Genomic DNA, 72089 nt, shown 5'->3' with positions numbered 1-72089 from the left:
GTCATTCCCACCCGCGTGTAGCATCAACACATCCAGTGGTCTGTCCAACTCCGAATGATAGCGCCAGGTAGGCAAAACTTCGTTCCACATCATGCCTCTAACACCGATCCATCGCACCGTCGCCTTATCTCTGGGGACCCCTAACTGACGGCCATTAGGTCTAATGCCCGCACGAAAGCGCCCCAGTAGACATATGAGTGACCTAGAACCCACACCAACAATGGTAAACCTAGGAGACAAAAGGTGACATGTGGGGGGGGGGACATGGGGGAGGGAAATGGTAATCAGGACCATGCAAAAATTCAACCAGAGACCCTCCCCAACCCTGAACATCTTACAACAGGGCAGGCCGAACGTAAGATTTATACCTAGCCGATTACCAGCGTCCAATCTTGCGGACAGCCTGCACGCTCAGGCCCCAATGAGCCGCCATTCCGGAAAGAATGGGACGCGAACTCTGCCTCGTTGAGACTGCAACACTCCGGAAGATGCAGACTAGAATCCGGACAAGGCTGACCCGTCTTGACGAGACAAAAAGGACCCCCTGCGGGTTCCCCTCACCTCCAGAAACGACGACGCCTGTCTAACTGGACACTCCACTAAACCCGGTACACCCCACAGTTCCACCACGCGGCCTTGACCCAACTCATCCGTTTTGGACCGTTTCAAACAACACCGTACCGCATCCACCCCACATTCAATATCCTTCAACAACAAACCTGCATGACTCTTTGAGTTCCTACTAACCAGCTCACTAATCCTAAAAGCACCAAAGAAGGCCAAAACAAACGCGGCCCCAAACAAACGACATTCATAATCCGAAAAACACACCTGAGGCAATACCGAAAGCAAATTACCCAGCAGTTCAAAAGACACAGGGCGCCTAAGGTCCTGACGCGCCCCAGTCTTACGGTAGCCCTTCAACACCTGACGCACCATGAAATCTTTAGTGACGTCCTTCCAGCCCAGCAATTGCCACCGACTTTTGGATCAATTCCCAGGCTGGTCGCAAACCAGGTCCCACAACCAGACTGGCCATACGGTCTCCTGCTGCTTCGCATCAGGCGCCAGCACTCGAAAACGGTCCCACTGGAAGCGAGATAAAGCGTCAGCCACGGAATTCAATACCCTCGGCACATGTACTGCACAAATCCACAGATTAAGCTCCAAACATTGCAACACCAAATTCCTCAAAAGATCCACCACCGGAGGGGAATCCGCTGTCAGGTTATTGACACACTGAACTACCCCCAGGTTGTCACACAAAAACCGCACCTTTCTGTCTCTCAAGTCTTGTCCCCAAACCTCTACAGCCACAACAATAGGAAAAAGTTCCAACAAGGCCAGATTCGTAGTCAAACCAGAAACCCTCCAAGATTCAGGCCACTTGCCAACATACCATCTTCCCCCAAAATATGCCCCAAAGCCACTGGACCCAGCTGCGTCCGTATAAAAGGACCAACTCCTCATTTGACACCACTTCCCGAATCCACAAGGAACGGCCGTTATACATCTGTAAAAAACGGGACCACACTCTAAGGTCTGCCTTGTGCTCGGCCTTCAGACGTATAAAGTGCAAAGGGTGCGACACGCCGGCAGTGGCTTGGGCCAAACAACGAGAAAAGACTCTTCCCATCGGCAAAATCTTACAAGCGAAATTAAGCTTTCCCAGAAGGGACTACAAATCCCGCAAGCGAAGTTTTTTGGCTTCCAAGGCCCTTTGAACACAAGACATCAAATCTAACAACTTGTCCTCCAGCAAGCGGCACTCCATGGCAACCATATCCAACTCAATTCCCAAAAACTTCAAAACTGTAACCAGACCCTCCGTCTTCTCAGGTGCCAACGGAACGCCAAAGCGGAGAGCAACCTGCAACACTGTCCGAAGCAAAAGGGCACACTGTGAAGATCCTGCAGGCCCCATACACAAAAAAATCAACCAAGTAATACAGCACTGAATCCAAGCCCGCCTCCTCCTTAATTACCCACTCCAAAAAACAACTAAACTTCTCAAAATAGGAACATGAAATTGAACAACCCATAGGCAGACAACAATCTACGTAAAACTTGTTCTCCCACCAACACCCCAAAACGGTGAAAACTGTCTGGGTGCACAGGTAAAAGGCGGAAGGTGGCCTCAACGTCCATCTTCGCCAAAAGAAAACCCCGTCCCAACTTCCTCAGCCATTCCACCGCCCTATCAAAACGAACATACGATACCGATACTAACTCAGGATCAATACCATCATTCACCGACCTACCAGTAGGATAGGACAAATGGTGAATAAGCAGAAACTTATTATTTTCCTTTTTTGGAACCAAGCCCAACGGGGACACCACCAAGTCAGGCAATGGAGGAGCATCAAATGGCCCCGCCATCTGTCCTAATTCCATCTCCTTGTGCAACTTCTCTGAAATGATCTCTCCATGTAAGCGAGTCGACTGCAAATTCTTCAAACGAAGCTCACCAGGCTCAACAACTGACAGTATTTTAAAACCGAAACTAAATCCCTCCTGCAACAATTCTGCTGCCTCCTGATCTGGGTATCTACTTAAAAACGGCACCATCCGATCTACCCTCACCGGGATCCTCTCTTTTTGCCAAAGACTCTGCGGCCTTCCCTTTTCCTTTCCTAAAGCACTTGAGGTAACTGTGGTTGCCGCCACAGCCCGAACACTCGTGCTTGAACCGGCAGTTGGACCCAAATCGGCATTCCTTTTCATTGAACTGCCAACAGATGCCTTTTTTGGGCCCCGGGGAGGCGACAAATGACCCCCCGCCGGAACTCCGTGGAAAGGACTGCGAGGCAGACCTCGGCGCAGCCATCAGCCGCATCGATAAGGTAATGTCTTTGTGACCCACCACAGACTAGGTCTAATCGCTTTCCGCTGATGAAACTGCTCGTCATATCGTAGCCAAGCAGTCCCCCCATAAGTCCTGTATGCTTCACTTATTGAGTCCAGATAACAAAACAGAGCCGAACAATTGTCCGGAGCCTTTTCCCCTAGCAGGCTGGCCAATATCACAAACGCTTGTAACCAATTATAGAAAGTGCGAGGAATAAGGCGATAACGCTACCGCTCCTCCTCATCTTTTCTACTCTCATCCGATTTAACCCGATCAAGGTTAAATTTCTCCAAAGGAAGCAAAGAAAATATTTCCACGTACTCGTCTCTCCATATTTTCTCCCTAACCTCCTGTTTCAAATGCGCCCTCAACGGCCCATCGAATCATACATACACCTCCCCTCTCGCCTTGTCGTCCAACCGGACTGCATCTACCGTAGCCGCTGACAAGGTCACTGGAGCCGCCACGCCCAGCACACTAACACCACTTCCACTAGCTACTGCACCAGCTGTGGAGCCCAAGTTATCCTGTACCACCACGCCAGACACACCCTTCCAAACTGTGCTAGGGTCCCCCACGGGGGTCAATAGACCCCTAACTAACCGCAACAATTCGGACGCCAGACTGCCGTCACCAGGCACCACATTCAAACCCTGCCCACCACTCGGGCCAACAGCCAAACCACCCATACCACCAGATACCACATTCAAACCCTGCACGCCACTCATCCCACAAGACTCACCACCAACCGCAAAACCAGACACACTAGTAATAGGAAAAAAAAAAACGTGGTCTTAACAGGCTGACTCCGGGAGGGGCCCGAAACAGCCGTCATGTGTCCTCTGCGTCGCACTCCATCCGATTCGTCGGCGCCAGTGAAGTCATCCGCAATGCTGTCCTCTGCTATGTCGTCCTCCTCACTGGACCCTGGTCCAGGGAGCCCACTGTCTGGCAGGCTCGACCTGTAACCGGATCCGCCAGAAAATTCAAGGTCTTGTGGTGCGATTCCCGGCGCGCCATGCGCTGACCATCCTTGTGTACTTCTTGGGGCATGCCTGAAGGCGTCCCCGCGCGATCCTTCTGCCCCCGATGCTGCCACCGGCCTGACCCCACTGCTCCAGGCCGCCTCCTGAACGCTGTTGCTGTCGCCGCTGCCACCAGAGCCCTATGCTCCTGCACAAGCCCCGCCCGCCGATCCTCTGAAGGCCGCCACACTTCTGCCCATCCGCCAGCGGCTGTTGCTGCTGCGGGGTGACTCGCTGACACTTCCAGGTCAGCTGACACCGACACCAAGGCACGTGACCGCGTCGCCAAACCACGTGATTGTGCCGGGTCACTTGGCCATGACGCGCGCATCACCACTTTGCGCCGCGACCTGGAAGTGGAGGGGGGGCTGGCCATGTCACTCACTGCCCCGCTACCTTGCTGCCTGCGGCCTGACTTAATCATCAGGCCCTACAATACCATCTCTTCTGGCTACACTGCCGCTGCCGGGGGTCTTCTGCTGGGGCTCCTCCTCCACTGCCGGCTCCATGGTGTAATCTCCGGGCTGAGACGCACAGGAGGCCAAGATCTTCGCTGCCGCTTCGGAGGCAGAGGTGTCCCATCTTCCGCTCCGCCGCCGTCACCGGACCATCGCTGCAGCAGCTCTTCCATCCACTGCTGTCCATGCTGCTCCACCATCTTCTTCATCTTTTCCCCGAGGGCCTCCACTCCATCTAGTGATGTGAGGGGCTGGGGAACCTCCATCATGACGTCCTTTTACATATCTTTGTGTCCTTCTAAATACTCCCAGTCCTCCATGGAGAAACAATTCAGGACGCCATCCAAGGTAAGAATGCCCACCCTCACCCCTGACCTGACCTATATACGACCCCTCTCTAGCACCACCCCCTGACCAATCAAACTGACCCCCCCTTGATCCTAACTGACTCCCAAATTCCTCCCCTAGCTATCTCACACAGCCTGCAATTTACACTTAATCCTATTAACAACCCTATGGCCTTGCATCTGACTCGCCCACCCCAGGGTTCTGGGACACCCGGTGCCGGGCTGGACTAGTCCGGGGGTAGTCAGCAGTGGCAAGGCCCGGCTTCATGACCCTGGCAGGGTCAACTAATATAGCGGCCGTGGGGGTGATGATCAATAATAAGTTTGTGGAAATATATTTGTGACGCCACCTGTGGATTGCGGCTATGGAGCCGCCGCTGCTGAATAGGGCCTCCGGGACTGATGTAATGGCAGCTATGGTGGTTCTGCTCCCCACAGGTGGAGCGGTACCCCGGGGCAACCGTTGGTGCTTATGAAAGTCTATGCAACAGTGGGGGCGGTGCAGGGCCAACCAGGTAGTGTAAAGAACCAACACAAACAACAGTCTCTGTACCTTCTTTTCTTTTACTCGGCAACAGTTCAATCCTGGGAGACAGTCTCAGGTGGTAAGGGTAATCCGGTCGGCCTGGAAGTACCTGGGGTGATCTCCTTGGTCAGTCGAGTAATGAGGCCTACTCCCTGCTCTTTCTCTGCTTCTACAGGACCCTGCAATCTTGGATTAGCAGTGGCCCTCTTGCTGCTGGGACTTGTGGTACGTCCCTTTCCCCGTGTGGTAGGCTGCGCAGGCCCTCTCTGGTGCTTCTCTGATGGAGTCCACACCGGTCCCCTGTGATGCAGGTGGACCTTCGGGTTCTTTATGGGGGCCAGGAGGCCTGCAGCCCTCCTGCCCTTCGGATTCAGCTACCAGGGAAGGGTTTTACACCCTGGCAACCACAGACTCTGACGTCCGATGTTTTGTTGCGTGCTCTTCTGAGGCGAACAGGTTCTGACCTGTCCTCCTCTAGCATCTTCTCTACGTGCCTCGCTACGGCTCCTGCTTTCCTGGGTTGAGCTAGCCTAGCTCCAAACCCCAGCTCACGAGACCGTACTACTCAGCTCCTCTCTCCTTGAACTTCCCTCACAGACTACTTAACTCCTCCCCCAGGTCAGGGCTTAAGGGATCCTCCCTGGAACTCCAGGTTTAGAGCTCCCCCTGCTGGCCTGAGGGAGAAACGGTGTTGAATGTTGGTACTTACTGGCCAATAGACTTCCCCAATTACCTCCAAGCTCAACATTAGCCCTTTGAAGGGGCAACCAGATCCTGGGGCGCCACACATCCCTCCTAGTCATGCTGCCCTCCCTTAAGCTTCTTTGTTGCAGCAGTCCGGGCTATTCCCTTAGGAGATAACTTAACACACAGCCATTAATGACTAAACAACATAAGTACATTCATAAGTGAAAATGAACAAATTGTGCCCAATTAGCCATTTTTCCTCATCAGTATTATGAGACTCATTAGTGTTGCAAGGTCTCTGGTGTGAATGGGTAGCCGGTGTAGTCAATTTGGTGTTATTACTCATATACTCTCCCATACTGGTTACTGGAAGTAAAACATGGCCCCTAATGGCAAATAATTCTTTCAGGATCTAATAAAAAAAAAAAAAAAAAAAGAATTCTAACTCTACTTAAAGATGACCTAGGCTATAACAAGATTGCCAACGCCCTGAAACTGAACTACAGCACAGTGGCCAAAAACCCTTACAGGTTTGACAAGATAAGTTCCCAATCAAGTTGAGTGCATTTGCTCAGCATCAAATCCAGAGGTTGTCTTTTCATAAAAGACGTTAAGAGTGCTGCCACAATTGCTGCAGAGGGGTCATTCCGTGTCAAGTGGACCAGTTTTAAAAATCGTCCCCACTCGACGTTCTCCGATTTTGCTGAAAATTTATAAGGATGTACATGTATGTTTGAAAAGAGGTTCTGTAAATTTTTAGGGCCAGATCTCAAATATATTGGGCACTGTTGACCTTTCACTGGAGGCCCCCCCCCAAGCCTGCGGCTTCAGCTAAGAGGATTTTACAAACTTTGGCACATAGCCATTAGAGTTCTATACTGGCTATGATGCTGAAATTTGGCATACTAGCTCAACTTTTGCTGCTAAACACGATAAAATTATTACCGGCTATGACAAAACAATATTTCGGCCGCAATTTTGTGTCAAAGTAGCTTGCAAAATGCCTCGCATAAAATTTATGCCAAACTTTGCCCATATATAACTCAAGACCAAAAACCAATAGGAACTGGTGCTTTACCCTGTACAACAAACATCTTCATGACTTTGCATTGCTGCAATATCACGGTCAAAGCATATGTATTTGTGGAAATATTCACACCCACATATGATGACAAACTTAAAAAAAAACAAATTTTACATATTTTTAGGTCAAATTTCCCAAAAAGGGTACCCCTAAAATATATTAATTCTGTTATCATTTGAAAGAGCACATTTTTCTCTACAAGGATCATTTGGGTTTTTTTTGGAGTCTCTCCATTTAAGAAAAGAAAAATGCCACTGAACATGGTGTTATTTATTAATACGCAATGAATGCTAACTGCACTATTCAAACCCTTGCGTTGGTCCATGGTGGTTATACCACAACCAATTCCCTAAGAATTGGTATTATAATCCTATTAAGAATTGTAATAATGCTGTCTTTCGAGAATTGGCAGCCCCATCGCCTAGGAGCCATGGCCGATAGCCGTGCAAGGCAAGTCGCGGGTGGTCTCTTTATCGCAGGTTCCAAAGCCTGTGGGTGGGTGTCTTTGCCTAGGATCCCAAGCCTAATATTGGGTATCTTTTGTTGGTTCCCAAGCCATAATGTTCAGTCTAAGTAAGTGGTCTGGAATTGTTGCTGAATTTGCAACATAATCGGTTCAGAGAAGCTGTATTGTCGGCCCATTGCTGTTGCAGCTGGTGCTGGAATTATTGCAATGATCGACTGCTCGGGAATCCAGCATGTATCATTTCTCACAGGCCAGTGAAAGAAGCTAGCTGGTCCATGAGGATGCATAAAATGTATTAATGCATCATGGTCGTCGACTGAAAATTCAGAAATATTTCCAATCCACCAGTTCCTATCGTAAATGCAGGCAATGTATTGCCCTGGCTGGAGGTTTGCAATTGGCACAAAAGGCATTTCTGATCTGACAGATCCATCTACATGGGCAATGAAAGATGAAGGGTCATTTGACACCCTAGAAATGCGAATCTTTTTGTCATCAATTTCATTCTTCATCACTAAAAAATAAATAATATATGCATTAAAATGTAACAATAGTCAATAGGTTTATAGGTTTTTGATTATAATAGACATTGCTAGGAACAATACAACTCTGTAACGTGATAAGAATCTGAAAATCAAACACAAAATCAATGCATTACGTGCATACATAACACCATGTTCAGTGGCATTTTTCTTTTCTTAAATGGAGAGACTCCAAAAAAACCCCAATGATCCTTGTAGAGAAAAATGTGCTCTTTCAAATAATAACAGAATTAATATATTTTAGGGGTACCCTTTTTGGGAAATTTGACCTAAAAATAGGTAAAATTCGTTTTTTTTAAGTTTGTCATCATATGTGGGTGTGAATATTTCCACAAATACATATGCTTTGACCGTGATATTGCAGCAATGCAAAGTCATGAAGATGTTTGTTGTACAGGGTAAAGCACCAGTTCCTATTGGTTTTTGGTCTTGAGTTATATATGGGCAACGTTTGGCATAAATTTTATGCGAGGCGTTTTGCAAGCTACTTTGACACAAAATTGCGGCCGAAATATTGTTTTGTCATAGCCGGTAATAATTTTATCGCGTTTAGCAGCAAAAGTTGAGCTAGTATGCCAAATTTCAGCATAATAGCCAGTATAGAACTCTAATGGCTATGTGCCAAAGTTTGCAAAATCCTCTTAGATGAAGCCGCAGGCTTGGGGGGGGCCTCCAGTGAAAGGTCAACAGTGCCCAATATATTTGAGATCTGGCCCTAAAAATTTACAGAACCTCTTTTCAAACATACATGTACATCCTTATAAATTTTCAGCAAAATCGGAGAACGTCGAGTGGGGACCACTGGTCCACTTGACACGGAATGACCCAGAGGTATAAGGCTATGTGCGCACTAGAGCTTTTTACCTGCGGATTTACCCGCGGATTTGCCCCGGAAATTTCTTGAGAAATGTCTGCAATCTTTGTGCAGACATTTCCCATGAAATTCAATGAGAAAAAAAAATAGTTGTGCGCACTGTGCGGATTTTTCTCAAGAAAATTTCTTGAGAAAATTTTCTCGAGAAACTTTCTTGAGAAAATGTGCATGTCCATTAATTTCCGCAGGTACCTGCGGTATTCCGGGGGTATTCCGCAGGTAGCAATGATGTGCGGTATACCACCGGAATAGTCGCGAATTACCTGCGGGAATGCTCATCGCTGCCTGCGGTTTTGCAGGAAGCGATGTCATTATGCCAGGAAGAGGAGGCGGAGCAGAGTAAACACAGACGTCGCACTCCCTGGACGCCGCACAGAAGCACTTCCGTGCGACCTCCAGGTGCCCGTGCAGTCTGTGTCCTGCTCCGGCCTCGCGGCTGCCTGCACTGCAGGGTGTCAGTGTCTGCCCGCAGTGTCAGCAGCCTGTCACGCGGCAGCGCAGGCAGACACTGACATCCTGTAGTGCTGGGAGCCGCGGGGATGACGATCGCTGCTGTCAGGAGGTGAGATCATTACCTGCTGTGACGATCTCCTGCCTCCTGACGTCACCGCGGTCACTGCTGTCTATGCCCGTCTCGCGAGCGGCCCGAGACTGTCACTAGCGGTGACGTCACGGGCTCTCGCGATACTTCTGACAACGCGGCGGGCATAGAAGTCAGTGACAGCGCTGACGTCAGCAGTACAGGAGATGATCACAGAAGGTAATGATCTCATCTATGCTCCTGATGGCAGCGCTCGTCATCCCCTGCAGTGACCTGAGCTGACCTATTGATGTTAGCTCAGGTCACTGCATTGCTCTCCCAGCCAATGGGGAACATTCTGTTCTTCATTGACTGGGACAGCGACTATGGTATGGATCGCCGTGCCCCCCCCCTTATTGGATTACGCCGGACGTGGAATTGATTGTGCTCTTTTCAATAAATTGGTTAAAGAGGGAATGTTTTGGGGAGTGTTTTTTCAGATAAAACTTTTTTTGTTGTCTATTTTTTAATTATTACTGACTGGGTTGGTGATGTCGGGTATCTGATAGACGCCTGACCTCACCAACCCCAGGGCTTGATGCCAGGTGACATTACACATCTGGCATCAACCCCATATATTACCCCGTTTGCCAACGCACCAGGGCGCGGGATGAGCTGGGGCAAAGCGCCAGGATTGGCACGTCTAATGGATGCGCCACTTCTGGGGCGGCTGCGGCCTGCTATTTTTAGGCTAGGGAGTGTCCAATAACAGTGGACCTCCCTAGTCTGAGAATATCAGACCCCAGCTGTCCGCTTTACCTTGGCTGGTGATCCAATATGGGGGGGACCGCACGTTTTTTGTTTTAAATTATTTATATAATTTAAAATAACAGCGTGGGGTGCCCACTGTTTTGGATTATCAGCCAAGGTGAAGCTGCCAGCGGTGGTCTGCAGGCTGCAGCCGTCTGCTTTACCCCCCCCCCCCCCCCCCCCCCCCCCCCCCCCCCCCCCCCCCCCCCCCCCCCCCCCCCCCCCCCCCCTGCCCCCCCCCCCCCACCACATCCCCACCCACCCCGCCCCCCCCCCCCTCGCCCCCCCCCCCCCCCCCCCCCCCCCCCCCCCCCCCCACCCCCCCCCCCCCCCCCCCACCCCCCCCCCCCCCCCCCCCCCCCCCCCCCCTCCCCCCACAAAAAATGGGGGGACCTCACGTCGGTTTTTTTTATTTATTTATTTTATGCTAAATACAAGGCTAAGCACCCTTTAGTGCCACATGAAAGTCACTAAAGGGTGCCAGCTTAGAAAATGCAGGGAGGTGGAACATTATATAGGTTTTTCTCATCTATCTATCTATCTATCCCTCTATCTATCTATCCCTCTATCTATCTATCTATTCATCTATTCATCTATCTATCTATCCCTCTATCTATCTATTCATCTATTCATCTATCCATCTTTCCCTCTATCCATTATCTGTCTATTGATTATCTTTATTATTTATTGCAGGGACAAACCTGCGGTAAATCCGCGGTAAATCCGCGGCAAATCCGCGGCAAAACCGCATGCGGATTTGGTGCGGATTTTTTCCGCAGGTCCGGAAATCTTTCACTGGCAGAAGTTTCTAAGAAATTTTCTTGAGAAACTTCACATTTCTAGTGCGCACATAGCCTAAGGGGTAGGGGGCCAGCTTGTCAATGTGGCCGCACATAGCATCAAATTGATCTGCATGGTTATCGTCCCAGAAGGAAGCGTCTTCTTAAGATGATGCACAGGAAAGCCTGGAAACATTACTGAAACATGTCCTGCGGTCTGAGGGTACCAAGATAAACTTACTAGCTTAGCTACATTAAAACCTGTGTTAAAATATTTTTGTAATCCGATTTGTGTGTGATGCACCAGCACTATATCGTCTAAGTTGGGGAAGTGAAGTGAAAAAAATATAGGCAAAAATTAAAATTAAATTAAATTAAATTTATGGAATAAAATAAATAAAAATTGCCATATGTATTCACCCCTTTTTTTCTAAAGCCCCTAAAAATTTATGGTGCAAGCAATTACCTTCATAAGTCACATGCTTAGTGACAGGAACTCCTCCTGTGTGACATCTAAGTGTCCCATGGTCTGCCAGTATATATACACCTTTTCTAAACAGCTACAGATGTTGCAATATCATTAAGAAGCATTACTAACCAAAGGATAAATGTGAGGCGAGCCTTAAGGCCCATTTACACACAATGATATCACTAACAAGATATCGTCGGGGTCACAGTGTTGGTGACGCACATCCAGCCTCGTTAGCGATGTCGTTGTGTGTGACATCTTTTTGCAATCAGTAACGATCGCAAAAAGGTGTCAAATCGTTCGTCGTGTACACGTCATTCATTTTTAAAAAATCGTTCCTCATTTGGAACGCAGGTTGTTTGTCGTTCCTGCGGCAGCACACATCGCTACGTGTGACACCGCAGGAACGAGGAACAACATCGTACCTGCGGCCGCCGGCAATGAGGAAGGAAGGAGGTGGGCGGGATGTTCCGGCCGCTCATCTCCACCCCTCCGCTTCTATTGGGCGGCCGCTTAGTGACGCTGCTGTGACGCCGAACAAACCTCCCCCTTAAAGGAGAGATTGTTTGGCGGCTACAGCGATGTCGGTGAACAGGTATGTGCGTGTGACGCTGCCGTAGCGATATTGTTTGCTACGGGAGCGATCACCCTGTGACGCACCACCGACATGGGCAGGTGCTATCGCTAGCGACATCACTAGCGATGTCGCAGCGTGTAAAGCCCGCTTTTCTCCGATCTTTGAGAGGCAAAATGAATAAATCAACATTAACAACATAAATTGCAGCCAAATCAGATTTTTTTTTTTTACATTTGTCTACCAGTGGCGTAAGTAAAGGTCGATGAACCCCAGTGCAAAATTTGGACCTGGGTCCCCTCTGCATGTTGGTCAGATGTGTGGGCCCTTGTAGCATTCTAAATCCTATAAAGACATACGAGTTTCCCCTTCATTATTTAGTAATGTCCCTCATCCTAGGCCCCTTCTTGATACATATGTACCCCATCCTGGCCTTGTTTGTCTATTTTACTAATTGATAAATACTTACTAGGTAAAAAAAAATTGTTCCATAGCTTCTTAGAATTACTCTCTCTCCTGATAGATGGGAAAAAATACAAAATTTGTTAGAATAGAGCTGACAAAGAGAGATGAAACACACTAGCTAACTCAATTATCGACTATGTTCCATAAAGATTTAGGGAGCGATTCATTAAGACTGACGTAGCACATCCATCCTGGAGTACACTGACCTAATGAATCAGGCACATCTGGTACCCACATTGTGCCACTGCCAGAAATGTATGCCAGCAGTGGACTGGTGTATATTTCTGGAGTAAGTTATGCCATTTTACACCCTATCCCGCCCATTTTTCACCCATGCTGTGCCATACTGCCATATCCGATTGGGACGGGCGCCTAAACACTAAGGGTAAGGAAACACAGCGAGTAAAATAGAGTGAGTGGAATGCAATACAAAATTGCATTCCACATCGACCAAGCTAACTCTATGGGGCGGCTCCCATGTGTAAGTTTTTTTCTCAACCCTAATCGGACCGAGTAAACAATTGCAGTATGCTGAAGGTGGAATCTGATTCGTTTTCACTCGCACCAATACAAGTCCATGGGTGCGAGAGAAACATCTCATTGCACTCACATTAAGCTGGTGTCACACACAGCGACAACGACAACGACGTCGCTGCTACGTCACCATTTTCTGTGACGTTGCAGCGACGTCCCGTCGCTGTGTGTGACATCCAGCAACGACCTGGCCCCTGCTGTGAGGTCGCCGGTCATTGCTGAATGTCCAGCTTAATTTTTTGGTCGTCACTCTCCCGCTGTGACACACACATCCCTGTGTGTGACAGCGAGAGAGCGATGAAATGAAGCGAGCAGGGAGCAGGAGCCGGCGTCTGGCAGCTGCAGTAAGCTGTAACCAGCGTAAACATCGGCCTTTCCCTGGTTACCCGATATTTACCTTCGTTACCAGCCTCCGCTCTTGCTGCCAGCGCCGGCTCCTGCTCTGTGCACATGTGGCTGCAGTACACATCAGGTAATTAACCCGATGTATACTGTAGCAAGGAGAGCAAGGAGCCAGCGCTAAGCAGTGCGCGCGGCTCCCTGCTCTCTGCACTGTGACATGTAGCTGCAGCACACATCGGGTTAATTAACCCGATGTGTACTGTACCTAGGAGAGCAAGGAGCCAGCGCTAAGCGCGGCTCCCTGCTCTCTGCACATGTAGCGACGTTATGATCGCTGCTTCTGCTGTGTTTGACAGCTAAGGCTGGTTTCACACTACGTCTTTTTAACATCCGTTGAAAACGTTTTTTTAACGGAAGTACGGATCCTGTGCAAATCCGTTTTGTGTTTAATGCATTTTCAATGGACTCACGTCCACTTCCGTTTGCATTCTCTCTCTCTCTCTCTCTCTCTCTCTCTCTCTCTCTCTCTCTCTCTCTCTCGTGCACGCAGCCCGGCTCTGCTATGTGCACGCAGCCCGGCTCTGCTATGTGCACGCAGCCCGGCTCTGCTATGTGCACGCAGCCCGGCTCTGCTATGTGCACGCAGCCCGGCTCTGCTATGTGCACGCAGCCCGGCTCTGCTATGTGCACGCAGCCCGGCTCTGCTATGTGCACGCAGCCCGGCTCTGCTATGTGCACGCAGCCCGGCTCTGCTATGTGCACGCAGCCCGACTCTGCTATGTGCACGCAGCCCGGCTCTGCTATGTGCACGCAGCCCGGCTCCTAGCAGCTGTAGACACTCGTAACCAAGGTAAATATCGGGTATCCAAGGCCGATGTTTACCTTGGTTACCAGCGTATGCTGCTGTCAGAAGCCTCCTCCCAGTCTAGCTCCCCTCAATCCCGATCACATGACTCCTTTGCCCGCCCCTAACATCCAGTGCAGGATCCTGCAAAATAACATATGCGTTTGCATACGTTATTTGCTGTAAAAGCAGGATCCGTACTTCCGCTAAAAAAACGTTTTCAGCGGATGTTAAAAAGACGTAGTGTGAAACTAGCCTAAGCAGCGATCATAACAGCGACTTACAAGGTCGCTGTTACGTCACCGAAAATGGTGACGTAACAGCGACGTCGTTGTCGCTGTCGCTTAGTGTGAACCCAGCCTTACCCTGAAGTGCAGAGCGATAATCGCATCAGCTGATGAGATAAGGAGATTAGTCCCTTCATCTCCTCCGCAGCTGTGCTCCAATCGCAGAATCACATCACAGTATAATGGCACTCTGCTTACACTCGCAGAAGAGCGGGAGCTGGGGGTCATTAGCATAACGCATCCCATGCTTCGCATCGGATGCTAAATGCCCGTGTGTCCTTTGCCTAATAGTTGGAATATTTTTTTGCAAGTGCTGAATATTGCAAAAATATTGCAACTTATTTGCGTGTTTACGCTCGATTTTTGGCATAAGCACCTTCATGAATCGGCCCAATATTCGGATGTGTTTCTTCATCAATTGTTACCTCTAGGAGTCATCAGGAGCTAGCAGTGTATCCAAGTAGATGTTATTCCAGTAAATTAATAAACCACATGCTAGATGTATACACATAATGACAATATGGCTGTCTATGGAACAGCAAACTTTCCTAAGACATCAAGCATACTGAACATGCACTTAAAGTATCTCCACTTCACGTTCATGACTGCCTTTGAGACAGTACTGGAGCTGTAGATCAAGGCATAATGTGGTCATGTGATGGTACTACATGCTGTCCCTGCAGTGACGGAAACAGACACTATGGATCAATATGGCACCATTGGTGGTGAAGCACTGGAGAACTTAGAAGAAATGTCCCAGTTTGATACTTTAGGTCAAAAGTTAACTCATAAGATTTATTTTTTTTTTACAGCTTTAACCCCTTCATGACCAGGCTATTTTTCGTTTTTGCGTTTTCATTTTCTGGTCTCCTTCTCCCAAGAGCTATAATATCTTTTTTAGTTTGCCGTCCGCAATCATGTGAAGGCTTTTTTGTGGGACAAGTTGTTCTTTTGAATGACGCCCTTCATTTTATCATGTGATGCACTGCTAAGCAGGGAAATTGCAAAAAAAAAAGTGCAGTTTTAGAATTGTTTTTTTTAATTACCATGTTCACTACGTGGTAGCAGTGACCAGGCAATATGATTCTCCAGGTCAATATGATTATGCAGATACCAAACATCTATAGTTTTTTATTTTACTTAATTGGTGAAAAAAAACTTGGAAATGTGAAAAAAAAATTACTTGTGTGCCATTTTCAAAGACCCATAGCTCTTTCAATTAGGGATATGGGTCTGGGCTAGGGCTTGTTTATTTGCGCCCTGCACTGTCATTTTTACTGATACCATTTTTGGGTATATACATTTTTAGGTTTTGGCTACAAATACCGAGGTAAAAATATCACAAAATACTCAACGTGTGAACGTGGCCTAAAAGCTCAGCCTGAGGCTGAGCTTCACCGAAGTACCAAAAAAATTAAGTTTCGCCACCTTCTTCTATCAGACTACGAAAACCAGACAGCTCACTGATGGCATTCAAGAGCTGTCCCATTTGTTGCAGTCATATACACTTGCATTAGCAATTTTGATTTGAGACTCGGATGACTATCGAACAACTCTCAGTGCTTTTTTTAGACCGCTTGGTCCTCAAAAATACTAAAACATGTGAACAGCACGTAAGTACAAGCACCACCTGTGCAAAATACGGACAGAATGCATATGAGAAAAACAGACCGCTGAATGGTCCTATGTAAAATGGTGGCGTTTGCCGTGTGTGGAAAGAGCTCAACTCTTGAGTCACCTCCACACAATCACCACTGCAATCATGTACATTTATCTGATGCTTTGCTAAGTTATTAAAGGGAATCTGTCACCAGGTTTTTTCCACCTAATCCGAGAGCAGGATAACGTAAGGGCAGAGATCCTGATTCCAGCAATATGTCACTTACTGGGCCGTTTAGTGTAGTTTTGATAAAATCACTGTTAATCAGCAGTAGATTATCATTACAGGACTACTTTGCGTGCTGCCAGGTAGTCCAGCATATTCATGAGCTCTGTATAACTGCTAGATTTGCAGCAGAGAAAACATTGATTTTATCAAAATGACAGCAAACAGCTCAGTAAGTGACACATCGCTGGAATCAGGGTCTCTGTCTCTACATTATGCTGCTCTCAGAGGGGGGAGCAAACACCTGGTGACATATTCCCTGTAAAAGAGTTGTCCAGGCAAAAAGAAAACTTTCCCAGGGGTTCGTATCTGTAAAGATGAATGATTTATAAAACCGCAAAACATACATCTAGTGCAGTGCCCTGCATGGTCTGCACTGACACAGGTTTTCCCAGCCGCTGAACTGTGATTGGCTGCAGTGGTCAGGTGACTAAGGCTGTTTATCTAATGGCACGCTGCTCTAATCACTTGACCTCTGCAGCCAATCACAGAACGGTTCTGCACTGGTGGAATGGCGCGTTCTCCTCTGTGTCAGTGTTGCCTGAGCTGGAGCCAGTAGGTAGCAATGTATATTTTACAGATGGAAGCACCTGGGAAGGTTTATCTTTGCCTGGACCACCCCTACAATGACTAACAACCACAATTGCCCCTTCTAGGCCAATGTTCAGGTCCAGAAGCCACAAGAGACCAGGAACCTGAACTCTATTCTATGGGCGTCCTATCAGATCAGTTGCACAATGTCATTTAGCCATGAAAATTGCAATCAGCTCTGCTGATATTTTCCGGCAGTGTTGGTAAAGAGCACGTCTGCCATTCGTGTTCTGTTATAGTATAATGGTCTCTGTCCATACGTCATCTGTCGTGGGCGGGAGGGGCGCGCTGCTCGACTGCGCGGGTACTCGAGTCCGGCTGCTGCTGCTGCTGCTCGGTGGCTCGAGCGGTGGGCCGGATCCGGGGACTCGGGCGGCGCTGCTCGCCCGTGAGTGAAAGGGGGGAGTTTGGTCTGGGGATTTGGTCCGGGACGCCACCCACGGTTTGTGGTGAGGTCGGGGCACCACCGCTGCTGGTGACTGGGATCCTGGGAGCGTTGTTAGGGAGCAGCTGGGATGTTTTCCCCCTCCGTGGGTAGGGGTTGGTGGTCCTGGGGCCCGGTGAGGTGTGTCGGCCCAGGCAGGGGGTGGTGAGGTGCAAGGTCGCGGGGGCAGCGCGGTGCTGGATGGCACGATGGTACTCACTCAGCCAAGAATGGATGCACAGTCTCTGGTAAAACAAACAGCTGGATGGACGGGTCCCGCAGCCGGCTGCTGTGGTCTCTCCCGGATGGTTGGTGGCGGCTGCCTTTCCCTGCACCTTTTGCGTGTTTGGCTCCGATGGCTTCCCACCGGTAACCCGCTCCCCAGCATATAGGTGCTGGAGGAGCCCTTTTGCCCGCAGGCTCTGGCCCTGGGAACTCTAGCTGTGGCGGTATTTGCATTTCCCTTTTCTGTTTGGACGGTTGCCTTCAATCGGGTCTTGGCTGCTAGGGAACCCCCAGGGTTCCGGTCGCTAACGGATTTGACCTGTTTCACGGCGACTCCAAGCCTGGTCGGGGTCCGCAGGCCCTGCCGGTTTGTGCTGGCTTCACTTCGCTCCCCGGTTCGGTACCGGTGGGCCACTGCCCAACCCCGGTCCTACGGTTCCGCGTTGATCTGCCTCTCCTGCAGACGGCCACCACCGTCTGCCAACCTTGCTGTATGTGCCCGGGCCACGTACCTGGACACGGTCAGTTTGCTCCTCCACTACCACTTCACTCCTTCACTCTCCCTAACTCTCTCCTGACTTCCTTTTCCCGCCTCCAGGACTGTGAACTCCTCAGTGGGTGGGGCCAACCGCCTGGCTCCACCCCACCTGGTGTGGACATCAGCCCCTGGAGGGAGGCAACAAGGATTTGGTGTCTGGCTGATGTGCCTATCTCGGGGTGTGGGGTGTTGTATGTAGTACCTGTGATGACCTGGCTAGTCCAGGGCGCCACATTCCCCCTTGGTTAAATGCAGACCGTCCATCACCGGTTTTATTTTTGTAAAACTGTAAAAGAGGTAGAAAACATGAAAACAGTAAACACAAGCATTTTTATGAATCTTCCCCTAACGGGAGGCACGGTACTTAAACGTTACAAACACATTTTTATTAATAACGGTCGGCTTCCGCTCTCCCACCCAAACAACCTGGCCCTGATGCTGCCCCTAAGAAAATGGGCAGCACCCCTTGACCCCAGTCCAGATCCAGGCTGCCCGAGCGGGAACGGGTACGGTGTCTCGCACCCGACGGCCCCTTCAGGGGACCCCACGTCCATGGGGGACCCCTGACCCCCGGAGGATCGCCACCGGTTTCGGTAGTGGCGGGCCTGGGCCATCCCTTTCCTCCAGGCCCATCCTCCAAATCAGCCTCTCCGGAGGCGGCAACGGAAAACATGCCAAATATTTACATTTCCACTAGTTTGTGGTTGCCCTGCCAGTTCTCGGGCCTGTTCATAAGCAGTTTCTTATGCACGGTGCAAAGGGTCCCCACGGGGACAACTTGCCGGCAACGGCCGGTTCAATCACGGTTGACAATCAGGTAAATAACTTCGGTTGATTACTTTCATTCACTGTAACGGTGCTGATGGTCCCAACGGGGAACAACGGTGCAACGGAGGGACCGCTGCCTTCACTTCAAATCTACTATGCAGGCCAGAGGAGGAGTCTGGGCTGGTGCTTGGGCCTCCTGGCCTCCTCTCAATTTGGCGTCCAGGGCAAACCAGCCCCTCTCTCCACAGTGCCGCGTGTAGGTAACTAAGTCACCCGGGAGCAGATTGCGGCCCGGGTGGTCCTCTGGCAGATGTGCATTAACGTCCCGACGGGACACAAATACTTCGGCCTCCAGGCCCGGCTCGAAGATAAATCCGTATCCCCGACGGACATCGAACCTTCTTACTTGCCCCTCATGGATCGGGCCCCGTACCCGGAAGGTGGCTCTGCGGAGGCTCTCCTTTTCTTGGATGGTGCGGGCTATCAGCTCAGCCCTCTGTCGGCTTCCTGCTGCGGTGGCGGCCAGCTGCTGCAGTAGGGTCAGCACCTCACTCATGCAGTATTCCATCACATTAGTCCCTAGCACTACTTTCGGGTTATGATCACTAGGTTCATTCATTATCACAATCATTCCCTGGTGCTGCAGTTCAGCCCGTCCTACGGTCATGGCCACTTGTTTGTACCCCACTTGGGTTAAGGGGAGTCCATTAGCTGCGACCAGTGTCATGCTACCGTCTGGAGGGGCAAGTTCATCATTTCCCCAATACCGGTGATACAGTGTGTATGGTATCGTGGTTACCTGGGATCCAGTGTCCAGGAGTGCCATCAGCGGGATGCCGTCCACTGCCAGGGGGATAATGGGCCGGGCTCCAATGTACCGGTCCCGCCAGTCTGGGGGGCCACTGGGTTCTACTCCTGAGGATTGGCCCGTGGCCCCAGGGGTTGCTCGTTTAACGGACACCGTCGGGAGTAGTGGCCGGGTTTGCTGCACCTGTAACAAATTGGAGGTCCATACCGTGAGTCATTGGCCCTTCTCCGCTGCATCCAGGGGACGTCCTCTGGGCTGTCGGCGACCTGCATCCTTCCAGGGGGCTTGGGTCTCGTCGGAGGCTGGAGTGCGGCGAGGATCTTGGCAAGGTCTCTATCCATGCGACGGACCTGGGCAGCCAGCTCCTCCATCATTCCGCCAGGTGCTGCAAGCGCCAAGGGAGCTGGAGGAGAGGGGGCTACCACGATGGGAGCCGTCTCAGCCGGCCATGGGGCCGCTTCAGGGGCGTCAGACGCTGGGGGCTGCAGAGCTTTGATGGCCCGTTCTTTCAGCACGGCAAAGTCCACATTAGGGTGGCCACCACCGTCTGCCAACCTTGCTGTATGTACCCGGACACGGTCAGTTGGCTCCTCCACTACCACTTCACTCCTTCACTCTCCCTAACTCTCTTCTGACTTCCTTTCCCCGCCTCCAGGACTGTGAACTCCTCAGTGGGTGGGGCCAACCGCCTGGCTCCACCCCACCTGGTGTGGACATCAGCCCCTGGAGGGAGGCAATAAGGATTTGGTGTCTGGCTGATGTGCCTATCTCGGGGTGTGGGGTGTTGTGTGTAGTACTTGTGACGACCTGGCTAGTCCAGGGCGCCACACATCTATTGCCATTCTAGGGACAAATGTCAGAAATCCACAATGCACACAACTCAGCGGCCGTGCTGTTTCCTGTCAGGAGCCTGCCTCTAGCACTGCGCCTGCGCGTAATCTCCCTGTCAGGAGCCTGCCTCTAGAGATCTACGCACTGCGCCTGCGCGTAATCTTCCAGTCAGGAGCCTGCTGCCTGTAGCGAATTACGCACTGCACATGCGCGTAACCATGCTGTCCTCGTTCCCTAGTCGGTGACGTCACGAGTAACATGGCAGCGCTCAGTATGGAGGCAGCATGCCGGGCAGTGCTGGGCCGGAGGTTACAGAGCGCCTGGAGGATGGCGGAAGCTGCAGAGCGGCAGGTCCGGGCTGTGTCTTGTATCGGTCACTATGGTGGAATTGTCAGTTTGTCCCTCTGCTGAGTGATCACGTGTGAGGGGGAAGACCCCTGGAGGTCATTGCTCCTCTCATGATATATGTGGTCCGCAATGTATTGGATCGTTACTAAGAGAACAGGTCCTAGGCGTCTATCTATAGCATATCTGCCAGGAGCTGTGACGGAGCAGAACCCTGAATTCGCAGTCGTATGTAGCCATTATGGCTAATAGGGTCATGTGACTGGTCTGCAGCATCCGTCCTGTGGTGTCTATGGGGTCTCTCTTACCGTACTGCGTCCTCTCCCTACATCCCCCTTTCCCTTCATTAGCATAATGGTGTCTGTGCACTTAGTGAGACGCCAGGACGAGGACAGCAGCGCCCCCCCCTGACCATGGGTCGTGTCTGGTAGTGACTGGAGCTAAGCTGCAATACCATGTGCAAACCATAGGGGGCGCTGCTTCTGAAAGAGCCATATGCTCCTAATCCAGGACACCTCCTCTCCACTGACAGGTCTGCATAATGTGTCCCCGGTGTGGGGTCTGCCATATATATGTGCCCCCCATCCATTCATTTATATGGGATTTCTGACCTCTCCACTGACAGGTCTGCATAATGTGTCCCCGGTGTGGGGTCTGCCATATATATGTGCCCCCCATCCATTCATTTATATGGGATTTCTGACCTCTCCACTGACAGGTCTGCATAATGTGTCCCCGGTGTGGGATCTGTCATATATATGTGCCCCCCATCCATTCATTTATATGGGATTTCTGACCTCTCCACTGACAGGTCAGCATAATGTGTCCCCGGTGTGGGATCTGCCATATATATGTGCCCCCCATCCATTCATTTATATGGGATTTCTGACCTCTCCACTGACAGGTCTGCATAATGTGTCCCCGGTGTGGGATCTGCCATATATATGTGCCCCCCATCCATTCATTTATATGGGATTTCTGACCTCTCCACTGACAGGTCTGCATAATGTGTCCCCGGTGTGGGATCTGCCATATATATGTGCCCCCCATCCATTCATTTATATGGGATTTCTGACCGCTCCACTGACAGGTCTTCATAATGTGGCCCCGGTGTGGGGTCTGTCATATATATGTGCCCCCCATCCATTCATTTATATGGGATTTCTGACCTCTCCACTGACAGGTCTGCATAATGTGTCCCCGGTGTGGGATCTGTCATATATATGTGCCCCCCATCCATTCATTTATATGGGATTTCTGACCTCTCCACTGACAGGTCTGCATAATGTGTCCCCGGTGTGGGATCTGCCATATATATGTGCCCCCCATCCATTCATTTATATGGGATTTCTGACCTCTCCACTGACAGGTCTGCATAATGTGTCCCCGGTGTGGGATCTGCCATATATATGTGCCCCCCATCCATTCATTTATATGGGATTTCTGACCTCTCCACTGACAGGTCTTCATAATGTGGCCCCGGTGTGGGGTCTGTCATATATATGTGCCCCCCATCCATTCATTTATATGGGATTTCTGACCTCTCCACTGACAGGTCTGCATAATGTGTCCCCGGTGTGGGATCTGCCATATATATGTGCCCCCCATCCATTCATTTATATGGGATTTCTGACCTCTCCACTGACAGGTCTTCATAATGTGGCCCCGGTGTGGGATCTGTCATATATATGTGCCCCCCATCCATTCATTTATATGGGATTTCTGACCTCTCCACTGACAGGTCTGCATAATGTGTCCCCGGTGTGGGATCTGTCATATATATGTACCCCCCATCCATTCATTTATATGGGATTTCTGACCTCTCCACTGACAGGTCTGCATAATGTGGCCCCGGTGTGGGGTCTGTCATATATATGTGCCCCCCATCCATTCATTTATATGGGATTTCTGACCTCTCCCCTGACAGGTCTGCATAATGTGTCCCCGGTGTGGGGTCTGTCATATATATGTAACCCCATCCATTCATTTATATGGGATTTCTGTCCTCTCCCCTGACAGGTCTGCAGAATTTAGCCCCGGTGTGGTCTCTTGTATATATGTACCCCCATCCATTCATTTATATGGGATTTCTGACCTCTCCACTGACAGGTCTGTATAATGTGTCCCCGGTGTGGGATCTGTCATATATATGTGCCCCCCATCCATTCATTTATATGGGATTTCTGACCTCTCCACTGACAGGTCTGCATAATGTGTCCCCGGTGTGGGATCTGCCATATATATGTGCCCCCCATCCATTCATTTATATGGGATTTCTGACCTCTCCACTGACAGGTTTGCATAATGTGTCCCCGGTGTGGGATCTGCTATATATATGTGCCCCCCATCCATTCATTTATATGGGATTTCTGACCTCTCCACTGACAGGTCTGCATAATGTGGCCCCGGTGTGGGGTCTGTCATATATATGTGCCCCCCATCCATTCATTTATATGGGATTTCTGACCTCTCCACTGACAGGTCTGCATAATGTGTCCCCGGTGTGGGATCTGCCATATATATGTGCCCCCCATCCATTCATTTATATGGGATTTCTGACCTCTCCACTGACAGGTCTTCATAATGTGGCCCCGGTGTGGGGTCTGTCATATATATGTACCCCCCATCCATTCATTTATATGGGATTTCTGACCTCTCCACTGACAGGTCTGCATAATGTGGCCCCGGTGTGGGGTCTGTCATATATATGTGCCCCCCATCCATTCATTTATATGGGATTTCTGACCTCTCCACTGACAGGTCTGCATAATGTGTCCCCGCTGTGGGATCTGTCATATATATGTACCCCCCATCCATTCATTTATATGGGATTTCTGACCTCTCCACTGACAGGTCTGCATAATGTGTCCCCGGTGTGGGGTCTGTCATATATATGTGCCCCCCATCCATTCATTTATATGGGATTTCTGACCTCTCCCCTGACAGGTCTGCATAATGTGTCCCCGGTGTGGGGTCTGTCATATATATGTAACCCCATCCATTCATTTATATGGAATTTCTGTCCTCTCCCCTAACAGGTCTGCAGAATTTAGCCCCGGTGTGGTCTCTTGTATATATGTACCCCCATCCATTCATTTATATGGGATTTCTGACCTCTCCACTGACAGGTCTGCATAATGTGTCCCCGGTGTGGGGTCTGTCATATATATGTACCCCCATCCATTCATTTATATGGGATTTCTGACCTCTCCACTGACAGGTCTGTATAATGTGTCCCCGGTGTGGGATCTGTCATATATATGTACCCCCCATCCATTCATTTATATGGGATTTCTGACCTCTCCACTGACAGGTCTGCATAATGTGTCCCCGGTGTGGGGTCTGTCATATATATGTACCCCCCATCCATTCATTTATATGGGATTTCTGACCTCTCCACTGACAGGTCTGTATAATGTGTCCCCGGTGTGGGATCTGTCATATATATGTACCCCCCATCCATTCATTTATATGGGATTTCTGACCTCTCCACTGACAGGTCTGCATAATGTGTCCCCGGTGTGGGGTCTGTCATATATATGTACCCCCATCCATTAATTTATATGGGATTTCTGACCTCTCAACTGACAGGTCTGTATAATGTGTCCCCGGTGTGGGATCTGTCATATATATGTACCCCCCATCCATTCATTTATATGGGATTTCTGACCTCTCCACTGACAGGTCTGCATAATGTGTCCCCGGTGTGGGGTCTGTCATATATATGTACCCCCCATCCATTCATTTATATGGGATTTCTGACCTCTCCACTGACAGGTCTGCATAATGTGGCCCCGGTGTGGGGTCTGTCATATATATGTGCCCCCCATCCATTCATTTATATGGGATTTCTGACCTCTCCACTGACAGGTCTGTATAATGTGTCCCCGGTGTGGGGTCTGTCATATATATGTGCCCCCCATCCATTCATTTATATGGGATTTCTGACCTCTCCACTGACAGGTCAGCATAATGTTGCCCCGGTGTGGGATCTGTCATATATATGTACCCCCCATCCATTCATTTATATGGGATTTCTGACCTCTCCACTGACAGGTCTGCATAATGTGTCCCCGGTGTGGGGTCTGTCATATATATGTACCCCCATCCATTAATTTATATGGGATTTCTGACCTCTCAACTGACAGGTCTGTATAATGTGTCCCCGGTGTGGGATCTGTCATATATATGTACCCCCCATCCATTCATTTATATGGGATTTCTGACCTCTCCACTGACAGGTCTGCATAATGTGTCCCCGGTGTGGGGTCTGTCATATATATGTACCCCCCATCCATTCATTTATATGGGATTTCTGACCTCTCCACTGACAGGTCTGCATAATGTGGCCCCGGTGTGGGGTGGTCTGTCATATATATGTGCCCCCCATCCATTCATTTATATGGGATTTCTGACCTCTCAACTGACAGGTCTGTATAATGTGTCCCCGGTCTAAGTCTGATTGGTGGGGTCTGTCATATATATGTGACGTATTCTGACGACCTGCCATAAATGTATTAATTGTATTAAAGAGCTGAGAATACTCCGTTACCTGTGTAAGCAGCAGATTGCATTCTCTTATACTGCGAGTCACCTCTTAAAGAAAATAAATCTCAAAAGAGCAGAGAACAGCCTGACCTACTTGAGACGTCAGGTGACATGTTTAAGCCACATGTTTATCTTCGCTGTATGCTTCGTATGATTTAGTGTTGAGTGCTGCTCATTAATATCATGCTTCAGGGGTCGTTGGGCCTCTGTTTCCAGGGAGCTTGCCTATATCCGTTTACATAAATACTATTAGATCAGTCTTTATGATTTGGAATAATGGCCGATCAGTGATAACTCTATGTATTTGTGTTCTTTTTCAGTATCACAGATGCCCATCCTCCGCTCGTCTGCACAGGGTGCGAGCTGCCGGGACCCATCAACTGCTGGTCTTCACGAATGTGCGTCACCAAAGCACTGTAACCGCTGCTGCCAGTCAGGTGAATATTCAGAGTCTTGGTGACTGATGTTTTTTGTTTTAACTATCCAGGCGGGAAATATAATCCACAAAACCAAAGAAAGCAAAAACCTTGTAGGTAAAACTCTGAGGTTGGAATTCAAGTGTCACAGTCATTGCAGTCTAACCTTTCTGTGGAAAGATTGCTCTCTCCATTGAGATATAGGATATTGTTTAATACCTAGGATTGACCACTGTGAAAATACAATGTGTTTTTAATGTCCGCACGATCACAGCTGCAATAGTGACATGACTACAACACGTGACGAGTCAGCCAATTTCTGCGCTCAGCAATGATGAGACCAATGAGTGCAGTGATTGGCTGCAGTGGTCATGTGCTGCTGTTGTCGCATCACTACTGCAGAATTGGAGAGCTGGTCCTGCAGGGGGTATTATTTTTACTGTGGGAAAGCCTATGAAGCAAATAAATCTTTTATCTGTCATGAGCACCGGTCACTTTGTGCTCCATGACTGATATGTAGGTCATGCTGACTGCATGGTACAGCTTCTGTACAAGAGTGATCAAGTGCAGGGGTTCATCTGATGTACACAGGCAGGCTATTACTGTAGCTGCCGATGCTAGCAACTTAATCCCTCATATGCCCCTGTCAATACTGACAGAAGGTCAACCATCCTTACGTATATAGTCTTCTACTAGGCAATACTCCCGCTTGCCATTTTCCTACTCCACACTGATGAGGGGCAAATACCCCGAAACAGCTGTCTGTGGATGGATACCATGTTTTGGCATAGGCGGTTTCCTTGACTGGAGACTGCCCTTCCCGTGGTTTTTCCTTCCCGGTGAAAGACCTGGCTAGTTTCCTGCCAGCGTTGAGAAACATGTAATGGTGTCTCCGCGGCTTTCTTGTTTTGAATACTGACAGAAGCACTTGAGCAGTTTGACAGAAGGACATCTAGCACCTTGTGATTCCTTTGCTGGGTTGTCAGTGACTTGCTATAGCAACCGGAAGCCTCATAATGGCCTGTAAGTCTTATCAGATTCTTCCAGAAACTGAGTCTGATCGGCTATCTATCATTCAAACACTATATTATTAATACTATAATAAGAATACTTGTTAAAGTCTCCTTGAAGAAGAAACCTTGCACTTAGGCCAGTGTCACACTTGGATTGCCTCGCGTGTATCTCGCGGTGCATCACCCGGCACAGACTCTCACTCTTCTCACAGGTGCGGGTCGGCTGCATAGAGATGCATGCAACCGACCCGCTCCTGTGAGCAGAGTGTGAGTCCATGACGGGTGATGCACCGCGAGACTCGCGCGAGGCAACTGCAAGTGTGACACAGGCCTTAGTTTTATACTCAGTCACCACCTTTATCAGCACCGCTATTGTCTCGCATTGTCATCTTGTGTCCGCAACTTCTGAGTGCCAGAAGTCAGATGTAACTGCCACAAGCTCGCAAATCTATGAGAGCCAGGCCAAGGCTCTCATAAACTTGCATTGAAAAGTGACCTTCAGATCGTAGTGGAGCAGCCAGCACGTCACAAACTGATTGTGACTGACTGGATCAGCAGCAATAGACAGTGAAGAAGGCGACTGGTAAGTATTAGACTAAGTGCAGGGACCTTACATTAGTGGCACCACTCCAGCGGTAAAATATAAAAAAAACACTAGAGTGGTGCTTTAAAATAAGCCCGAAAATTCCAGAATTAGTACATTCCACCTTCCAAAGCGTGTAATAAAAACTGATGAAAGGTTATGTGCACACGTTAAATATTTGTTGCATTCTTGTCCCATTTTTCCCACGCTGTGTTGTCACATAAGCTGAAGGATTTTCCAGAGCCAGTGAGTGGATGACATTCCCGAGGTCTCATCACACGTTGCTCATTTTTCCCCTTGCAGATGTGAAGCAGTTTAATATCTGCAGCCGTCAATTCTATCAGTGTTTTTGTTGCAGATTTCACCTGTTCAAATATATAAGGGAAAAACCGCATTAAAAACCGCTGCAAAAACGGGCATATTTTCTGCTGCTTTTTTTCTGCCAACACTTCAGCATTTGTCTCGCAAACAGAAGTCTTAGTTTTTGCTTGGCTTTTCCATAATACAAGTAATTTCAAGCTTCTTTATTTTTGTCTTTACTTTCAGGAACTTCTATTCAGTATACAATACTTGCTTATATGGAACTTAGTTCAAAAATCCGCAGCACTTAATCACCAAGAAATGACACCAAAATTAGGTGATTTTGGAATCTGTTACTGGCCAGGTTAATATAGCGTATTTTTCGGACCATAAGACGCACTTTTTTTCCCCCAAATGTTGGGGGAAAGTGGGGGGTGCGTCTTATGCTCTGAATGTAGGGCTGCGTGGAATGAGGGTGCTGCAGTGGAGTGGGTCATCGGGGGCATGAGCAGGCTGCAGCAGTGCCTGCCGTGACCACGTGGACCCGCTCATTTAATATGCACGCCCATCATCTCTCAGCGCTGACAGGTGAGCGGGAGGATGGGTGAGGGATAAACAGCCGGCCCACATGATCACCCCTGGCAACTACAGCCTGGAGTGATCATGTGCGGCTGTATTCACTGCCCCCCGTGCATCATCATCAGCGCGGGGTGCAGTGAATCAGTACACTCACCTGTCACCGTTCCCCTGCAGTACCGCGATCTCCTCCTGGCTGCCGGCGGCCGCTGAGTGGAGCCGTCCCCGTTCCCCTTCAGCACCACAATGTCCTCCTGTCTGTGCGGAGGCCGCTGAGTGGAGACTAGCGGTGCGCACAGCGATGACGTCATCGCTGTGCGCACGTGTCCACACGCAGCCGCCGGCAGCCAGGAGGACATCGCGGTGCTGCAGGGGAACGGGGACGGCTCCACTCAGCGGCCGCCGGCAGCCAGGAGGACATCGCGGTACTGCAGGGGAACGGGGACGGCTCCACTCAGCGGCGCTGTCGCTGACACAGACAGGAGGAGGAGCGATGCTGCAGGGAGTGAGGTGAGGTAAGGTGAGTATGAACGTTTATATTTTTTATGTGCCACAGGATGCGGGCTGTATACCAGGATAGGGGTATATTATGAGCAGGATGGGGGTATATTGTGAGCAAGGATGGGGGTATATTGTGAGCAAGGATGGGGGTATATTGTGAGCAAGGATGGGGGTATATTGTGAGCAAGGATGGGGGTATATTGTGAGCAAGGATGGGGGTATATTGTGAGCAAGGATGGGGGTATATTGTGAGCAAGGATGGGGGTATATTGTGTGCAAGGATGGGGGTATATGAGCAGGATGGGGGTATATTATGAGCAGGATGGGGGTATATTATGAGCAGGATGGGGGTATATGAGCAGGATGGGGGTATATGAGCAGGTTGGGGGTATATACAAGGCAGGAGGATCATTACCAGGATGGGGTATCTTAGTAGAGAATTTGGGGACATTACCCCCATAACAGTGTCAGCAGCAGATCCTCGCCCCATAACAGTGTGTCATGACTACATTTTTTGCTTAAAATTTTATTTTTCTATTTTCCTGCTCTAAAACCAGGGTGCGTCTTATGGTCAGGTGTGTCTTATAGTCCGAAAAATACGGTAATCAATATGTTGCAGAACCACCAGATATCAAATAATATATAATTGTTTATTAGTAATGCTCACTAACCAGGTATGTTTTACCATAGAACGTTTTACTTTCTTTGTCGCTCCATTGGGAGACCCAGACAATTGGGTGTATAGCTTCTGCCTCCGGAGGCCACACAAAGTATTACACTTTTTAAAAAAGTGTAACCCCTCCCCTCTGCCTATACAGCCTCCCGTGGATCACGGGCTCCTCAGTTTTATGCTTTGTGTGGAAGGAGGCACACATCCACTCATGCATTCTCATACATAGTTATGTCGGATGGAAGAAAAGAGGTCCCCAATGGGGTCCCCGGCATGTTCCCTTCTCACCCCACTAAGTCGGCGGTGTTGTTAAGGTTGAGGTACCCATTGCGGGTACGGAGGCTGGAGCCACATGCCGTCTCCTTCACCATCCCTTATGCGGCTCTGGGAGAAGTGGGATCCTGAGTGGTCATCCATGTGCTCCATCCGCAGCCCCTGGTGGAACCTGCCGGACCGGAGCTTCTTCATCCCCAGGGACCGGGCCCTGCAACTTGAAGGTACTCTGTATCCTCATGTGGGGACTGTACAGGGGTCGCACCTTCTCCCCGGAAGCCGCGGTGGTTCCGTCCGTTATCTTTTCGGCGGACCTCCGCGCCGACCGTGCCTGCTTGTCGGCCGCGGCCTTAAATTTAGCCCCCGGCTTCGCCGCGGCCTAGTCCGGAAAATCCCGCCCCCGAGCCTGCCTGTCAGGGGTAAGGGCGGGATTGCCGACATGACGTCGGCCTTGAGAGCTGGAGCATCCCGCACGTCTCCCTCCCCCCTCATTGACCACTTGGGGACTCCAGATTCCCGCTCTCTGCTAGCGCCGCCCTTGGCTCCACTCCCCACCTGAGAGCTCCGGCAGCCATTTTTAACATTCTGCCGGTGGATGCTATTCAGCAGCAAGGCTCTACAGCTCCGGGGGATCCACGACAGGGAATCCGGAGGACACACTCCACTCGTTAGCGGTTGGTAAGCCACACCGGTCACCCAGTGCTGGTCTCCCCTAAGGTGCCGGGGGATATGGATATATAAATATATATATATATGTATATATATATATATATATATATCTGTTAGGAAAGGCGGTTTACCCTTTTCCCATATACCCTCAGTGGTCACTCTCCTAAGAGACAACAGCATGTCGTCCACTAGGAGCAAAGCTACTAAGGCACAGATTTTTTTTTCGCGGCCTGTACCTCTTGTGGGGCTATGTTGCCTGCGGGATCCACCTACCCTCACTGTGATCAATGCTCGACTCCTGCCACGCTTGCTCAGCCGGAGCCTAGGGCAATTGTGGGCCCCTCGGCTCAGGTAGATCCCCCTGCTCCCCCTGAGCAGGCTGCAGGGACAGAGTCACCGGCGTTGGCCTCTTTCGCTGAGAAACTCTCTGTCACTTTCTCAATCCATTGCTCAGTCTATGGACAAATGGTCATCTAAGCTGCTTGAGGCATTGCAGTCCAGACCGGGCTCTTCATAGGCCCCGGCCCCTGTTAGTTTGTCTCCTCCAGGCCCTTCTCGGTCCGCGCCGCAGCGCGCTGCCAGGATAGCCCCTATGTCCCAGGCGGAGGACTCCTGCCCGGATCGCAGCCCCAGACCTGCTAAGCGGCCTCGCTGGGATTCTTCCCCGGCCTCCTCACGCTGCTCTGGATCCCAGTTTGAGGACTCTCAGGAAGACGAGGCGGACGTGGGAGCTCAGGGCTCTGACCCTGACTTCGCCCTTAACCTTGATACCCCTGAGGGGGACGCCTTAGTAAATGATTTTATCTCGTCCATCAACCAGGTGCTGGATCTCTCACCACCACCTCCTCCTGCAGAGGAGTCGGCTTCTCAGCAGGAGAAACACCAATTTCGATTCCCCAAACGTACGCGCAATACGTTTTTTGATCACTCTAACTTCAGGGACGCTGTCCAGAAGCCCAGAGCGGTCCCGGACAAGCGCTTTGCTAAACGGCACACTGACACGCGTTATCCCTTTCCAGCTGAAGTCGTTAAGGGCTGGGCACACTCTCCCAAGGTGGATCCTCCAGTCTCTAGATTGGCTGCTAGGTCAGTTGTGTCGGTTGCCGATGGCTCATCCCTGAAGGATGCCACTGACAGACAGACAGAGCTCTTGGTGAAGTCTATTTATGAGGCCACGGGTGCGTCTTTTGCCCCGGCCTTTGCGGCTGTGTGGGCTCTCCAAGCAATCTCAGCATGTCTGACTGAGATTAATGCTGTCACGCGGAATTCTGCTCCGCATGTGTCTTCCTTGACCTCTCAGGCATCAGCATTTTCGTCCTACGCCATGAACGCCGTCCTGGACTCCGCTAGCCGTACGGCTGTGGCATCCGCTAACTCCGTGGCAGTCCGCAGGGCCATGTGGCTGCGCGAATGGAAAGCAGACTCTGCTTCCAAAAGGTTCCTGACTGGTTTGCCTTTTTCTGGCGAACGTTGGTTTGGCGAACGGTTGGATGAGATTATTAAGGAATCCTCGGGAAAGGACTCCTCCTTACCCCAGTCCAAACCTAAGAGACCTCAGCAGAGAAAAATCCAATCGAGGTTTCGGTCCTTTCGTCCCTCCGCCAAGCCCCAATCCTCTTCGTCCAACCGGCCGGAGAAAGGTCAGAGGAACTCCTATGCGTGGCGGTCTAAGTCACGCCCCCAAAAGGCCGCAGGAGGCACTGCCTCCAAGACTGCCTCCTCATGACTCTCGGCCTCATCTAGCCACATCCTCGGTCGGTGGCAGGCTCTCCCGCTTTGGAGACGCCTGGTGGCCACACGTTCAAGACCGATGGGTGAGAGACATTCTGTCTCATGGTTACAGGATAGAGTTCAGCTCTCGACCTACGGCTCGTTTTTTCAGAACCTCCCCACCCCCCGCACAGGCCGATGCACTTTTTCAGGCAGTGGACGCTCTAAAGATGGAAGGAGTTGTGATTCCCGTTCCCCTTCAGGAACGTGGTCGCGGATTTTACTCCAACTTGTTCGTGGTGCCAAAAAAGGACGGGTCATTCCGTCCCGTTCTGGACCTCAAGCTGCTCAACAGACATGTGAGAACCAGACGGTTTCGGATGGAATCTCTCCGCTCGGTCATCGCCTCGATGTCACAAGGAGACTTCCTAGCATCGATCGACATCAAGGATGCTTATCTCCATGTGCCGATCGCACCCGAACATCAACGTTTCCTGCGTTTCGCCATCGGGGACGAACACCTCCAGTTCGTCGCATTGCCCTTCGGCCTGGCGACAGTCCTACGGGTCTTCACCAAAGTCATGGCATCCGTCGTGGCGGTCCTGCACTCTCAGGGCCACTCGGTGATCCCATACTTGGACGATCTCCTAGTCAGGGCCCCTTCTCGGGTGGCGTGTCAACGAAGTCTTACCGTCACTCTGGCGACTCTCCAGCAGTTCGGGTGGATCATCAATTTCCCGAAATCCAAGTTGACGCCGACCCAATCACTGACTTACCTCGGGATGGAGTTTCATACCCAGCCAGCATTAGTCAAGCTACCGTGGGACAAACAGCTTTCTCTGCAGGCGGGGGTGCAGTCACTTCTTCGGAGTCAGTCACACCCCTTAAGGCGCCTCATGCACTTCCTGGGGAAGATGGTTGCAGCTATGGAGGCAGTGCCGTTCGCGCAATTCCATCTACGGCCACTCCAATGGGACATTCTTCGCAAATGGGACAAGAGTTCGGCTTCCCTCGACAAGAACATCTCTCTTTCACTTGCAGCCAAAACATCATTTCAGTGGTGGCTCCTACCCACATCTCTGTCTTGGGGAAAATCCTTCCTCCCCCCAACCTGGGCCGTGGTCACCACGGACGCGAGCCTGTCAGGTTGGGGAGCGGTTTTTCTCCACCACAGGGCTCAAGGAACCTGGACTCCAATAGAATCGTCCCTTCAGATCAATATTCTGGAGATAAGGGCAGTATATCTAGCCCTATTGGCTTTCCATCGGTGGCTGGAGGGCAGGCAGATCCGAATCCAGTCGGACAACGCCACTGCCGTCGCCTACATCAACCACCAAGGCGGCACTCGCAGTCGTCAAGCCTTCCAGGAAGTCGGGCGGATTCTGCAGTGGGTGGAAGTCACAGGCTCCACCATCTCCGCAGTTCACATCCCGGGCGTGGAAAACTGGGAAGCAGATTTTCTCAGTCGTCAGGGCATGGACGCGGGGGAATGGTCTCTTCACCCAGACGTGTTTCGAGAGATCTGTCGCCGCTGGGGAACGCCGGACGTCGATCTCATGGCGTCACGACACAACAACAAGGTCCCGGCCTTCATGGCACGGTCTCAGGATCACAGAGCTCTGGCAGCGGACGCTCTGGTCCAGGATTGGTCGCAGTTTCGACTGCCATATGTGTTTCCCCCTCTGGCGATGCTGCCCAGAGTACTACGCAAGATCAAGTCCGACTGCCGTCGCGCCATTCTCGTCGCTCCAGACTGGCCGAGGCGGTCGTGGTATCCGGATCTGTGGCATCTCACGGTGGGTCAACCGTGGGCGCTTCCAGACCGCCCAGACTTGCTGTCACAAGGGCCGTTTTTCCATCTGAATTCTGTGGCCCTCAACCTGACTGTGTGGCCATTGAGTCCTGGCTCCTAGCGTCTTCAGGGTTATCTCAGGATGTCATTGCCACCATGAGACAAGCCAGGAAGCCAACGTCCGCCAAAATCTATTACAGGTCTTGGCAAATCTTCTTATCCTGGTGCTCTGATAACGGTTTTCCTCCATGGCCGTTTGCTTTACCCACATTTCTTTCATTCCTACAATCTGGAACGGACAAGGGTTTGTCCCTCGGCTGTCTCAAGGGCCAAGTGTCGGCGCTCTCCGTGTTTTTTCAAAAGCGTCTAGCCAGGCTTCCGCAGGTCCGCACGTTCCTGCAGGGGGTTTGCCACATGGTCCCACCTTACAAACGTCCGTTGGAACCTTGGGATCTTAACAGGGTTCTGACGGCTCTTCAAAAGCCGCCTTTTGAGCCGCTGCGGGATGTCTCTCTCTCCCGTCTTTCTCAGAAGGTGGCCTTCCTGGTGGCAGTCACATCACTTCGGAGAGTGTCTGAGCTTGCAGCGCTGTCATGCAAAGCCCCCTTCCTGGTTTTCCACCAGGATAAGGTGGTTCTGCGTCCTGTCCCGGAATTTCTCCCTAAGGTGGTATCCCCTTTTCATCTAAATCAGGATATCTCCTTGCCTTCCTTTTGCCCTAATCCAATTCACCAGTGTGAAAAGGATTTGCACTCTTTGGATCTTGTGAGAGCACTCCGGCTCTACGTGTCTCGCACGGCGCCCCTGCGCCGTTCAGACGCGCTCTTTGTCCTTGTCGCTGGCCAGCGCAAGGGCTCTCAGGCCTCAAAGTCAACCTTGGCTCGGTGGATCAAGGAACCGATTCTCGAGGCCTACCGTTCTTCTGGGCTTCCACTTCCTTCAGGGTTGAAAGCCCATTCTACCAGAGCCGTAGGTGCGTCCTGGGCTTTGCGGCACCGGGCGACGGCTCAGCAGGTGTGTCAGGCAGCTACGTGGTCTAGTCTGCACACTTTCACGAAGCACTATCAAGTGCATGCCTATGCTTCGGCAGACGCCAGTCTAGGTAGGCGAGTCCTTCAGGCGGCGGTTGCCCACCTGTAAGAGGGGGCCGTTTTTCAGCTCCTTTTATTGAGGTATTCTTTTACCCACCCAGGGACTGCTCTTGGACGTCCCAATTGTCTGGGTCTCCCAATGGAGCGACAAAGAAAAAGGGAATTTTGTTTACTTACCGTAAATTCCTTTTCTTCTAGCTCCTATTGGGAGACCCAGCACCCACCCCTGTGCCCTTCGGGCTGGTTGTTCTTTTGTGTACACATGTTGTTGATGTTCATTTGTTCTTATGGTTCATGGTTTTCAGTTCTCCGAACATCCTTCGGATTGAATTTACCCTAGACCAATTTATAAGTTTTCTCCTTCCTGCTTTTGCACCAAAACTGAGGAGCCCGTGATCCACGGGAGGGTGTATAGGCAGAGGGGAGGGGTCACACTTTTTTAAAAGTGTAATACTTTGTGTGGCCTCCGGAGGCAGAAGCTATACACCCAATTGTCTGGGTCTCCCAATAGGAGCTAGAAGAAAAGGAATTTACGGTAAGTAAACAAAATTCCTTTTTTTTCTTGTGTTACCAATAACCTCTATACATTGTGCAGAACCACCAGATACCAAATAATCTACTTGTATTCATCAGGCAGGTAGCAGATTCCCAATCCCCATGGAGCAGTAGACATTGTTCAATCCATGAAGGTGGAGATGAGTCTCCATACTTGCTTTGGTTGTGTCTGGATGGAACAAGAGTAGAGCTTGGCTGGGTTTACTTCTAACTTGTTTGCCTGGATGGTAACATGGTGCGTTTTTGACCTCCATTGAACCTTGGTAACATTTCACATCTCGGTGATGAAGCGCTGAGGATTTTTGATCTTTGTTGCATAGGCTTGGGATTTGGGGACTGTCCCATTCACTTCAAGTAGCTCCACTAAAGCTAATAGATTGATGTGGCCCCCACCTATCTGGATCTTTAATATACTTCCATAGTGTGTCCCTCACAGCCAAATACTGAAGAGCAGACCTGCTACGTGTACTTGTGTAGGGAAGGATGGTCAATTACTCAATGTGCTGCACCCAGATCAGTTAATGTGACAGATCTGCATTACTGTGTACAGGAAATATGTAAGATATTGGGTTTATTTCATGATTTACAGTAGCATTTTTGTTTTTACTATAGGATTAGAGGTGAGCAGATCTATGGAAGTTCAGGTTCTGCGGGTTCAGCAGGACTTTAGATAAATCCTTGACTTGACCTGAACCACAATGGAAGTGACTAATTGGGCAGTTCGGTATTTGGCACAACATATAGTCAGCCATAAACAAATCACTTCCAAAGGGCAGGGATTTTTTTTTCTTTTTTCTAAATTTGTACACACTACATCTGATAACGCTGTTGTTACCTTCAGTGAGAGCCATTCAGAGACTACAAGTGACTCGCACTGAGCTGAGCACCTAGCGTACCCGAGTACCCTGATGCTTGCGCGAGTGGTGTTCATACGTAAAGCACCTGAACACTGGCCTTGAACACAATTTTTTTTTTTTTTTTTTTTTTTTGTATAGTCCGTGTTCAGTCTGAACACTACTGTTCGGGTTCGCTCATCTCTATATAGGAATTGTTAATTTCCTTTTGGATTATCCCTGTAATCTCATTTGTCATATTTCTTTTTAGATCCCAGTTGTCGCCGAGGCACAACTACCACCGTCCCCTCCTCCTCCTGTTCCGGAAGCTCTCCTTCCACCACCAATCTCTGAAATAGCACCCACAGTGACAGAAACACTTGGTCAGGTAGATCAAAGTTTGAGCGAACTGGGTCTTGGCGGATACAGTCCTGTCGGATTAGTGCAGAACTTTCTGGAAATGTTACACGTGGATGTGGGCGTTCCTTGGTGGGGAGCAATTGTGACAGGTAATTTTATGGTCAGCAGCCGTCTATCTTCTGATCCCTGCATTGGACAGCACCTATCCTTGTCCTTACTGTAATATCATGTTCTCTTTCAGGCACTGTTCTTGCACGTATTCTGGTTTTTCCTTTAATAGTCAAAGGACAGAGAGAAGCGGCTAAACTCAACAACCACATGCCACAAATCACCGCAATGACAACTAAAATGAACGACGCCAAGCGATCAGGCAACCAGTTTGAATGTAAGAGCTTAACATGGCGATATAACAAACTAATGTAAAGAGCAGAGCAGTAAGGCTATGTGCACACGTTGCGTTTTTTTCAGCGCGGAAAAAAACGCACCCTCTGGCAGAGGGGAGAATTGTAAACAATGCGTTTTGGAAAAAACGCATCAAAACCGCATGCGTTTTTCATGCGTTTTCCATGCGTTTTCTTCAGGTGCGTTTTTGACCACATGATCCAGAGACAGTGCCACAGTACATCCAGTACACAGTGCCAGCCTTCCTGCAGAGATGTGAGTGTTGTCCACGGGAAAACGCAGCTGCCCATGACCATGATTTGGGTTCAGGCTGCTGTGGACTTTAGCTCCATTCTACCTGCAGAGAACACTCATCTCCGCAGCATAAATTGATATGCTGAGGCTCGGGAAGCCACGCCGCAGGTCAGTTTATGCTGCGGAGAAGAGAAGCATAGTGGGCACGGGATTTCTAAAATTCCTTCCACTGTGCTTCTACTGCACAACGCAGCGTTATGGACGCAGGGAAAACACTCTGCGCCCATAACGCTGCAAACCCTGATTGTGGGCACACAGCCTAAAATGTGTCAATGGATGTCAAACATATATATATATATATATATATATATATATATATATATATATATATATATATATATATATAACGTCCCACCCCCCCTTGCATATTCTAAGCTGGCACCCTTTAGTGCCTTTCATGTGACACTAAAGGGTGCCTAGCCTTGTATTTAGCCAAAAAAAAAATAATTTAAATTAATGACGTGGTGTCCCCCCTATTTCTTCATCGTTCCTCCGGAGGACACACAAAGTACTACACTAAAAAGTGTAGCTCCTCCCTCCTAGCATATACACCCCCTCGATAACCAAATATAGCCAGTTCAATGCTTTGTGTTCAGGAGGCACACATCCATTCATGCATTCTCATCTGATTTTCATTTTAAAGAGTTGGAAGAAAAGCGGGTCCAAGCTGGACTCCCGGCATGTCCCTTCTCACCCCACTGTGTCGGTGGTGTTGTTAAGGTTGATTTCAAGGCTGGAGCCTTACATGCCGCGCTCCTTCACCTTCCCTTGGACTCTGGCTTGAAGTGGGAGCCAGCACGGTTCTCACTGCTTTGCAGGAGACCGGTCTCCATCCGCAGCCCTTTCAGGACCCTGCCGGACGGAGCACTCATCCCTCAGGGACCTGGCCCTGCGTCTCACAAGCTAAGTATTGAGACGTTATTGCAGGGGGGTCCCTTGTACTTTGATGTTTTGGAGAGTGTGTTTTGTACTATTTGTGACATTTCCGGCCGGTTCTCCGGTTTTCACCAGAGAACCGCGCCGAGGGTGCCTGAGCGCCGGCCGCATTCTAAAATTTAGGCCCCGGCTTCGGCTGCGGCCTGGTTTCGTTTTCACTGCCCCTGCATGTCAGTCATGCAGACGGACAGTGCGGCGCCGCCCACCGGCCGTTCAGCTCAGGGGAGGACACTCCTCTCTGAGGAGATGTTTCCCTCCCCTGTATATCCCCTTGGCCCTCCGGTTCCCGCTCTTGGGCTAGGTCCCGCCCCCCCTCCTCACTCCGGCGCCATTTTATCAGCGTTCTCACACTGATCGGCGCTGGCTGCTGCATCTCTGCATTCTGTCTGGGGGTCCGAGCTGTGGAATCCGGAGGGCACACAAAACGGTCTGGTAAGCCACAACCTCTGGTTGTGGACTTTCTTATACACTCTCTGGGGGTCATTCTGAAGGAGTGTATTCTTTACTGCAGAGCCTCCACCTCAGCAGCATGTCTCTCACTAGGAGCAAGGCTGCAAGGCTGTACTCAATATGCACTGCATGTAAGCTCGTACTGCCTGAACCGAGCACATATCCTCATTGTGATGCCTGCTCTAACATGGTGGTGCCTCAGCCTGGAGTCTCCCCAGTGGTCCCTCCGGCTGCTCCGGCCCAGGTGGCTGAACCCCCGGCTTGGGTAGAAGTGTTTTCTAAATCTATCTCCCAGTCCTTCGCCAACTCCATGGGACAGCTGTCCCGGACTCTGCTGAGCATGCATCAGCCCCCTTCTCAGGGCGCCTCTGCTGCTTCGGCTCGCTATGCAGAGCTCACAGAGGATTCTTCATCTGCTCCCACACCCCGTCCTCCTAAGAGGAGGCGCAGGGACCCCTCTCCTTCCTCGTCCCGCGACTCCGATTCACGAGTCGACCCGCAGGACGAGGAGGATATCTTTACTGGGGGCTCGGACGCTACCTCCATGTGCCCCATTGATCTGACCGAGGGTGACGCAGATGTGAGTGACTTGATTGCGTCCATTAATTCTGTACTGGACCTCAATCCGCCAGCATCAGAGGAGCAACCCTCTCTGGCAGAAAAGCACCAGTTTACCTTGCCTAAGAGAACAAGGAGTGTGTTCTTTAACCACTCCAGTTTTCAAGCCACTGTGTCCAAGCCCAGAGCCTATCCTGACAAACGCTTTCCAAAGCGTGGTTCTGACGACCGTTATCCTTTTCCACCAGAGGTGGTCAAGGAGTGGGCTCACTCACCAAAGGTAGACCCTCCGGTGTCTAGACTCTCAGCCCGGACAGTTGTATCTGTGGCTGATGGCACCTCACTTAAGGATCCCACTGACCGCCAGGTTGACCTCCTGGCCAAGTCTGTCTATGAGGCGGCAGGGGCCTCGTTCTCCCCATCCTTTGCAGCACTGTGGGCTCTCAAAGCCATCTCTGCTTCCCTAGAGGAGATGCATTCCCTCACTATGGACTCTATGCCTGAATTGGTTGCCTTAACTTCCCAGGCTTCAGCCTTTTCAGCCTACGCCATGTCTGCCATGCTGGAGGCCTCTCACCGCACTGCGGTGGCCTCCGCTAATTCCCTCGCTATCCGCAGGATCTTGTGGCTTCGACAGTGGAGGGCAGATGCTTCCTCAAAGAAGTACCTTGCTGGGCTCCCATTTGCTGGGTCCAGGCTGTTCGGCGAACAACTGGATGAAATAATTAAGGAGGCTACTGGCGGGAAGAGTACTTCCTTGCCGCAGACTAAAACCAGGAAACCTGTCCAGGGCAGGAACCAGTCGAGGTTTCGTTCCTTTCGTTCCTCTAACTGGTCGTCCTCTAAGCCCTCGGCCTCGTCCACTAACTCAGCCAAGGACCAGAAGCCCTCCTGGCGCAAGAAGCCGCGTCCACAAAAGTCCGCAGGAGCTGCTGCCACCAAGGCAGCCTCCTCTTGACTATCTGGCCGAGCCAGCAACGTCCTTGGTCGGTGGCAGGCTCTCCCACTTTGGCGACGTGTGGTTTCAACACGTCTCCGATCAGTGGGTGCGGGATATCATCTCCCACGGCTACAAGATAGAGTTCTCTTCCAGCCCGCCAAACAGATTTTTTTCTGTCAACTCCCCCCTGCTCCAAGGCCGCCACCTTCTCTCAGGCCGTGGCATCCTTGCAGGCCAGCGGAGTGATTGTACCGGCTCCCGCCAGGGAACGGTTCAGAGGTTTTTACTCAAATCTCTTCCTAGTCCCCAAAAAGGACGGTTCCTTCCGGCCCATCCTGGATCTCAAGCTTCTCAACAAGCATGTTCAGGTGCAGCACTTTCGCATGGAGTCTCTGCGATCAGTCATTGCCTCAATGACCCAAGGAGATTTCCTGGCATCCATCGACATCAGAGATGCCTATCTGCATGTGCCAATTGCAGTTTCACACCAGCGTTGGCTACGTTTTGCAATCGGAGAGGAACATTTCCAATTCGTGGCTCTCCCCTTCGGGTTAGCCACGGCCCCTCGAGTATTTACCAAGGTCATGGCAGCAGTGGTTGCGGTTCTGCACCTCCTGGGGTTGGCAGTGACTCCTTACCTGGACGACCTTCTTGTCAAGGCTTCATCCAGCGCAGACTGTCAGCGGAGTGTCTCGCTCACTCTTGCCACTCTTGTCCAATTCGGGTGGCTTGTCAATCTGCCCAAGTCCACTTTGACCCCGACCCAAGAACTCACGTACCTAGGGATGCAATTCGAGACTCTGCCGGCACTTGTGAAGCTGCCCTTAGTCAAACAGCAGTCCCTCCATCTGGCGGTGCGCTCTCTGTTGAGGCCCCGCCGTCATTCCATCAGGCACCTCATGCAGGTGCTGGGTCAGATGGTGGCGTCAATGGAAGCGGTTCCCTTTGCCCAGTTCCATCTGCGTCCTCTGCAGCTGGACATTCTCCGCTGTTGGGACAAGCGGACTTCTTCCTTGCACAGGTTGGTGGCTCTGTCGCCACAGACCAGGAGCTCTCTTCAGTGGTGGCTTCGGCCCCTCTCTCTGTCTCAGGGACGCTCCTTCCTGGCCCCGTCCTGGGTGATCCTCACCACGGATGCCAGTCTATCCGGTTGGGGAGCAGTATTTCTCCACCACCGAGCACAGGGCACTTGGACTCCGTCCGAATCAGCCCTCTCAATCAATGTGCTAGAAATCAGAGCTGTGCTCTTAGCTCTCGTAGCCTTTCACCACCTGTTGGCGGGCAAGCACATTCGAGTCCAGTCAGACAACGCGACAGCAGTTGCCTACATCAATCACCAGGGCGGGACTCGCAGCCGCCTGGCAATGTTGGAGGTTCAACGCATCCTTCAGTGGACGGAGGACTCCAAGTCCACCATATCCGCAGTCCACATCCCAGGCGTAGAAAACTGGGAGGCAGATTATCTCAGCCGTCAAACCGTGGACAACGGCGAGTGGGCTCTGCATCCGGCAGTGTTCCGGTCGATCTGCCACAAGTGGGGAACTCCGGAAGTGGATCTAATGGCATCCCGGCACAACAACAAGGTCCCGGTTTACGTGGCTCGCTCCCACGATCCTCAGGCCTTTGCAGCGGACGCGCTGGTTCAGGATTGGTCCCAGTTCCGTCTGGCTTACGTGTTTCCCCCTCTAGTTCTCTTGCCCAGAGTCCTGCGCAAGATCAGAATGGAGGGCCGTCGGGTCATACTCATTGCTCCAGACTGGCCCAGGCGAGCTTGGTACCCAGACCTGCTCCGTCTGTCCGTAGAGGTGCCGTGGCATCTCCCGGACCATCCAGACCTTCTCTCACAAGGTCCGTTTTTCCGCCAGAATTCTGCGGCTCTCAGTTGACGGCGTGGCTCTTGAGTCCTGGATCCTGACGGCTTCCGGCATTCCTCCCGAAGTCATCTCCACTATGACTCAGGCTCGGAAGTCTTCCTCGGCAAAAATTTACCACAGGACTTGGAGAATTTTCCTGTCCTGGTGTCGTTCTTCCGGCCACGCCCCTTGGCCTTTTGCCCTGCCGACTCTTCTGTCCTTCCTGCAGTCTGGTCTGCAGCTAGGACTATCCCTCAATTCCCTCAAGGGACAGGTCTCGGCTCTGTCAGTGTTGTTCCAGCGGCGTATCGCCCGGCTGGCTCGCACCGCTGCTCTTAGGCGGTGCACCTCTCTCTTTGTGCTGACCACTGGTCAGGGTAAGGGCCTCTCGGCTTCTAAGCCGACCCTAGCTCGCTGGATTAGGTCGGCCATTTCGGATGCCTACCAGTGTTCTCAGGTGCCTCCCCCGCCGGGGATCAAGGCACACTCGACCAGAGCTGTCGGTGCCTCTTGGGCTTTCAGGCACCAGGCTACGGCTCAGCAGGTCTGTCAGGCTGCCACTTGGTCCAGTCTGCATACCTTTTCGAAGCACTACCAAGTGCATGCTCATGCTTCGGCAGATGCGAGCTTTGGCAGGCGCATCCTTCAGGCGGCTGTCGCCCATTTGTGAAGTTAGGTTTCGCCTATTTCTCAGTTTCTGTTTATTCCCACCCATGGACTGCTTTGGAACCTCCCATGGTCTGGGTCTCCCATAAGGAACGATGAAGAAAAAGAGAATTTTGTTTACTTACCGTAAATTCTTTTTCTTATAGTTCCGACATGGGAGACCCAGCACCCTCCCTGTTGCCTGTTGGCAGTTTTCTTGTTCCATGTGTTTTCACCGGCTGCTGTTGTAGACAGAGGTTCCGGTTGTTCCGGGTTTTGCTCTATCTCTACTTGTGGGTGGATGTCCTCCTTCAGCTTTTGCACTAAACTGGCTATATTTGGTTATCCAGGGGGTGTATATGCTAGGAGGGAGGAGCTACACTTTTTAGTGTAGTACTTTGTGTGTCCTCCGGAGGCAGAAGCTATACACCCATGGTCTGGGTCTCCCATGTTGGAACTATAAGAAAAAGAATTTACGGTAAGTAAACAAAATTCTCTTTTTTTGATAGCCAGTCAGGGTAAAGCAGACAGCTGTAGCCTGCAAACCACAGCTGACAGCTTCATCTTGTCTGGTGATCAATTTGGAGGGCTCCCCAAGCTGTTTTTTTTTTTTTTATTTATAAATAATTAAAAAAAACGTGGAGTCCTCCCCCAAATTAGATCACCAGCCAAGGTTAAGCTGACAGCTGGGGTCTGGTATTCTCAGGATGGGAAGAGCCATGGTTATTGGACTCTTCCCAGCCTAAAAATAGCAGGCCACAGCCGCCCCAGAAGTGGCGCATCCATTAGATGCGCCAATCCTGGTGCTTCGCCCCAACTCATCCCGCGCCCTGGTGCGTCGGCAAACGGGGTAATAAATGGGGTTGATACCAGATGTGTAATGTCACCTGGCATCAAGCCCAGCAATTAGTGATGTCACTGCGTCTATTTGATACCAGACATAACTAATTGACAGTAATAGCAAAAAAAATTGACAACCAAAAAAAAATTTATTTGAAAAAACACTCCCCCAAAAACATATCCTCTTTCACCAATTTATTTAAAAGAAAAAAAATTGGGTCCGCAGTATCCATTTTTGACGTCCCACGTCGCCTCTGGACCTTCTAGAATATGGGGGGCACGCTCAGGGAATGTGTCTCCCATTTTCTAGTAGTGCAGACCCTCCATTTGATTAGAGTGGGTGCAAAGAATCTGCACCCACTCTCCCCGGGTCACAGCTGCACAGTGCCGAGCAGCAGCAGCAGCCAGCGCAGCTCACACTGAACACAGGAAGCCGTCAGCTGCTCGGCACATGTGACCGGCGCGCACTGTGAAAGAGGAGGGGGCCGCGGGGGATCAGCGCTGTGACAGGTACGGGGGTTACCGGGGGACACCGGGGGGAATAGGGGGTGACCTGGCAGGGCGTGGGGAGCAGTTTTCTGTCGCATGTTATTGCACATGTGACAGAAGCAGAGGAGTAGGGCGGCCGGTGCGCTGCTGTGCGCGCGGCCATGTTGGATTTTCGGGAGGGGGTCAGGGCGGGCACTTTGGCGACACCGGGGGCTTTCCTGAACTTTGCCAGGAAGTGAGGTCAACAGGAAACCTCTCGACCTCACTTCCAGGTAAATGCCTGCGTTCTGTATGCCGACAAAGCCCGCGGACCGCAACAAAAATGCAGCGAACTGCGGTGTAGCTGCGTTCTGACCCGCATCATTGATTTCAATGGGGGAGAGAACGCAGCCACAACGCACAAAAGAAGTGACATACTGCTTTTCGTTCCGCACCGATTTTTGGCATCCAAAACGCTGCGTTTAGAAACGCAGCATGTGCACTGATTTTTCGGCTTTCTCATACACTTTGCTGGGAAAGCTGAACGCATACAATTTGCCACTGAAACGCTGCGGTTCTAAACGCAGCGTTTCCGCGGTAAAAAACGCAACATGTGCACACAGCCTAATTGCCTACAGCAGACAAAAGAATACCAGCACTTATTTTCCAGCTGGCACCACATGGGTATCTCACCCAGACTAGGGTATGACCTGAGGTGACCAACAACTTAGAAAAGATTTAAAAATGTTTTCAGATATTGATAATGTATTGATGTTTGGTTGTTTCTGTTCATTAGTTTCCAAAGTATACTCTGAGCTCACGCTGTATCAGAAGAAACATGATGTAAATCCTCTGCGGGGATTTTTGGTGCCTTTGATACAGGTATGTTGGGAAGAAAGTGGTGTTCTTAAAAGAAAAAAAATCCAAGTTTATATTTCATTTTACAGCACCATGATACACTTTTTTGATAAATGGTTTACATTTTCCCTGTGGGACAATTTAGTGGTAATTTAGTTGGCCACTTTTACACTGTTTGATACTCCTTCAAATTCTATAGTAAAATTTTGGATAGTCAACATAAACCACTATTGTGTTTCCAAATGCAGCATTCACGATTCACTATTGCATTGGAGCCATTTTTTGTCTACTTTTTGATATTTTAGCCTGTTTTTCATTTGCCCCAAATACTACTTTTAATTTATGCCCTTTATGAAGCCTATTATATATGTTTGGCTGTTTAGGGGGACGTAGGGGGTTTGTTTTTATTTTAATCTTCGCCAATGTTTGTGTGTTTTTGTGTATTTACGATTAATTGCAACTTTTTAAAAAGTTGCTACATTTTTGCACAAATGTACTGTAGTTTCCCCTGGAGTGATTTTTATCTACACCTAAATTTTTATTTCAAATTTAATGTCAGTTTAGCAGATTAAAAGGGTAAAGTTTTAAAAATAAAGGACATTTTTTATTTTGCGCACAATTAATAAACCATGTGCGCTATTTTCAAGTATTTGGCATCATCAATTACCAGAAATTAAAAAGAAAAGCGATTTTAAATAAAAAGTGCTAATGATCTAAAGTTGAATCGGCCCCATGGTGTTTTTTGCTTTCTTTCAAAAGGGATATGTGTGAAACATAAGCCATCATTTGTGGGAGATCAGGCCAGGATGGCTTCCTGTGTAATAGGGATCTCTGATATTACGGTTTTGTTCCTCTGTTTGATATATTCACTCTTGTAAAGGTTCAACACTTGTTTTGTGACTTTTGTGAATTTAGTGGCATTAAATTAATTATCTTGACAAAAATTGCACTTTACCCTCCCTATGCGAGTAGCCTACATTCTCTGTCCTCACTTATGGATAAGCCATTATGTGTCTGATGTATATACACATTTCTAATATTTCTATATTTCATATATATTTTCCTATTTACTAACAAAATCAGGATTTTATTCTAAATCTTGCACTCATCCTATTTTCATCCCATCACCCTCACGAAGATGCCCCTGGCGAAACGCGCGTCAGGGTTTTTGTTCTTTTCCTCTGCTCCTGGCACGGTATCTACAGCCTGACACCGGTCTCTATGGCTGCTTGTGTATCCTCTTTTCTCTCCCTGCCTCTTCTGCTGCTATTTATGGTTTTTGGGTTAGTGCAATAAGTACTGGGCTACATTATTTATACCAACTTTTGGTTTTATCTCAATTTTTTCCTTGCTGTTCCAGGGTTTGTGCAGTAAATATTAGGCCATACTATTTATACCAACTTTGGTTTCATATATATTTTTTCTACAGCCTATATACATTGTCACCCCTTTTTTGTATTCTATTTGTACTATTGTGCATAGATGGGCAAGTGCAATATTTTTGACCCTTTTACTGTATGTATTTTTCTACCCTTAAGGCTATATATATATAAATATCCTTTTTCTTTTGGTCCTCTTTTTTTATATCTTCTGCTGCATTGTTTGGAGAGTGCAATTTATAAAAAAAATTCTGAGACTGTGCAATATATCAATTTGAATTTGTTTTTTCTGCACTGATGACCTCTAGTGGTCAACTATTGAATATACTTCTCATGAAAATATTTATTTGTGATACATACGTGCTTTTATAGCATGCTTATGGATGGAATTTTCTTGGTTTATCCCGTTTCTGTTTTTTTTTTTACTTTTATGTTTCAATAAAGATGTAATTGGTTTCTAGTCCTGGCTACTTACGCTATTATTCTTGTAGGATTTTGTTCTTATCTTAGAGTTAGCCACTATACATTTTTGGTCATTTTATTAGTTGTTTCCATTTTTGGGGTATTTGCTGACCTACAGGGTATGTGATAAAATAATAAACATAAGGTGTACTCTCCTGCTCTATCTCCTGTTGCTTCAGGGCAGGCTGGTACTGCTGACCCCTGGGATAGGGAGCGATGACGTTCCATTTTTCAGTTACTTAGCCATTAAAGAGGTTTTCCCCTATTTTTACTTTGATGGCCTAATCTTAGGATAGTTCACCAAAGGCTGATCAGCTGGGGCCGAACACCCTGCACTCCTGCTGATCAGCTGTTCACGGTCCCGGCAGCAGGCGGGCGGAAATGCTCAGGTCTACCCTTACCGGTCTTCTGATAGCGGTCACAGCTGGGTATTTCACATTCGCCTCCTATTGATTAGAATGGGAGGAGGATGTGCAGTACCAGGCCACGGGCGCTATCAGAAGGCTAAGCAGCTCCGGAACTGAACATTTCTGCCTCCTGCTGTCGACGCCGGGACTAAGAACAGCTGATCGGCTGGGGTTCGTGGTATCAAACCCTGGCCGATCAATCATTGATGACCTATCCTAAGGATAGGCCATCAATGTAAAAGTATTGGACAACCTCTTTAAAGTCATGTGATTGGCTGCAGTGGTCAGATAACTGGAATTGGACCTAATCATGGTGTACATTAGATGAATTCTAGGTCAAGTCATCTGACTCTATGCAGCCAATCACTGGCATCACCAGTCATCACTTCCCCTCTTAGTCTATGCTAGAGCCGCAGAGGTCCGAGACTGTAAGAATACATTTCTAATTTGACATTTTTAGACTATAATGAATTACTACGATTATATAAAATAAACAGTTCTTGTTCTATATGACATAGTAAATTCCCGCATATTACTATATGGTTACATTTTGCATACATTGACATTGTTATCTTCGTCCTCTAGGCACCGATATTTATTTCCTTTTTTGTGGCACTAAGACAGATGTCCTATCTTCCTGTCCCAAGCCTACAAACCGGTGGTCTCTGGTGGTTTTCTGACCTAACGGTCGCTGACCCATATTATATCCTGCCGCTAGTCGTCACGACCAGCATGTGGGCAGTTCTAGAGGTACAGACTTTATTGTTAATCTCTAGTAGTGGTACTTAATAGTATATATAATAATTCCAGTTTTTGGTGGTTGTTTTTTTTGCTCCTAGCTCGGAGCAGAGTCCGGAGTAAATAATCCTAATCTTAAAGTGATGAAGACTGTTTTTCGTGTTATGCCGCTGATCATTTTGCCTCTTACAATCAACTTCCCCACGGTAAGTAACCTGAGTACTGCCGCAGCTAAAATTGACCTACCGTCTGTATCCGCAGTGATTTATCTCAAGTTGTTGTAAAATTGAACTTTTCTGCTGTTATTTCTTAGGCCGTTTTCACCTATTGGGTCACTTCAAACTTTTTCTCTATAGCCCAAGTGGCTTTCTTAAGAATTCCTGCTGTCCGAAACAAGCTGCGGATACCAGAACAAATCAAGCATGAGCCATCAGCTCTCCCTAACAAGGATGGCTTCATAAAGAGTCTGAAAAATGGTACGTTTTATCAGTATGATAAGGATTGCTTGTTTTTTGTACTGTTATGGCTATTAACCCCTTCAGCCCCGGGGCACTTTCCGTTTTTGCGTTTTTGTTTTTTGCTCCCCTTCTTCCGAGAGCCGTAACTTTTTTATTTTTCCGTCAATCTTGCCATATGAGGGCTTGTTTTTTGCGGGACAAGTTGTACTTTTAAATGAAACCATAAGTTTTACCATATGGTGTACTGGAAAGCAGCAAAAAAATTCCAAGTGTGGAAAAATTGCAAAAAAAGTGTGATGGCACAATAGTTTTTGGGATGTTTTATTCACGGTGTTCACTATATGGTAAAACTGATGTGTGGGTATGATACCTGAGGTCGGTGCGAGTTTGTAGACACCAAACATGTATAGGTTTACTTGTATCTAAGGGGTTAAAAAAAATTCACAAGTTTGTCCAATAAAAGTGGCGCACGTTTTGCGCCATTTTCCAAAACACGTAGCGTTCTTATTTTTTGGGATCTATGGCTCAGTGACGGCTTATTTTTTGCGTCTCGAGCTGATGTTTCTAATGGTAGCATTTTTGCGCAGATGCTACGTTTTGATCGCCTGTTATTGCATTTTGCGTAAAACTTGTGGCGACCAAAAAACGTAATTTTGGCGTTTGGAATTTTTTTGCCACTACGCCGTTTACCAATCAGATTAATTGATTTTATATTTTGATAGATCGGGCATTTCTGAACGCGGCGATACCAAATATGTGTATATTTATTTATTTTTTAACCCTTTAATTTTCAATGGGGGGAAAGGGGGGTGATTTGAACTTTTAGGTTTTTTGTTTTTTTTTTAATTTTTTAAAACTTTTTTTTTACTTTTTTTATTTTATTTTACTAGTCCCCCTAGGGGGCTATAGCGATCAGCAATCCGATTGCTGATCGCTATCTGCTGATCACAGCTATACCGCTGTAATCAGCAGATTCAGTCACTTTCTTTCTTCCTCTGCTCCGTGCCGAGGAAGAATGAAAGTGAAACTTCTTAGCACCAGGCGTCATCACATGACCCTGTGCTACGATGGCAACCACCGAACGTCACGTGATCACTCACGTGACGTCCGGAGGGGGCGGCGGTAAGAAAAAAAGATGGCCGCGCGCATATAGATCTCGCTGCCAGACTTTGGCAGCGAGATCTAAGGGGTTAATGTTCCGGGTGGAATGCGATTCCACTCGGAACATGTAGGCACACATGTCAGCTGTTGAAAACAGCTGATATGTGTGCCGATCCACGCCGCCTGCCCGCGGCAGGGGGCGGGGATTACCGGGACACGATCCATGACGGAAAGATCCGTCCATGGTCGTGAAGGGGTTAAAAGTACAACATAAGGACATTAAAGTCCTGCAATTCAGATTCTTTCTGCCTAAAGGTGTCGGTAATGCCTGCAATGAGCTTCCGTCATGTGAGACAATAGGCGTGCATTCTGCCTTATAAAAGCTTTTATGGGGTGGATACTCTGTAGATTATGGGGCCAGGAAATCCGTAGAGTATTATACTTAATTCAGACATCACTGCATCACAGACCATTCTATCCAGATTGCTCCTGAATCACCTGACCTCAACTTACCTGCCTCTTAGAGCATATATGATGCTATCGAGTTTGTGTGAGGAGACCCACGACCCGTCCGTATTCAGATTGCAAAAAGGGCATGTTTTAAGAACTGCCTTATCCCCTTCAACTGTCAGCCTGGTTTTCACCTTCCTATCCAGACCAAATTTCACAATTCTGACCAGTATCACTTTGTGTCAATAACTCTAGAACGCTTAAATATTTCCCAGTGATTCTGAAACTGATTTTGTTTTATTTTTTCTTTTTTTTTTTACAGATTGTACTTAATGTGAGGCTACATGCGCACGCTGCAGTTTTTGTCTCGTTTTTGTTGCGTTTTTTTGGTGCAGTTTTGTTGTCAGAATTTTCTCACTTTTGACTTCCCAGCAAAGTCTGAGAAGTCAGATTTGCTGTGCACACGATGCAGTTTATTTGCCAGCAGTTTTTTTTTGACAAAAAGTTGTTTTTGTCAACATTTGTCACCCATTGAAATCAATGAGGGGATGAAAAACACATGACAAAACGCAAATTGTTTGCATTTTACATGCGTTTTACCTGCGGTTTTGTCAAAAAAACACAGCTCACGAACTTAGTTCCAGAATGACAAAATCTATGCTGGAGTGATTTTGGGGTGTCAGTGTCTCTCTCTCTCTAATTGCTTCATACTCACCGATCACTGGTGTGATGCGGCTGTCACACTGCTCCCGCTGCCTCTCGTTCTTCTTCCCTATCGCTCATTAGCCTCATTATATATTCACTGCATCCGCTCATTAGGCTCATACATATTCACTACTTCCCCATCTGTGATTGGTTGCAGTCAGAGGCGCCCCCATGCTAAGTGACAGCTGTCTGGCTGCAACCAATCACAGCTGCCGGTGGGCGGGTCTACATCATACAATACAATAAATAATTAAAAAACAATAAAAAAGGCATGCAGTTACCCCCAACCTTGATACCCAGCCAAGATAAAGCCTCACATCTGAGGGCACGTATTCTCAGGCTGGGGAGACCCACGTTATTGGGAGCCTCCCAGCCTAAAAATATCAGCCAGCAGCCACACGAAATTGACGCATGCAATCAGGGTAATAAGGAGTTAATGGCAGCGCATGGCTGCCACTAAGCCCTATATTAGTCATTATGGTAGGCATCTGAGCTCCCCCCTCCCCCCCATTACTAATCTGTAAGTGAAAGTAAATAAACACAAACACCCAAAAAATCCTGTATTTTAAATAAAACAAAAAAGCCCCCTTCTTTAACCACTTTATTAACACCCCAAACACCCCTCAAGGTTCGACGTAATCCACACGAGGTCCTACGATGCTTCTAGCACTGCTACATCTAACGCTCACAGCTAGTGCCATAGAAAAAGACTGCCATCTGTGAGCTCCACGCAGCAACTGAATTGAGTCGCACGATCAGCGGTGACGTCACTCAGGTTAGCTACAGCTGGAGTCCTCCACCTGTCACAGCAAATCACCCGAGTGACTGAAGTGAGCCGCGCGATCAGCGGTGCCGTCACTCAGGTGATTTCAGGTCACAACTGGAGTCCTCCACCTGTGAGCGCAAATCAGGCAGTGACTGGCAGTGACAGTGGACTCACCTGAGTGATGTCACCGCTGATCGCGCGGCTCACTTCAGTCACAGCCTGAACCTCACAGCGGTGAAGCCGTGACGTCACTGCCACAACACACACGTTTTTGCGGGTCCCGCAACTGTGACGTCAGAGGTTCACCCAAGTTCATTCTGATCGTGCGGCTCTGTCTGCACTCACAGCGGACAGTCATGTTCTATAGTGCTCTCTGTGACAGGACAGGAATGTAGCAGAGCTGAATCGCCGTGGGACCTCGTTTGGATTACGTTGGACCAGCAGGGATGTTTAGGGGGTTAATAAAGTGGTGAAAAAGAGGGCCTTTTGTATTTTATTCCAAATAAGGGATTTTTGGGGTGTTGGTGTTTTATTTTTTTTTAACTTACAGATTAGTGATGGGGCGGGATCTCATGAACGACTGCCATCACTAATCTAGGACTTAGTGTTAGCTATGGGCTGCTATTAACTCCTTATAACCCCGATTGCCACCGCAACAGGGAAATCGGGAAGAGCTGAGGGTTTTTTTGTTAACAAGTTTGAAGGGTTAAATGTTTATCAGCAATTTTTCATTTTTCCAGCAAAAGTTACCAAACCAATTTTTTTAGGGACCACATCACATTTGAAATGATTTTGAGAGCCCTGGCTGACAGAAAATGCCTATTGACACCATTCAAAAAACTGAACTCCTCAAAGTGCTCAAAATAATATGCAAGATATTTATTAAGTTTTTCGATGCTTACCCGTCGGTTAACCTTATATAACCATGATCCTTTTTTTTTTTCCCTACTGTTATACCAACTTAGACCTCCCCATTTTAACTTGCAAAATCAATAAAAACAATTGAATCACAGGAACTAAAGCAATGTAGAAGGAAAAAATTAAAATGTTACCTTTTCCCATAAAAATATTTCTTTAGCCCATTAAGTTTTTTATTTTATAACTGTAGTTGTTATTAATATTTATAAAGTTTAACAATCATTTTAAACAAAGTGTAATCACGTAGTATGTTGTACATAGATTGGTACGTAGATTGCATTGAAACTTAGCTAAATGGCCATGAGACCTTCTAGTGGCCCCTGAACAAACTGAATATCAGGACAGCAATAACAATTTGAAGATCCAAAAAGCTGTCTGAGAGATGCTCCCCCAGCCAAATAGGTCCAAACCCAATCCACTTAACCTATACAGAGTAGCTTTTAGAACCAACTAGCTGTAGTACCTGGTGTTGCCCAGGATAGTAACCAAGACTCTGCCGGTCTCCCTCTGTCCTGCTCTCCCTCTCTTGGTCTCTCTCACAAAATAGAAGCAGAGTTGTGATTGGTTGCTATAGGCCACCTTTCAAATATCCTGGCTAACTCAAAACAGCCAGTATATTACGTCACACATCTGAACAGTAAGTAAGCAATTTTTTTGGGTGAATAACTGTAAGTGCTGGGTTAAAATTTACCCACAAAACATAGTCTATGATGATCCCTGAGTCAATTGAGGTTTCTGTGCAAAATTTTATGATTGTAAATGCAACGGTGTGGATTCCTTCAGCGGAGTTACACCAACACTCACACGCGCACTCTCACACGCGCACTCTCACACGCGCACTCTCACACGCGCACTCTCACACGCGCACTCTCACACGCGCACTCTCACACGCGCACTCTCACACGCGCACTCTCACGCGCGCACACACACGCGCGCACACACACACGCGCTCACGCACAGCTTTATATATTACATTTTTACACCAATATAGACACACACACAGGATCTGAGATTGTAAGCAAGCAGTCAGACACGCTTTCACGCAGGGTGGGGACGCTGTCTGAATGCAACCAATCAGAGACACTCTGAATTCTTGTGGGTGGGGACAGCAGTGCATATGTATGAAGGATAATGAGCGGTCCTGGAAGTAGTTTTGCAGCAGTGCAGGAGACTGGTATGTATAATGCACCTGCTTTTCCCTTTTTTCTTCATTTTTCCTTTATTTTTTAGTTGCCAGATCCGCCTTGGGTACTTTTGAACCCACGCAGATCTGGACTTTTACAGTCCAGGTCCGCCAATCACTTCAGTGTTGTCTCATGAAAAGATAAATATTTACAACATATATACACCAGGATAAGGGGACATATCAGGATTTTTTCATTTAGTTGTGAAAAAATTGGAATTTTGGCAAAAAAAAATGTAAAACATTTTTGCATTTTTCAATCTTACGATTTTTATGTGTAAACCAGTCAGTGATGTTGTACAAAATAATCAATAAATAACATTTCCGATATGTCTACTTTATATCTCGTTCATTTTTCAAGCATCATTTTATTAGGATGTTAAAGGTTTAGCAGCAATTTCTCATTTCTTCGGCGCTCCATTGGGAGACCCAGACGATTGGGTGTATAGCACTGCCCTCCGGAGGCCACACAAAGCAATTACACTAAAAAGTGTAAGGCCCCTCCCCTTCTGGCTATACACCCCCAGTGGGATCACTGGCTCACCAGTTTTCTGCTTTGTGCGAAGGAGGTCAGACATCCATGCATAAGCTCCACTGTTTAGTCAGCAGTAGCTGCTGACTATATCGGATGGAAGAAAAGAGGGCCCATACTAGGGCCCCCAGCATGCTCCCTTCTCACCCCACTTGCGGTTTGTAAGGTTGAGGTACCTATTGCTGGTACGGAGGCTGGAGCCCACATGCTGTTTTCCTTCCCCATCCCCCTGAGGGGCTCTGAGGAAGTGGGATCTTTCCGGCCACCAAGCCCTGAGGCCGGGCTCCATCCACAGACCCATAGAACCTGCTGGATGTGGAGCGGGAGTGCCGTTCAGGGACAAGGCCCTGCAACTTTCAGGTACTCTGTGTCCCCGTATGGCAGGCCACACACACTCCAGGCTTGCTGGGTGTGCTAGTGCGCCGGGGACTGTAGCGCTGTGCGCTGGGCTTATAGTCCCTGCAGATTACTGGGGGACTTTACGTGTGGGGACCGCCGCGCCGCTCTCCTCTGGACGCCGGCAGCCATTCCGGCACGCAGAGCGGGAAAACGGAGACAAGCGCTGAGCTGCAGGCAGTAGGAGTCATCACAGTACTCTCTGTATGATGATGCAGACGTAGCTGTTCAGGACTCTGATCCTGAGACCGCTCTCAATCCGGATACACCGGATGGTGACGCTATAGTGAATAATCTTATAGCGTCCATCAATGGAAGGTTGGGTATTTCTCCCTCAACTCATCCACTGGAGGGGTCAGCTTCACAGCAGAAGAAATCCCTATTTCGGTATCTCAAGCGTATATTGAGTACTTTTCTGGTCACTCTGACTCCAGAGAAGCAGTCCAGGAACACCACGCTTATCCCGATAAGCGTTTTCTCCAACCGTATTGAGGATACGCGTTGTCTCTTCCCCCCTGACGTGCTCAAGCGCTCCAAGGGTGGATCCCCCAATCTCCAGGCTTGCGGCTAGATCTATAGTTGCAGTGGAAGATGGGACTTCACTTAAAGATGCCATTGACAGACAGCCCTCTGGTTGCAATCTGTCTATGAAGCTATCGGCGGGTCGGTTGCCCCGGCATTCGCAGCCATAGAGGCACTCCAAGCTATTTCAGCTAGTATTGCGCAGAGGGACGCGGTCACATGTACATCTTGGCCGCAGTAGCGTCCTTCACCTCGCAATGTCGGCATTGCGACTCAAGCTGTTTATGCTGTCCTGGACTCTACGAGCCGTACGTCAGTGGCGTCCGCCAACTCCGTGTTGTTACGCTCCTAGTGTTAAGGGATTGGAGCAGATGCTGCTTCCACAAAAGTGCTTAACCAGATTGCCTTTATCTGGTGACAGACTGTTTCGTGAGCGGTTGGATTAAATCATTCAACTGTCCAAGGGTACGGATTCTTCCTTACCCCAGCTATCAAACAAGACCCATCAGGAGAAGGGACAGTCGAGGTTTCGGTCCTTCCCAGGCTCGGGCACGTCCCAATTGCCCTCGTCCAACAGGACTCAAAAGGCTCAGAGGGGCGCAGGTTCCTGGCGAGCTCAATCGCGCCCGGAGAAGGCAGCCGGAGGAACCGCTACCAAGGCGGTTTCCTCATGACTTTCAGCCCTCTCTCTCCGCGTCCGCGGTCGGTGGCAGACTCCCCCGCTTTAGCGACATTTAACTGCCACAGGTCAATGGCCGGTGGGTGAGAGACAGTTTGTCGCAAAAACTTCCTCACCGGCCGAGCCGAGGCTCTTCTGCAGGCAGTAGGAGTCGTAATCCCGGTTCCTCCTCAGGAACAAGAGACACTTTTTACTCCGATCTGGTCGGGGTGACAAAATAGGACGACTCCTTCCGTTCCGTTCTGGACCTTAAACTGCTCAACAAGCACGTGAAAACCAGGCGGTTCCGGATGGAATCCCTCCGCTCCGTCATTGCCTCAATGTCTCAAGGAGATTTCCTAGCATCAATAGACATCAGGATGCTTATCTCCACGTGCCGATTGCTCCAGAGCACCGGCGTTTGCTACGATTCGTTATTGAAGACGAGCATCTTCGGTTCGTAGCCCTACCCTTCGGTCTGGCGACAGCCCCACGGGTTTTCACCAAGTTCATGGAAGCAGTGGGACCACTCCCGCACTCTCAGGGTCACCCTGTGATCCCTTACTTAGACCATCTACCTGTCAAGGCACTCTTTTAAGAGGCATGCCAACACAGCCTGAACATGGCGCTGGAGACTTCCCAGAGTTTCGGGTGGGTCTTCAACTTTTCAAAGTTAAACCCAATCGCTGGCATATCTTAGCTTGGGGTTTCACACTCTCTCAGCGATGGTGAAGCTTCCACTGGACAAACAGCGGTCACTACAGACGGGGGTGCAGTCTCTCCTTCAAGGAGACACCTCATCCAGAGGCAGTCCCTTTCACGCAGTTTCATCTGCGTCCACTTCAATAGAACATTCTTCGCTAATGGGAGGGGAAGTCGATGTCCCTACACAGGAACGTCCCCCTTTCTCAGACGTTCAAGGACTCTCTTCAGAGGAGTCCACTCTTCAGATCAATTGTCTGGAGCTCTGGGCAGTGTATATTGCCCTGCAAGACTTCCTGCAGTGGCTGGAAGGCAAACAGATCCGAATTCAGTCGGACAATCCACAGCGGTGGCATACATCAACCACCAAGGCGGACTATGCAGTCGGCGAGCCTCCAGGAAGTCCGCCGGATTCTGCTAGGGGTGGAAGACAGAGCATACACCATATCCGCAGTTCACATCCCGGGCGTAGAAAACTGGGAAGCAGACTTCCTCAGTCACCAGGGCGTGGACGCAGGAGAATGGTCTCTGCACCCGGACGGGTTTCACGAATCGGCACAACAGCAAGGTCCCGGTTTTTCATGACGATCAAAGAGCTCTGGCGACAGGCATCTCACGGTCGGTCAACCGTGGGCACTACCAGACCGGCCAGACTTACTGTCCCAAGGGCCGTTTTTCCATCTGAATTCTACGGCCCTGAACCTACTGTGTGGCCATTGCGTCCTAGATCCTAGTGTCCTCAGGATTATCCCAAGGGGTCGTTGCCACCATGAGACAGGCTATGACGCCCACGTCTGCTAAGATCTACCACGGAAGTGGAAGATTTTCTTTTACTGGTGCTCTGTACAAGGAGTGTCCCCCTGGCCATTGGGCATTGCCTACTTTTCTTTCCTTCCTGCAATCTGGGTTGGAAAAGGGCTTGTCGCTCGGCTCCCTTAAAGGGCAAGTCTCGGCGCTATTGGTGTTTTTTCAGAAGCGTCTAGCACGACGTCCGCAGGTACGCACGTTCCTGCAGGGGGTTTGTCATATCGTCCCCCCGTACGAGCGGCCGTTAGATCCATGGGATCTGAACAGGGTACTAGTTGCTCTCCAGAAGCCGCCTTTCGAGTCTCTGACGGATGTTTCACTCTCTCGACTATCACGGAAAGTGGCCTTTCTGGTAGCGATCACGTCTCTTCGGAGAGTGTCTGAGCTAGCAGCGCTGTCATCCAAGGCTCCCTTCCTGGTGGTCCACCAGGACAAGGTAGTGCTGCGCCCCATTCAGGAGTTTCTCCCTAAGGTAGTATCCTCGTTTCATATTAATCAGGATATCTCCTTACCTTCCTTTTGTCCTCATCCGGTTCACCGGTATGAAAAGGATTTACATTTGTTAGATTCGGTGAGAGCACTCAGAATCTACATTTCCCGCACGGCGCCCCTGCGCCGCTCTGATGCACTCTTTGTCCTTGTCGCTGGTAAGCGCAAAGGGTCGCAGGCTTCCAAAGCCACCCTGGCTCGATGGATCAAAGAACCAATTCTTGAAGCCTACCGTTCTGCTGGGCTTCCGGTTCCATCAGGGCTGAAGGCCCATTCTACCAGAGCCGTGGGTGCGTCCTGGGCATTACGACACCAGGCTACGGCTCAACAGGTGTGCCAGGCAGCTACCTGGTCGAGTCTGCACACTTTCACCAAACATTATCAGGTGCATACCTATGCTTCGGCGGACGCCAGCCTAGGTAGAAGAGCCCTGCAGGCGGCAGTTGCCTCCCCGTAGGGGAGGGCTGTCTTTGCAGCTCTAACATGAGGTATTTCTTTACCCACCCAGGGACAGCTTTTGGACGTCCCAATCGTCTGGGTCTCCCAATGGAGCGCCGAAGAAGAAGGGAATTTTGTTACTTACCGTAAATTCCTTTTCTTCTAGCTCCTATTGGGAGACCCAGCACCCGCCCTGTTGTCCTTCGGGATTTTTGGTTGTTTTTCGGGTACACATGTTGTTCATGTTGAATGGTTTTCAGTTCTCCGACGTATCTTCGGAGTGAATTTGTTTAAACCAGTTATTGGCTTTCCTCCTTCTTGCTTTTGCACTAAAACTGGTGAGCCAGTGATCCCACTGGGGGTGTATAGCCAGAAGGGGAGGGGCCTTACACTTTTTAGTGTAATTGCTTTGTGTGGCCTCCGGAGGGCAGTGCTATACACCCAATCGTCTGGGTCTCCCAATAGGAGCTAGAAGAAAAGGAATTTACGGTAAGTAACAAAATTCCCTTCTTTTTTTAAAGAAATGTGCAAAACCTTTTTCTTTAGGGACCTATTTAGATTTAAATGCCCTTTGAGGGGCCTATATATTGGAAACTCAGTTCCTTCTTAGCGTGGATACCCCACACGAGGTTAGAAAATGGTTTAGACAAACGGCAGGGCTCGAAAGGGAAGGAGTACCATGTGAATTTTGGAACACAAATTTATTACTGCTTGGCCACATGGCAGGGCTGAGTAGGAGGGAGCACTATTTGGTTTTTGGAGCACAAGTTTTCCTAAAATAGGGTCGACATGTGTTTTCAGTCGAACCCTCCCCCATGTCTCCATTCACAGATGACGAACCAATGGGGGCTCGTTTTGTAGGGGATAAGTTACTGTTTTTAATAACATTATGGGCTATAGAACATTTTCTGATCGCTTTCTGTATAAGGCCGAAATCATCTTTTAGTGATGTACGCTGAGCACTTATGTCGGGGTTTCCCTGTAAATCTCCGAAATTGTGATTCCAACGAAACCCTGAATGGAACCATTTACAAGGAAACATTGACCGCTAGGCAGAGATTACAGGATGCCTATTCCGATTTTTCAGAGGTAGAATGAACAAATAGACAGTACTACAAGAGCCGTTCTTATTTTTCCTTATGCATGGTTCACTGTGTGGCATTAGTGTTAAATGGCTTTAGTCTGCGGCTCGGTGCAATTACAGCGATATCTGATTTATATTGCTTTTTATATTCTACTTATATTACACAATAAAAATGCTTTTTCATAAAAAATTGTTCTTCCGTCACAATATTCTGAGAGCTGTAAAATTTTGTATATTTTTGTTGAACAGAGCTGTATGAGGGCTTACGGTATTTTTTGGGGCACCTAACGGTTTTTGATCACTTTTTATTCGTTTTTTTCAGATGCAAAATGAGCAAAAGCTAGCAATTCAGTGATTACTTTATTTTTTCTTTGACATTCACTGTGACTGATACATTTTTCTGGTCAGTATGATCACAATGATAGCAGATTTATATAGTTTATAGTTTTTGTGTGTCCGTACAATGGGAAAAAAGACATTCTTGGCATGGGTTTTATTTATTTTACCACAGAAAAAGCAAAATAGATTATCAGCTCACCGATCAGATGTTCCACCAGTCTCTGTGATGGTACTGCGCAAGGAGAGGCTAGGCAACCTTGAAAGTCCAAAGAAAAGGAGAGGAAATCCAGCGCAGACCTCAGAAGATTAAAAGGTCCATGTTTATTGGTATTCCATTAAAATTATGAAACTCCGGTATACAGTATATGGAACATGATTAAGACAGATAGTCGAAACCCGTAATCCCATGCTACTGCTGTGCGAATAATTTCTGTGACATCTATTGCTGAATACCGGATTTACATAACTTTAAGAGAATACCAATAAACATAGACCTTTTAATCTTCTGAGATCTGCGCTGGATTTCCTTATTTATTTTACGGTATTTGCTATATGGAATAAATAAAATAACCGTTTTATAGACCGGTCGTTCCGTATTACCAATTATGTGTATATTTCTGTATTTTTGGTTTAACACAAAAGTTGAATTTTTTAGTGGCGATACTGCTTTTCATGATTTTTGTGCACTTTCTTTGTGGGTTGTTGTTTTTTTTGTGTGGTTTTTTTTTTACTTCGTCCCACTGTGGCACATGAATTTGTGCCACTTTGATCACTGGTCTAATGTACTGTAGTAGTCCTGTACTGCTGCACAAGACCTGTCAGTGTCGCATCAACTGTACCTTTTAGACTCTGCTCATAACAGGATCTTACAGTCCACCGTATCCTGGGGTCATCAGATGACCTTAGGGTACCATGACAGTGATCGGCACCCGCAATGAGTTGATCCTATCAAAGGGAGGCTTTTAACCCCCATTTAATCTCTTGGATGCCGCTGTTTCGATTTAAATCAGTATTTAAGGGGTTAATCTGTACCGATCGTTCCAAAATCGGTCAGAATTGGTGTCAGCTGTCATATACAGATGTTACCAACAGGAATTTTGTGGTGGCGCTATTCACATATTCCTCAGCACTGTTAAAAAGCGGCCCTGAGGAATATAGCTCCTGCACGACCACCGTTAAAAGGCGTACTGGCAGTCGTTAAGAGTGGGTCCATGGCTCTCTGAAAAGTAGCTGGGACCACCAGGATGAGGAAATGGCATATTTTTGAACTGATGTAAAACACTAGGCAGCACAACAGCAATTTCTTGGTTTGACTTTTCTGCAAGAAAAATTTGCCATTAACCCTTACACAAATCTTGGGTAGAGCTATAAGCTGCTCCACCCAGTCTATGAATTAGGTAATCAATGTGTGAGGCATAGGGTAACTGTCAAAATGAGATATAGCGTTAATTTTACAAAAATCTATACAAAATCTTATTTCATCTTTCTTTTCCCAACCATCGCTGCAAGTGAAAACCAAGGTCTTTTTGACAATTCAATGACACCTCATCTCAGCATTTCCTTATTCGATAAGCTTTCTGTCTAATTAGAGCATGATTCTCAGTATTTATTTCATGACAAAAAAACAGACACGTGGCCTGGCTGACTACCAAAAATGTGAACTTGACCTAATAAGATTTCTCAAGTCAAAATGTTGCTCCTTAGATAACTTGGGATTCAAGATTACATCTGACCACTTTGCAGAATTGTTTAAGAATTTGTACATTTCTTCAGACATATCTTGTGAAGACTCTGAAACAATAGTACAAGCGATGTTAGCGATGTTACTTTCTGTATGCCCCTTTTGTCTCAAACTATCATTTCAATACATTAACATGATAGACCTTACTTCTTGTTTTTTCTATCTTGAGGTTCAATTTCAAAGTGTACAGGTCCAGATTGTCTGATAGCAAGAGCCCTCCAAGGTTATCTCACCATCAATTTCTTTTCACTGCTAGAATGTAAGAGGAGGACCTTTTTCCCTTCTTGAATTTATTTTCTCTTTTGAAGAGAAGTAATTTTTTTGTTTCTCCATGAACACAAGTACAGTGGAACCTTGGTTTACGAGAACAATCCGTTCTGGGAGTGTGCTTGTAAACCAAGTTACTCGCCTAGCAAAGCAAAATTTCCCATAGGAAATGATGCAAGCTCAGACAATTCGTTCCACAACTTGTTAAATGTCCCATCCTGATGCCCTATTGTGCTATTCCACACATGCGCACACACACACATTATGCTTACCTTACCTTCTGTTCCATCGCCGCCCTCCCGGTTTTTGTAGTTCACCAGTACAGGATATGTATCGGGTAACCATCGCGACTGATGCTGGAGCTTCCGCCGCCAGAGTGCTGACGTTAAAGGCAGGAGATGCTTGCCTCTGATTGGCCAGCGCGCTGCCTTTGAGTAGCGGCTGACAGCCGAAGTTCCTCCGTTGCTATGGTTACCCGATACACATCCTGTAGCGGCAAGCTACAAGAATCGGGAGGCCGGCGATGGAATGGAATGGAAGGTAAGGTGAGCATAATGTGTGTGTGTGTGTGTGTGTGTTTGTGTTTGTGCAGACTGCAAGAGCGGGTCAGAGCACGGTGGAAGTACGGAACCAGAAGTGTGTGTGGTATTTGCTCGTACAGCAAAGCTTGCTCATAAACTGAGTTACAAATTTACAGCAAGCTTTGCTCGTATAGCGAAATACTCGCACACCAAGTTACTCGTAAACCGAGGTTCCACTGTAATAGGTGGTTTGGGTAATTTTATCTTATGAGTTACTAAATCCTCCTTAACAAGGCTTAGTTTAGTCCCTGAATCCAGCAAACCATCCATAGAATGTCCATTAATTAGAACTGGCCGGATAAAGTCACTGGAAGAACAGAATGATGTAGATGTTGGACCCTCATTGTTCTTCCTTGGACAAATTTAGCCACAGGGCCTCTCTCATGACAGATATAACACATTGTCACTTCTGCCTATTTTCAATGGAGTCCTGATGTCTTGACTTCTCCCTTCAAAAAATATTTTTGATGGTCTTGATGTTCTGTTTAAATCTCTCTTTTTACAAGGAGAAAGTCGTCTGCTAAAGAATCTTCTTCAATGGATTTAGTGTCTGGTTACATCCATTTCATATATACGTTTTGCAGGCTGGGAAAGACATCTTTTGGATTAATATTTGAGTTCTCTGAACCGCTGTCTGTATGTGTCTTCACCAATGTTGTATTGCTTTAAGATAATCTCTTTAACCAAATCATAGTTATTAGTATCCTGTATATTCATGTGGCTATATACAGGCTGGGCATGTCCAGTAAGATATGACACCAATCTCACCACCCACTGCTCCTTAGGCCACTGACAGGTGCTTGCAATCCTCTCGAATGTAGTTAAACATGCTTCAATATCTTGTGGAGTTAGTCTGGTCATGCGAGGGTCTTTCCAAGGGAACACAGTTCCAGGTGGAGATGTTTGCTGTTCCTGTTTGAGGCCTCATTCACACACCAGTATTTTTGATCAGTATTTCATCAGTATTTGTATGCCAAAACCAGGACTGACTCCAAAACACACAACAGATGTCTCTTTGAATTATAGTTTTTATCTGTGAATTCCACTCGTGACTTTGTTATACAAACGCTGATGCAAAAATACTGACGTGTGATTGAGGCCTTAAGGCCCCTTTACACACTGCAACATCGCTAACGACATCGCTGTAACGTCACCGGTTTTGTGACGTAATAGCGACCTCTCCAGCGACATTGCAGTGTGTGAAACGCATCAGCGACCTGGCCCCCGCTGTGAGGTCGCTGATCGCTACAAATCTTTCAGGATCATTTTTTGGTCCTTTGTTTCCCGCTGTGCAGCATGCATCGGTGTGTTTGACACCGTTACGACGACTTTGTTAGCTACTTCCCTTTCAAATAGCTGCTTTGACACGTCCCCAATGACTAGCTAGGCCGTTCTGCAGGTCCGGGATCGCTAGAAAGTCTCTAAACGCTGCTGCGTCGTTGGCCAGGTATGCCTGTTTGACGACTCACCAGAGACTTTGTAGCGATCCCAGCCAGGTTGGGATCGCTAGAAAATCTGTGTGTAAAGGGGCCTTTTAGTGTCTGGAACAATTCCCTCCAGCGTTCATCCTGGATTCTTCTACTTGTCTTCAGTCAGCTTGGACCTCCAGTAGATCCAGCTATTTCACCAGGTCAGCAATGCTCGCAGGTAAAGCCTTTTCAGATGGTTCAGCTGCACTTGGAAAGTCACTCCCTGCATCTCTGCCTCATCATCTTTTGTGCGGTTTCTTTAACTCTAGGTCTGGCACCTTGACTTTCCATACCTTTTGAGCTTATTTGCAGCAGTTTGCTTTTCGGTTAAGGTTTCTTATGTTTTAATATGTCAGGAACATGTCTTGTACATAACGCCATATATTTGTTTTAAACGTGAATACTTTAAGCAATACTCAAGCTATCCCACTTCTCACACTATATGTGAAGCATGGGATTATCAATATTAGTCTCTTTTAGATGCAAATAGTTCCAAAGGAGTCAATTGTAAGCAGTCCATATTTTGTTCAACATCAACCTCCTTAATCAGGCTGAGGTAGAATCACATACCATGATCACAAACAAAACCTCACAACTTTCCACCCTGATCGCTGTTTGAGACCTTTTATGCTCCTGAAAACTCCCACACTATATAACATATAACACTAGATGGCTCCTGGCCGGTCTCTTATAAGGACAGAGCCGACACACCTTGCTGCAACAAGACAATGCAGAGAAGTGAATTTGTTACCAAGAAACACTTATTTAAGGGGACTCTGTCAGCAGGTTTATGCTGAGTAATCTGAAGACCGCATGCTGTAAGAGTTAAAACAGAATTCATCCCTGCGTCTTTTATCACAAAGTTTTTTTTTTGTTTATCTGCTATGTTAGTTTTACCCCTTAACCACCTGCTACAGCGCCGCTTTTTAACGGTGCTCAGGACTAAGGGTATAGTGCCCCTAGTGTCGGAAAATCTCTGAGGTATCAGCTACCAGGGATACTAGTGAACATGTCCTTGTTCTCAGTATAACATCTTGCTCCTCAGCACAACTCAATGTCAGGTGCTAGTGGTGTCTGTGGTGCAACGCTTCTGGCACTGCTTTTTTGTTTCTCCTAATAATGTAAATCACATTGCAGATGGAGCAAACGTTGGTCTCTTACATTATTATCTCGTTATTGCTCATTCTAATGTTTTATTCATGTTTTTGGGTTTTTTAACACTTACATTGAAGGGGTCTATGCGCTGATAACTGTTAGATCAACATAGGCTGCTGCCAGGACCCCAACTAATAATAAGACTGGTTGATTAATTCTCCCATTTCTTTGTCGCTCCATTGGGAGACCCAGACAATTGGGTGTATAGCTTCTGCCTCCGGAGGCCACACAAAGTATTACACTTAAAAGTGTAAAGCCCCTCCCCTTCTGCCTATACACCCCCCGTGCATCACGGGCTCCTCAGTTTTTATGCTTTGTGCGAAGGAGGCATACATCCACGCATAGCTCCACATCTTAGTCAGCAGCAGCTGCTGACTATGTCGGATGGAAGAAAAGAGGGCCCATAACAGGGCCCCCAGCATGCTCCCTTCTCACCCCACTCTGGTCGGCGGTGTTGTTAAGGTTGAGGTACCCATTGCGTGTACATAGGCAGGAGCCACATGCTGTTTTCCTTCCCCATCCCTTAAGGGCTCTGGGTGAAGTGGGATCCTAATCGGTCTCCAGGCACTGGGACCGTGCTCCCTCCGCAGCCCCTGGGGAATCTGCTGGACAGGAGCCGGGTATCGTCAGGGACAAGGCCCTGCTACTGTGAGGTACTCTGTGTCCCCTGGTGGGACCGCGCATGGAGCGCTTGTGCCATACACACTGCAGCACTGCTGGGTGTGTTAGTGCGCCGGGGACTACCGCGCCGACCGCGCTTATTTGCCGGCCGCGCTTATAACTTTAGTCCCCGGCTTTTGTGGCCTAGTATCGCATACTCCCGCCCCCAGGCCTGCCAGTCAGGGGAAGGGCGGGACGCTTCACAGGACGTCAGCGCTGAGGGCTGGAGCATACTTTGTATCCTCCTCCCCCCTCACTGAGCACCGTGGGGCACCAGATTCCCGCACTTTCTAGGGCACGCCCACGGCCCCCTTCTCCCCACAGAACGCCGGCAGCCATTCCTGTCAGCACTTCTGACGCTGGAGAGGAGAGACAACACGGCTCTGGGAGGCCCAGGCAGGGAATCTGGTGATCACACAACCGCTTTGAGCGGTCGGTAAGCAGCACCTGAGGTGCTGGCCCCACTGAGTGCCGAAGTGTACATATATATATATGCTTATATGCTATACATTTACACTGTACGGTCGCACTGTTGATTTTTGGCTATATACCCTCCTGGATTGTACTCAGAGGAGACAACAGCATGTCGTCCGCAAAAAGCAAGGGTGCCAAAGCACAGGCTTACTTGGCAACCTGTACCTCATGTGCGGCTATACTACCGGCAGGTTCCACCGACCCTCATTGTGTGCAATGCTCGGCCCCTGTGGCACTTACTCAGCCGGAGCCTCTGCTACTGGTGGCCCAGGTGAAACCACCTGCTACCACTGTCCAGGTGACAGGGACGGAGTTTGCAGTATTTGCTGACAAACTGTCTGAGAGTATGGATAAATGGTCTGCTAAGATACTAGAAGCCTTGCAGTCCAGACCGATGACTCAGGCCCCGGGCACTGTTGAATCATTGACCCCAGGCCCCCCTCAGTTGGAGCAGCAAAGTGCTCCTGGGGTGACCCATAGGTCCCAGGGTGAGGTCTCTGACACGGACCGCAGTCCCAGGCCACCTAAGCGGGCTCGCTGGGAAATTCCCTCGACTTCATCACACTGTTCAGGGTCTCAGCAGGAGGACTCTCTGGATGATGAAGCGGAGGTAGCAGATCAGGATTCTGATCCTGAGGCCGCTCTCAACCTAGATACACCTGAAGGTGACGCCATAGTGAATGACCTTATAGCGACCATCAATCAGGTGTTGGATATTTCTCCCCCAGCTCCTCCAATTGAGGAGTCAGCTTCTCAGCAGGAGAAATTCCGTTTCAGGTTTTCCAAGCGTACATTGAGTACGTTTCTGGATCACTCTGACTTCAGAGAGGCAGTCCAGAAACACCGAGCTTGTCCAGATAAGCGTTTTTCCAAGCGCCTTAAGGATACACGTTATCCCTTCCCCCCTGACGTTGTCAAGGGCTGGGCTCAGTGTCCCAAGGTGGATCCTCCAGTCTCCAGACTGGCGGCTAGATCCATAGTTGCAGTGGAAGATGGGGCTTCACTCAAAGATGCCACTGACAGACAGATGGAGCTCTGGTTGAAATCCATCTATGAAGCTATCGGCGCGTCTTTTGCTCCAGCATTCGCTGCCGTATGGGCACTCCAAGCTATCTCAGCTTGTCACGCGCAGATTAATGCAGTCACACGTACGTCTGCTCCGCAAGTGGTGTCCTTAACCTCTCAGGCGTCGGCGTTGCGTCCTACGCCATTAATGCTGTCCTGGACTCTGCGAGCCGTACGGCAGTAGCATCCGCCAATTCGGTGGCAGTACGCAGGGCCATGTGGCTACGTGAATGGAAGGCAGACTCTGCTTCCAAAAAGTTCTTAACCGGTTTGCCATTTTCTGGCGACCGCCTGTTTGGTGAGCGATTGGATGAAATCATTAAACAATCCAAGGGAAAGGACTCATCCTTACCCCAGTCCAAACCAAACAGACCTCAACAACGGAAGGTACAATCGAGGTTTCGGTCCTTTCGGTCCGCGGGCAGGTCTCAATTCTCCTCGTCCAAAAGGCAACAGAAGGATCAGAGGAACTCCGATTCATGGCGGTCTAAGTCACGTCCTAAAAAGACCGCCGGAGGAACCGCTCCCAAAGCGGCCTCCTCATGACTTTCGGCCTCCTCACACCGCATCCTCGGTCGGTGGCAGGCTTTCCTGCTTTTGCGACGCCTGGCTGCCACAGGTAAAAGACCGTTGGGTGAGAGACATTCTGTCTCACGGTTACAGGATAGAGTTCAGCTCTCGTCCTCCGACTCGATTCTTCAGAACATCTCCGCCCCCCGAGCGAGCCGATGCTCTTCTTCAGGCGGTGTGCACTCTGAAGGCAGAAGGAGTGGTGATCCCTGTTCCTTTTCAGCAACAGGGTCACGGTTTTTACTCCAACTTGTTTGTGGTGCCGAAAAAGGATGGATCCTTCCGTCCTGTTCTGGACCTAAAACTGCTCAACAAACACGTAAAAACCAGGAGGTTCCGGATGGAATCGCTCCGCTCCGTCATCGCCTCAATGTCCCAAGGAGATGTCCTAGCATCAATCGACATCAAAGATGCTTATCTCCACGTACCGATTGCACCAGAGCATCAGCGCTTCCTGCGTTTCGCCATAGGGGACGAACACCTTCAGTTCGTGGCACTGCCTTTCGGCCTGGCGACAGCCCCACGGGTCTTCACCAAGGTCATGGCAACAGTAGTAGCAGTTCTGCACTCTCAGGGACACTCGGTGATCCCTTACTTAGACGATCTGCTTGTCAAGGCACCCTCTCAAGTGGCATGCCAACACAGCCTGAACATTGCTCTGGAGACTCTCCAGAGTTTCGGGTGGATCATCAATTTTCCAAAGTCAAATCTGACACCGGCCCAATCACTGACATATCTTGGCATGGAGTTTCATACTCTCTCAGCGATAGTGAAGCTTCCGCTGGACAAACAGCGTTCACTACAGACAGGGGTGCAATCTCTCCTTCAAGGTCAGTCACACCCCCTGAGGCGCCTCATGCACTTCCTAGGGAAGATGGTAGCAGCAATGGAGGCAGTTCCTTTTGCGCAGTTTCATCTGCGTCCACTTCAATGGGACATTCTCCGCAAATGGGACAGGAAGTCGACGTCCCTCGACAGGAACGTCTCCCTTTCTCGGGCAGCCAAGGCTTCCCTTCAGTGGTGGCTTCTTCCCACTTCTCTGTCGAAGGGGAAATCCTTCCTACCCCCATCCTGGGCTGTGGTCACGATGGACGCGAGTCTGTCAGGGTGGGGAGCGGTCTTTCTCCACCACAGGGCTCAGGGTACTTGGACTCAGCCAGAGTCCTCCCTTCAGATCAATGTTCTGGAGATAAGGGCAGTGTATCTAGCCCTAAAGGCGTTCCAGCCGTGGCTGGAAGGCAAGCAGATCCGAATTCAGTCGGACAACTCCACAGCGGTGGCATACATCAACCACCAAGGCGGAACACGCAGTCGGCAAGCCTTCCAGGAAGTCCGGCGGATTCTGCTATGGGTGGAAGCCACAGCCTCCACCATATCCGCAGTTCACATCCCGGGCGTAGAAAACTGGGAAGCAGACTTTCTCAGTCGCCAGGGCATGGACGCAGGGGAATGGTCCCTTCACCCGGACGTGTTTCAAGAGATCTGTTGCCGCTGGGGGATGCCGGACGTCGACCTAATGACGTCCCGGCACAACAACAAGGTCCCGACATTCATGGCACGGTCTCAAGATCACAGAGCTCTGGCGGCAGACGCCTTAGTTCAGGATTGGTCGCAGTTTCAACTCCCTTATGTGTTTCCTCCTCTGGCACTGTTGCCCAGAGTGTTACGCAAGATCAGGTCCGACTGCCGCCGCGCCATCCTCGTCGCTCCAGACTGGCCGAGGAGGTCGTGGTATCCGGATCTGTGGCATCTCACGGTGGGCCAACCGTGGGCACTACCAGACCGACCAGACTTGCTGTCTCAAGGGCCGTTTTTCCATCTGAATTCTGCGGCCCTCAACCTGACTGTGTGGCCATTGAGTCCTGGATCCTAGCGTCTTCAGGGTTATCTCAAGAGGTCATTGCCACTATGAGACAGGCTAGGAAACCAACGTCCGCCAAGATCTACCACAGGACGTGGAGGATCTTCTTATCTTGGTGCTCTGATCAGGGTTTTTCTCCCTGGCCATTTGCCTTGCCCACCTTTCTTTCCTTCCTTCAATCCGGATTGGAAAAAGGTTTGTCGCTCGGCTCCCTTAAGGGACAAGTCTCAGCGCTCTCTGTGTTTTTTCAGAAGCGCCTAGCCAGACTTCCACAGGTACGCACGTTCCTGCAGGGGGTTTGTCACATAGTCCCTCCTTACAAGCGGCCGTTAGAACCCTGGGATCTGAACAGGGTGCTGATGGCTCTTCAGAGACCACCTTTCGAGCCAATGAAGGATATTTCTCTCTCACGCCTTTCGCAGAAAGTGGTCTTCCTAGTAGCAGTCACATCACTTCGGAGAGTGTCTGAGCTAGCAGCGCTGTCATGCAAAGCCCCTTTCCTGGTTTTTCACCAGGACAAGGTGGTTCTGCGTCCGGTTCCGGAATTGCTCCCTAAGGTGGTATCCCCCTTTCATCTCAATCAGGATATCTCCTTACCCTCTTTTTGTCCTCATCCAGTTCACCAATGTGAAAGGGATTTGCACTTGTTAGATCTGGTGAGAGCACTCAGACTCTACATTTCTCGTACGGCGCCCCTGCGCCGCTCGGATGCACTCTTTGTCCTTGTCGCTGGCCAGCGTAAAGGGTCACAGGCTTCCAAATCAACCCTGGCTCGGTGGATCAAGGAACCAATTCTCGAAGCTTACCGATCTTCTGGGCTTCCGGTTCCCTCAGGGCTGAAGGCCCATTCTACCAGAGCCGTGGGTGCGTCCTGGGCTTTGCGGCACCAGGCTACGGCGCAGCAGGTGTGTCAGGCAGCTACCTGGTCGAGCCTGCACACTTTCACGAAACACTATCAGGTGCATACCTACGCTTCGGCAGATGCTAGCCTAGGTAGGCGAGTCCTTCAGGCGGCGGTTGCCCACCTGTAGGAAGGGGCCGTTTTACGGTTCTATTACGAGGTTTTATTTTACCCACCCAGGGACTGCTTTTGGACGTCCCAATTGTCTGGGTCTCCCAATGGAGCGACAAAGAAGAAGGGAATTTTGTTTACTTACCGTAAATTTTTTTTCTTCTAGCTCCAATTGGGAGACCCAGCACCCGCCCCTGTTCCCTTCGGGCTGTTGTTATTTGTGTACACATGTTGTTCATGTTGAATGGTTTCAGTTCTCCGAAATTCCTTCGGATTGAATTTACTTTAGACCAATTTATAAGTTTTCCTCCTTCTTGCTTTTGCACCAAAACTGAGGAGCCCGTGATGCACGGGGGGTGTATAGGCAGAAGGGGAGGGCTTTACACTTTTAAGTGTAATACTTTGTGTGGCCTCCGGAGGCAGAAGCTATACACCCAATTGTCTGGGTCTCCCAATTGGAGCTAGAAGAAAAGGAATTTACGGTAAGTAAACAAAATTCCCTTCTTTTCCTGGTCGTACCTGCTACCTGTCCACTTACTTCAAGTTCAGGGCACTGAAGACCTCGATAGGCAAAAAGACTGCTTTCAACTGTATTGGCACTAAACACTTCGAATGGTCAGCACGATGGTTGAGTGGTTAACACTGCAACCTTGCAACGCTGGGGTCCTGGGTTCAAATCCCACCAAGGACAATATCTGCAAGGAGGTTGTATGTTCTCCCCGTGTTTGCGTGGACCTCCTCCGAGTTCTCCAGTTTCCTCCCACACTCCAAAGCTCCAAAGACATACTGACAGGTAATGCAGATTGTGAGCCCCAATGGGGAAAGAGACAATGTCTGTAAAGTGCTGCATAATTATGGTGCCATGTAAGAAAAGCATAATAATAAAGGAACAGCAGGGCACATGCATGGGCCACAGCGCACTATACAGGGATGTTATCATTCACATATCTGTGTTTGAGAGAGTTGGAAGGAAGTCGGCAAATGAATTTCTCTGTGATCTTCTCCACTCTGTTTTACAGGTTGGAAGAACGCACAGCTAGCTCAGCAACTGGATGAAAGAGAACACAAAATAAAACATCATCTGGACATTGCAGCCAAAGGTTAGTGAGCTACTGATACTACATGTACAGGTGTAATATTGTATTTATGGTGGAATTGGATGCCCCTAATATTATTAGGATGATTTGGGGAAAGTCTCATTAACGATACCTTTACTTTTACAGGGCCACTGCGACAAACCTTTGCCCAAAATCCTTTGCAGCAACGTGAGAAGACACCTGTATCCCCAAGGAAAACAAAAACTAAACCATGGCAAGACACGATTGGATAAATCACAAACCTGTGTACCCAGCTATGAACTGAATAAGCTCTGCCAGGCTCATGTGGCATAAAGTTAACTTTCCCAGGACGCTACAAATAATGACCAAGTAGATCCCGAATCAATAAAGAGTGGATCCTATTTAAAATCTAAGAGTAACATTGTATCATTGGATGTCTGGACACGAAATATGACACTTCTATGATATCATTGTACTAATATGAATTCAACAAGCTATCCTGCTGCTAATAGGATATCGCCTATATCTGCACATTCCTTTTCTCCCCATGCAGTAAAATGAAAGTTTGTTGCTTTGCCCTTTGTGCTCTTTTAATATATATTTTTGGAAATA

At 48.9% G+C, this 72089-nt stretch overlaps 1 protein-coding gene across 1 annotated transcript; it reads left to right on the top strand.

Moving 5' to 3' along the window:
- Positions 1-20766: 20766 nt before the first annotated feature.
- OXA1L (OXA1L mitochondrial inner membrane insertase) lies at positions 20767-71885 on the top strand. The gene is made up of 10 exons (XM_075319472.1): positions 20767-20902; positions 25765-25881; positions 36698-36935; positions 37028-37171; positions 44969-45054; positions 47864-48028; positions 48118-48222; positions 48330-48492; positions 71439-71519; positions 71643-71885. Exons 1-10 carry the CDS (start codon positions 20810-20812, stop codon positions 71747-71749), a joined length of 1299 nt encoding a protein of 432 aa, XP_075175587.1. The 5' UTR covers positions 20767-20809; the 3' UTR covers positions 71750-71885.
- The last annotated feature ends 204 nt before the right edge of the window (positions 71886-72089 follow it).

This window comes from Anomaloglossus baeobatrachus, chromosome 1 (assembly GCF_048569485.1).
Source record: "Anomaloglossus baeobatrachus isolate aAnoBae1 chromosome 1, aAnoBae1.hap1, whole genome shotgun sequence".
In the NCBI taxonomy this organism is placed as follows: Eukaryota; Metazoa; Chordata; class Amphibia; order Anura; family Aromobatidae; genus Anomaloglossus; species Anomaloglossus baeobatrachus.
This window is presented reverse-complemented; position numbering and strand designations above follow the sequence as displayed.

What these genes read in the sequence shown, in the direction of transcription:
- OXA1L (XM_075319472.1), top strand. Translation starts at nt 20,810, where the DNA reads ATGGCAGCGCTCAGTATGGAGGCAGCATGCCGGGCAGTGCTGGGCCGG. An exon ending in TAACCGCTGCTGCCAGTCAG is followed by an intron (nt 25,882 to 36,697) that starts GTGAATATTCAG and finishes ATTTCTTTTTAG; the next exon opens with ATCCCAGTTGTCGCCGAGGC. An exon ending in GTGGGGAGCAATTGTGACAG is followed by an intron (nt 36,936 to 37,027) that starts GTAATTTTATGG and finishes GTTCTCTTTCAG; the next exon opens with GCACTGTTCTTGCACGTATT.